The sequence below is a fragment of the Citrus sinensis genome, chromosome 7 (assembly GCF_022201045.2).
Source record: "Citrus sinensis cultivar Valencia sweet orange chromosome 7, DVS_A1.0, whole genome shotgun sequence".
Lineage (NCBI taxonomy): Eukaryota > Viridiplantae > Streptophyta > Magnoliopsida > Sapindales > Rutaceae > Citrus > Citrus sinensis.
The window spans coordinates 11,508,203-11,580,291 of NC_068562.1; the positions used below are offsets into that span (position 1 = coordinate 11,508,203).

Sequence of the window (72,089 nt, forward strand, 5' to 3'; positions counted from 1 at the left end):
AAGACAATTTCTAATTAAACCTATACTCAAAATCAAATAATTTTTATCCCTTAAAAATTCCTTATACGGCATGTTTTCATTAAGAATTTTAAAATCTTTATACGACATTTGGTATAAACTCTCTTTTCTTTCTTAAATCCTAATCTAAGAGTTTCAAATTTAGGAGAAAATAATCATACAAACAGATGAGGATGATAATAAAAAATAAGTTTGCTATTATTTTATTGTTTTACAATTATAATGACAGGGAGAGTGTTGAACAATGTTCAACAAATGTTTAACAAATGTCAACTGTTTGGTTGATTATTGCTGAATAAATTACTATTGTTCAAGTTTTGTGTCTTGTATTATCTTATGTAATATCTGTACAATGATTGTGAAGGAGGAAAGTTCTACCATAGATGTCATTCTTGATAATAAAGTAGATGTTATGGATTACACTGTTGCATTCACTACTGAAGAGGTATAATGCTAAATAAATCTTCTTACATATATTTTCTTTTCTTTGAATTGTTAACTAATATATTATTAAACAATGGGGTTTATACTAATAAATTTAAATTAAGGGTATTTTTGTCATTAAAGGGGTGTTAAAAGAATTTTATAATATTTTAATGGGGTTAATAAAGAAAAGAGGTGTTGAGAGACATTTAGAGGGGTGCCAATAGTCCCACTCTAATTTTTATAATGGATTTGGATCTAGAGCATAGTAGATCCAATCCATATCTGCTTCATTGCCATCCCTAAATGGAGGGGACTATATGATAATTTAAGAAAATTTGAGGAGTGTAATTGACATTTTCCCTTGTTGAAGCCCGAGCCCGACCCGACAACATAAATAAAGGGCCAGAGCCCAAATAAAAAGCCCGAATTTTCACCTTTGAGTCGGGCTCGGGTTCACCCTAATATATATATATTTTTTTAATTTTTTTTAACATCTAAATAATTTAAATTTCCTCTCCTAATATATTAAAATTAAATATAAAAATTACTCTAATCAGTATCTCAACCATAAAATTATATAAATAACTAAATACAAACAAAAAAACCATGTCTAATTCAAATAAAGTCACACAATTCAAATAAAAACATAATTTTTTTAATTATTAAGTAATCGTGTTGGGTCAGCTAAGCCTCAAACCCTGACCTGAATTTGACCGAGCTTTTATTTTTAAACCCGAGACCGAATTTTGACCCTTAAATTTGGATCAAAGCCCAAAAGATTTCATTATTAAGCAAAACAAAGCTTAAAATTCAAACAAATCTAGCTTAGAGACTAAGACTTTTTTTTTTCAGGCCTTGGATATAGAAGACGCACAAAAGAAAATTAAGCAAAACAATTATCTAGTGGAACACACTAACGAAACAGTGAAACCCAATGGGTTTAAAATGCTGTTCAAGGTTGTTCTCATAGAGCTAGTATAATCAAGTAGACTCATAGCCAAAAGTAACGTATTTCAATTTTCACATTGCATTATGCATATTTGTTTGGAATAAAAATTTTGAGATGTTTATCATTACTTTATGTATTTATTCATAAAATGAAAAGTACATTCATGGAAGTGCAAGATGTTACAACAAAGGGATAATGACATCTTCGTCAACGTTTTACACCCATTTTGTACTTGGCATTAAAATAAACGAAAAGAAATACTATTGAACGGTAAATGTGCTCATAATTTCCACATATTAGTATGTCCAAATTACAAGGGTCAAATTTTATTTAGAGTTATTTTCCTTTTACTACTTAAGTTATTGTGAAATAACATATATATGTAACAAGTATTGCACCCTAATATTTTACTACTAAAAAATTAAAAAATCTTGTATTTTACTACTTTTTCGTTAGTTGACCGTTAATTGAAATATAATATACTAATTTTACCCATACTTTAAGGAAAAAAAACTATTAATTAACAATAAAAGTTAATTATTATTAAATATTAATCATTGTACTAATTAATTTGTCTTTCAATTAAATACTAATTTTATTTTGATAATCAATTATCAATAAAATTTAAAAATTATAAATTTTTATGTCATCAATTAACTAAAAACTTTATTATTTAATACTCGAATGTCTGTGATTGTTTATATTATGTTTGCATGTGTTTGTATGTATGTTTGTTTGCTATTTTTTTTAATCGATAATTAATAATTAAAATTAAACTGATATTTAATTGAATGAAAAATGATTATAATAAATGCAGTACAGAAACTTTTGGTTTCAGATTTTTATGTAAATGTAAACTTTTATTTAATTATTTGGGCTTTTAATATAATAGTAAAAATAATTAAGTTTTATCGTAATTTCTGTGGTTTTTTCCCCTTAAAGTAAGGGTGGAATTGATATTTTACAACTTAACTAACTGTCAACTAATGAAAAAGTAGTAATATGTAATATTTTTTAATTCTTTAATAGTAAAATGTTATGATGTGATACTTATTGCACCGAATTGTTATTTCACAATAACTAAGTAGTAAAAAGAAAATAAACCTTTTATTTAATATTAATTTTAATACAAAAAGTCATTTTTACCCTTCAATAATGACATTTTTCGTTAATATTTTAAAGTCAGAGACGAATCGTGATATTGAAAATTTATGCAAACAAATAGAATCCGAATGGTAAAAAAAATTGATGGTAATTCTTCTACAAACGAAGCATTTTGGAAGATTACAAATGACACGAGGAGTGAGAAATTAACAATAAGAGCAAGGGCCGCCCAAATCCGAGGCCCAAGCCCAGCTAAGGCAGTTGCCCGAAGAATGCACACCCAATCCAGGGCCCTAATACGTTTTAGGCTGTTTATTGATAAACCTTAAGAAAATCATGAAAATAAAACATGTTCATGCATCTTAACAAAGTCCTGAAGTTACATTTAACTTGACGCCAGGAAAAACTCACTAACTGATTTTCTTGTCCTTACTATCTTGTTACTCATTTTTACATTGCTTTGCCTGGCTGTAACTTAAACAAACCTTTTAACAAATATTTAAAGACTTAGAATCTTAATAAACATAGCAAGACTCACGGTGTATTTTTTTTTAATTTTTAAAATCAGCCAATCATATCTAAAGATGGCTAATGGGCTGTGTTAAGTGTTACCCTACAGGCCTACGAGCACAGTCTTATTAAAGTAATTTTTAAAGATAAGTAATTGAATGTCATTATTGTAGCTCCTATTGACTCAAACAAAAATAAATTAAAGGAAGAATTTTTTTTTTTTTACACTTACCTAAAACTCCTATAATTGCATCCGCACGAGGGTTCTCTTATTTGTTACAGAATTCGTAATCTTTTTAAATAATCGAGTTCGGATTAAGGTAGCGTTTACTTTTTGAATTGGATTGGGAATCCTGAGGAGTGGGAATCCTAGGATTGGGAGTGTGGAGTGGGAGTGAGAGTAGGTTGTTTACTTACACTGGAATGGAAGCATGGAATGGAGATCAGAATCCAATTTATGTGTTTACTTTATCTTGGATTGGGAGTAAATAGTTTCAAATTACAATTTTATCCTTATTTAAAGAATTATAATTTTTAATTACAAAACTAATAAAAAAATATATTTAATGAATAATATTTATTTTATTATATCTGTAAATTTATTATAATTATTAATATTCTTAATTATGAACAATAAATTATTAATTGTAATTTTAATATAAAATGAAATGTTATTTTATTTTATTTAATATAATTATATTAAATTTATTATTATATAAAATAATAATATAATATTATTTAGTACAAAATTAATATTTTCTTAGAATAAAGTATTTATTATTATTATTAAATAAATATAGTACTATTATTTTTAAAATAAATATAATAATATTATATTTATTAATTCTCTATTAATATAATAATATTATTTTAAAATAATTTTAACTTAGAATCAATGTAAATTATTATTTAGTTAAATATAATATTATTATTTAAATAAATATAATATTATTTATTTTATTTTATTAATTATATAACATAAAATAAAAAAAGGGTAGAAATGGGAGAGGTGGGAGTGGATTTCCACTCCCACCTCCCCCAATGGGAGTCCCACTCCCACTCCCCACTCCAAAAATGAGTGGGGCCCACGGAGTGAGACTCCCAATCCCTCCCCATTTTAAGTAAGTAAACACTGGAGTGGGAGGAATCCACACTCCTCACTCCCACTCCAGCAAGTAAACACAACATAAGTGGAGTGATGATCCTTCGAAAATGGACCCGGATGAGCCTTAGATATCAGTGTTCCAAAAAATAAAAAGTCATTTTACTCCTTTTGGGGTCTGTTCAGTGCCCAATCTTAGGGAGTGCATTACTTTTCAAAGATAGAGTAATCCTAGTTTGCCTGGACGAAACTACCCGAATTTCACCAGACAAGCCGGAAGCTATAGGCCTTGGGAAGGCTCCTACCGGATGGTTTAGAAATAGCATGAAATGAATTATAAAATCTTAATACATACATCAACTCTTAACCTTCAAAGCCACATCATCGACTAATCCATCATCACGTTATAGTCAACCTTTTAAATATTTTTGGCAACAGATTGTTCAACTAATTATATGGTTATCATCTGCATAAGCGTCAATAATTCTATCCTAATAAGACAACTTTTAGCATGCGGCTAAAGTAATAAATTATGTCTCAGCCATAAATCTAATAGCATTATTATTCTAATCTCAACAAAGCTCCTGATAAAAATAAAACATGAAATGGGAAACAGAAAGCACCAAATTGACTACAATTCACTAACTCTCTAGCAACTACGGGTCACATTAAAGCATGAGCTCTCTATCTTATTACATTGCTGATTTGGAGTCTGAGGCAGCATTACAATAATTAAATCCATACCAAATGTCATCAGGGATCCAAGTATTGTAATAAAAAGTGATAGACCTCGTGTAGTAGCCGTACACTGTCACACTTTCTGGCTTCCAGCCATCGTATCCGCTTCTGTAGAGGTACAGATAGCAAATTTGGTATGTACATGGTCCGTATAACGTATATGTGTCTGTGGAACAACTTTCAAATGTCCTCGAATACGGGTCATCTAACCTCGGAGCATAGACCTAAAAATCCAAATAAAAATGAGCCAGAGCTAAAATCAACACACTCGTGACATGGGCAATCTATACAATTCTGTGTTATAAGTGATACAAAAGTCTTAATGTTTTATTAGAGTATTTTCAATATGATTATTTTGTTTGTAACTGTTACATCATCTTGGTAACTATGTTTTGTTCATGGTTCCCTAATTTTGAGTAACACCCACTATTGTGATCCCCAACCGATTAACAGTATGTTTATAACTGTTATATCGACTTCCTACCGATGCGGGCTGGGTTCGAACCCAGGCCTCTTATAACACGCCGAGAGATTTTATCAGTTAAAGCCAACTAACATCCAGTGTATCTTACAAGTATAACACAACACATTCACTCTTACTTTACCTAACTTATACCTCACAACTAGTGAATTAATACAGCTACCGTCACACCTCAATCCATACTAATCCTACAGGTATATATACAAATAAAAGTTTGTATGTATGTATGTATGTATATACTATATCGTTTGTGTATTTAGATAAAAACCTGATTGCCATAAGCATCACCAAAAGCGAGGCTGATTTGATCACGAGTGTATCTGGTTGAAGAACAGCTTGTCCTAATATCCACCGTGTAAGAGCAACTCCTATCATTCTGTCAAAAAAAGATTATAAAAGTTGCACATAATCAAGATTTTAAAAATCTAATCCAAAAATTTTTATTTAAAAAATAAAATAAAGAAAAGGAAAAAAAAATGATACCTGGGTAGCATTGACCTTGAAGGATCTGTGTGGTTGAGGCAGAGGCTCTATGGGCCTGGCTTCTGAGCTGGCGAATATGAGAAGCAAAGAGAGCAAAAAAACCACTGCTTTCATCGTCTCCGCCCGCACAAAAAACCTGTGAGTAAGAGAGAGTGAGACTTACAGTACGTTGGTTGAGTGACGCATTTTATGTTCAGAACTTTCTGGTGAAATGTCAAAACGGAAGGAAGGGCAGACTAGTCTTTTCATTTACTATTAACAAGTGAGGGAATCATTCAAGATGCTATTTTAATGCCCCATTGTGTGTGAACCACGTGTAAGAAGTACACGGGTAGGTAGCTAATTCATCAGTTTGCTTTGAGACCACATAAAATAAATTACTATTTATTTATTTTTAATTCCACATCTGAACACATCTAACTCATTAATTGTGTTAAACTCAACTCCGATATTCTCAATGTTGCCCCGTGAGAAATAAACATTAAAATCATGTTTTACGCACTAAACGTAAACCCCACATCATACCACCCACCTATAAATTTTTTTTCTTCTTTTTACCCTACTCACTCACTTTATAAAATTTTTGGCCCGGGGCTAGGTTTAGGTTTTTATTTATTTTTAAAATTATTATAAATTTAAAATAAATTAATAATTATAATTATAAATAAATTAAAGAAACTGAATATTTAAAATAAAATAATAAATAAAGTAAATAAAAGCTTAGAAATTTAATTTTTTTAATACTGAATTCTTTAATTTTATTAATTAACATATAAAAGAGAGTTTAATATTATAATTATAATTTTTTTGAATTATTATTGATTTATAAATTAAGAATTTAAGTTTTTTTAAGTTTTATTTTTTTAATTTTAATTATATTATTATAATTTATAATATTTTTTTAAAAAACAATAGTGGATCTAGATTTAGCCCAAATTATTATAATTTATAAATAATGGCTAACTTCAAACTTTTGTAAAAAATAAAAAAAAAGCATTTTAAATAATATTACCCCCAGTCATACCAATAGTCTATTGTATGTTGATATTATTTTGCTTAGGAGCAGTAGCGTTCAAAATGTTCTGTTTTTTTTCCAATACAAATATAAGGAAAGTTTAGTTGCCCAATTTTTGTAAGTTCACCTTAATTTTGAGCCATTCTATATTTGAACCAGAAATACAAATCAAATGTCTTAATAAATTTCCAGCGAGCAATTCATATTCAAATTCTTCTCAAGGAATCTGACTTAACTGCAGGACGCGTGTATGTGTTCAGTGACTCACCACCAAATTGGATACAGCAGACATTTGTCACGTGAGCAAGCAAAATGCCACACATTAGTAGTTCTCATCTCTATAAATGATTTTTTTTTTCAATTTATATTGCATAAATGTGTATCCATCTCACTGATATAAATTAATTTCTAACAAAAAAGACGTTTCTATAACAAAATAAGTATGCAATACCAAATATCTATATATACATATTCATGATCGATTTATCGATTATAAAGCTACAGGAAAGCGTGCACAAATTTATATAAACTTGGGAAACATAAAAGATATTACATACTAGAACAACAATAAAGGGTGGTGCACATCTAGGTAGCTTCAGACGCCGGATTTATGGTTCTCCGGCCAGGAAGAGGCGGTAGAGCATCGCCTCGCACTCCTTCATAAGGTTGTAAAGCAACTCCGTGGACAAGAAAGGCTGGTCTAGGACCCTCGGCACGGAGTTAAATTGAACATTTGAACTGCTTGCTCGCTTCTTTTGCTTCTTTACTATCTTTCTAAATCCTGTTTAAAGTTACAGATTGCCTGATCATATAATAAAAATCCCTTGGAATCATGCAAAAAGTACGTATCGAGTTTGATTTGCTTTGGTTTAGTTATAGAATTCTTTTCTGATACGGATGTCTACATGTTTTGAACGTATTTTACAACAACATGAAATATTTTATATTATAAGAAGCTGAATCCACATTTTAAATATTATATTGTAGACATTCGTACTTAAGGATGATATTGGTTTATATTTTTGTAATCTGAAAATCATGAAAAGAAAAGATACCTGTGGAGTTAAGGACACTGTAGTGCAACAGACAAACCATCTCTGCGTGAAAATCTAAAATACTCTTTTGCAAATTCAGCATCGTCTCACGGCAGCAAAGGTTGGCTTCCATATTTTTCAGCTCCTGCAATGCCAATCAGCGGCCAATTTCTTCAACCAGTTCGTTACTGTTATGATCACTAATCAACGTAAGAAAATGACTGGCCAATCACATAGCAATCCTTCTTTACCCCTATATATTTCTGGGCATTTACTTATTATGAAATACTACTAGACAAGATTTTCTCCTTTGGTAAATGACAAACACGATACAATGGGCAAGATTAATTTTTGGGAATTGCACCATGACCATTAACTAATTGTGTGAAAATGAAAAAATGAGATATAATCATTCTCTAATATAGACAGACGTGCTTAGTTGACTGCTTGATTTCTAATAAACATTGAATGAAATCGTATCTTATAAAAAAGACGAGATAAATCTTTATTATATACCTTTAATCTGATGACATAATCTTCCTCTTTATCAATGTAAAATGTATTAACCTTGTGCAATTCCACATCTAATAATTGAGTGAATCTCATGAAATTCACGTCCACTCTGCCATTTCCAGCATGTAAAAGATCTTCAATGGAAATTCGTGACCTCTTCTTTGCCCTGGACACAGGATCAATCAAATTCAGTTGTTTCTTCAATTGCTTGTAAGATATAAACTCACCTCTCCATTCAGGGAGGCATCTCTCTATCTCTTCTCGAAGCCTTTTCCCGTACTTCATTGCCAAGTAAATTAATTAATTCTTCCTTGCTGCATTGTAATATGACAACTCTATACTTATATATATATGCAGCAAAATTGGAAGCATATCCAAATTTAATATCCCAAGTGGATGCATAAATTTTGTTGGTTTTGGCTCAATTTCTTTCAAAGAAGTCATTCCTTGAATCTATCGATATAAGAAATTGATACTCTTAACATATTGTGTATTCCAAAGTTTCTGGCTTCCTGCTACGATTATATTATTCATATTACAGTAATAAAGCCAAGTAAAAGTTTCCTTAAACCTTGAACAAAATCAGAATCCTGTGCGTTACCATTTAGGCGCCAAGTATATCCTAAATGTTGTGCCAAATATTCTCATCGAATCACCAAGTACAATCAACTATGATACCTGCATATTCGTGTGACACGCTCCAGTTGTTTTTATTAATATTACTATTTTTTTGACACTTTTTTTTTTCTTTTCAAAATGATATTACGATCTTCTTATCATTTAGAGTAAAAAACACATTCTATTAGAGTGCATATTTTTTATCTTTTAACTTGTCCTTTATTTTAATAAACATGAGAAAATACACTATATTAGAATATGTGTTTTGTTAATCTTTTTTTTTCTTTTAACTTTTGCTTGTCTCTTATTTTAATAAACATGACAACATACGCTATTTTAGAGTATGTGTTTTTTTAATTTTTTTTAATTTGCCCCTTATTTTTGTTGATGTAAGAGATTCTCTTATTATAAAATTACTCCAATAAAAATTATGCCTAATTACCTATATAGTTATGTTGGCCGGCTACCTTCAAATGGTAGGAACTTGGAAGCAAATATTTCGCCACTAATGCACACAAGAGGCCTTAACTAATTACCATCCAACTACTATTGATTGATTTTATTTATTTATTTATTTACCATACTTTCCCAATTTTTTTATTCAAATGATATATCTTTCATTGATTGGTTGATAATTCTCCATAATATCTAAGTCAATACACAAAGGGTGCGTTTGGTACACGTATTGTATTATGTTGTATTACATTATTTTAATGCTGGTGTATTGTATTATATTGTATTGCATTAGCACTATATTATAATAATACTGTACAATGTTTGGTACTACACTGTATTGTAATAATTTTTTTGATTAATTTAAATTAAATTTTATACTATATTATATTAATATGTTATATTATATTATTATATTTAAATTGTATTAATATTTTATATTAGATTAATATATTTAAATTGTATTAATATTTTATATTATTATTAATTTTAAATTAATATTATTTAAATTTATTCATATTTAACTATTTATTATTAGTTATAATAAATTATAATATAAAAATAAAAAATAATAATATTGAATAATAAATTACATATTTATTAATTTATATTAATAATTATAATATAAAATAAAAATATTATATTATATTATATTAAATTAAAAGTTATTATTATTATTATAAAGCAAAAGTCAAAAGTCAAAAGTCAAAAAGTAAAAGCAAAAGTCAAGTTGCAAAGGTAAAAAGCAAAAAAGGGAGAAAAAAAAAATCAAGCGGTAGTTGCCGCATTAACTTAAACCCGACTGTGAGTCGGATTTAGCTAATACAGCAACTTACTGTATTAACTTGGCCCAATAATGTGGTGTTATTGTAACTTTTATTTTGTTAAACATGAACTTGTATAAAATTAATAAAATGAGGGCTTTTAATACAACAACTAAACAAGTCCAAAATCAATTACTCTTTATTTAAATATGATTGTACAAACTATTGATATTTGCAATTTCAAAGATTTCGAGATTTTGTCTAAAATGGACGGGATATGTCTGCGTGTGTGTGTACGCGAGATTTTAATCTCATCCACGCGCGTGGGAAGAACAATGATTCGAACGGGTATGGGCTGATATCCCAACTTCTGTTTTCAATTCCTGCCGCGTTGTACTTTAATTAATTCAACTCAAGAGATGATAATACAAACCTATTACCTATACATATACGAATGGATAAAATTATGGTGCAATTGTAGTATCATATTAAAATTACATCCGGTCATTAGATCTAGTCACAGTTATCACCATAGTTGGATCTAATGATTGAAAACAACTGTAGTATGGAACCAACGATCCTACATATATATATCTATATATATGTGTGTGTGTATATAGATATATACATGCATATATATATATATAGTCAATGGATTTATATTCTCTGGTCAGCCACATTGCTTTCTCAGTTACCAATGTGATGACGAGTTAAAAATTAATTTATGCGTCACCAAGATTTCAAACAGCTTCATATTATTAGGTAATAAATTAATGAGAAATAACATCTGTTGATACAAAATTACTGTTGTTGGTTAATGTTTAAACATTCTAATATAAGGCTCCCAGCCAGAAAGAAATCTCAAATAAGAAATTAAATTTCTATGGGATTGCTGATCAGTACCTTTAAACGGTTTCATAACAAATTGTCATCAGTTTCACATACTGATCCAGCAATTTCATACATTCCAATCAGAAATTACAATAAGAAGTTACAACCGGGGTCTGAAGAGAAACAATGTTGTATCTAAGCAAGATCTTTAGTGCTGTGAAAAGAGTGGCTTTGCTATTGAGCTATCAGTTTAGAACTCATTCGGAGGCTTGAGTCTTACAAGTCTTCTGATTCGGTCTTTCTCTGTGTTCTCCAGCAATCCCTTCAAAATATTGTGAGAGATAAAATGTCAAGGACGCATCCGCATTAAATCACGCAACATGACATGCAGAAAGTTCTAGAAGCGAAAAGAATAGCAGCCTCCAGAAGATGGCCATAAAATGTAGTGATCGTAAACTGAGGTCTTTAACTGTGTTTTTTTCTTATGAATACAGGCAATGCTACAGAATGTTCAGAATTACTATCAAAAAGCCTTGACCACCATGCCCATCAAATGAAGCCTTAGTAGTGTATGAGAGAGTCTGTCCAAATATAAATTATTTTCACCACATGCTAATGACAACAAAGATATACAAATTATTCGATAATATCTATGATGATGTCCATGAAACAAAAACAGATGCATACTTGCGGGCATTGGCAGTATAGGATGAGCAAACCAGTCAAACACAAGGAAAATTCCAGATTTCTCATCAATTTTATCATATATCAAAATAGTTAGATTCATCAACTCACCTTCCAAACTATTTCATCTAAGCACAAACATATCTTTCCGTATTTATCCAGGAAAAGGCGCTCAGTCGGAATCTTTCCACATGCATCCTTGACAGCTGAAGTAATAGCAAATATCACTTCTGCCACTACAAGAAAACAGGTGGGTAAAAATTAGGTGATAAATCAAGTATTAAGACCTTGGGGACCTCAAAATCAATGCAATTCAACATGCACTGCATTGCACTCATAATGTAACTGATGTACACTATAGTTAAGCACTCTAAGCAGTCTTAAAACTAATTACAGAGTTGAACCACTGAAAGAAAGCATGTAAAGACAGTATTAAGTATCAACATGTCACTGCTAATTGTAAATCATTCAAACTTGAAGATTTAGAGAGGACCAAAAAGATGCATAACTCGAGACAAATATGCCTTGCATGTTTGGCATCAACAGGTTTAATGATTTCTTCCTAACCTAGCATGAATGCATCCGACTCGTTGCCCGGAGCCTTTATTTGAGCATTATACAAGTGCGCAAGGATCCTTCAGGCCATGGCCACACCAAAACTATAAGATAAAGACTCATCACATGCTTAAAGAAAAATAAAAATATACTTACACGCAAGTTCATCATATTCATCCTTGCCTACAACAAAGATGCTGACATCACCAAGAACTGTGTAGACAATATAGACTGACCTGATGAAAAGACAAAGTAATTTCAATTATAACTAACATCCCAGAGATGGTAAAATAACTTCAAGCAGAAATGAAAAAAAAGAGTAAAATCACAATGTGCCTCGTAAATGCGCAATGGTGGACTAAAGGTTGTTTTGTAAACAACCAATCCTTTAACTAATGGATGCTCTACAGAGTAAAGGGGTGTTCATACTTGTGGCTGGCAACGAGAAGCTCTTCATTTTTGACACCTTTAAGATTATCTGCACCTAGTTTAACTAAGAATGATCGCCAATGTAACCGTTCCTCCGCCGGAACTCCATTAAACCTGCAAAAAGAGATTGGTCTTCAAACCACTACTTGCATTGTGCTTAAAGCAAGAAACTACCTGTCACCTCACAAAGGAGACCAAATCAATGGAAACCTGATTTTCTGCAGAACACCAAGAAAGCAACCTTAAAAACTAACAACTAATTTCCTGACAAAGAGATAGATACTCTGACCCACAGTCCCGCACAGATCTCTATATAACACTGGTTCACATACACTATAACAATGTTTCGCACAACAATGGTTCAAATATAGAGCCCAAAAGGCCATCATGGAACCAGGCTAACAGAACTTTCCGACAGATGTTGGTAGCCAACTACTGTATAGCCACACACAATCAAGAACAAGAACATTAACTGACCACATGATAGACACCACTCTGTCTCCATCCCAAAACCATGTTACATTTCAACCATGGTATGATCCCACCTACATTGACAATAACGAAAAACATGTTTCACCACTAAAGAGAATTCCTTTTCCATCTCAAAACCTGGAAATGGGGACAGCTTGGATATTAAACCAAAAGACAATTGTAATATTAAACTCCGTATCCCAATTGTCAAAAACTCATATACCTAACCTGTAGGTGCTCCTACACAAACTAAAAAATAAACATAATTGCAAGCCTACATCCATCAAGCGACCTTCAGCCCAAAAAATTCATTTTCAACTATTACACTTCTAACAACTTATTATAGCAATTGGGTATATCTATAGTTCTTATTTCTTTTGTACAACTAATATCAACACTATTTACAAAATCGAAGTTATTCAATTTTTTTCCTTTTTTCAAATTATTTATGTCTTAACAACTACTATAAGAGGGAAAAAAAAACATATTTTAATAAGATAAAGTGAACTCATTTGATTGAAATGATTGATTTCAAGAAAATTCCAAAAACCCCATTTGAGATCTAACTCGATATCAAATAAGTAAAACAATTAATCAACAAAACCGCAAAAGGGTATTATAAAATAACAATTTAAGTGAAAAAAATCGCAGTAAATATATATGATCTGATCATTTAACCCCAAAATAAAAAAAAAACTGACGTGCGGATCTGTACTTACCTTTCAACGAGGATGTTGCCTTCAGAGTTTGCGAACAACACTGCCAGTATCATTTTCGAAAATTGAATCTTTCTTTTTCTTTTTATTTTTCTGCCGTGAAATTATATGGAGAGAAATTGAACGTCGTTTTTTTAATGCGATGTCCGTAGGAGTTTCAGGCTTTCGGGTAAGAACTGGACTCGGTTCGGTCGGATCTAACGGGCCGGGTTCGATTGCATAAAATCATTCAAGCAATTGCCTGGATATACCCAATTCCCTCCGAAATACCCCATATATGCCATAAATTATAAAACTCTTTAGTCTTACACATGTATACTTAAAAAAATCAGGAAAAATACAAAAATAACCTCAAATAAATCCTCACAAAACTAAACTCATATCCTCAAAATTCAGTAAATAGTCTAGAATACTTGACTTCAACCGAACCATGCACAATTAGTAATTTAACCTAAATTCTCAACTTTTTTCATGTGAGTCGGGTAAATAGTCGAGGATACTCGACTTTAATTGAAATAAAAAATTATCTGGAAAACTCTCGACTTTTTCATATAAGTCAGGTAAATAGTCGAGGATACTCAACTTTAATTGAAATAAAAAATTATTTGGAGATTTCTCAACTTTTTCATGTAAGTTGAGTAAAAAGTCGAGGATACTGAACCTTAATTTAACCTTACCCAATATTTATTCAGTAAAAATTCTTGACTTTTTATGGAAGTTTGGTAACTAGTTCAGAATACTTGACTTTTCATTGGAATCAGATGGATTTTTTTTCAATCCGAATTATCCGAAATCCGATTGGATTCATCTGAATCCGAAAATTGCCCACCCCTAGGTAGGAATGTATGTATATTCTTTCTTTTTCATTGAATTTGTGAAGTGATTGTTTAGGGACTGCTCGGTACCCTAGGCTTGTTTGCATTTTTTATTTGAGAATATAGTTGTAATACATGTTTGGTTCGGTGGATTGAATTCAAAAAATAAATTATAAAACAGATAATTCAAGGCTTGTTCAATATTGTTTCTGAATTAGTGTTTTTTAAAACAAAATTAAAAATAAAATAGTGTTTTGCAGTTACTGTATGTGTCTGATATTATTCTCAGTAGCATGTATTTTAAAATTAAAAATAGTAATATGTATTCAGTAAACATAATTGACAAGAATAAAAATAGTAAATATATGTTTGGTAGTATTATTTTCAAAAATATTTTTACTAAATATTTAAGCCATATTTATAATTAAAAAATAATTATTTACTAATACATTTTTTTAAATCCAATAAATAAGTTTAATTAATATTAAACATGAAATGTTCCAAGTTTAATTAATATAAAACATGAAATATTTGATTCATTGCTCTACACACGCACGAACTGGCCATCACTACACTGACCAAACGCAACAAAAGTACATGTAAAAGAATGAAAAGAAAAAAAAAAAAACTGAAGTAACAATACATAGCAAGTTAGCAACCCCATGTAGTGGGCTTCAGTTCAGCTTAGCCTTCAAAATCAGTTCTGATCCACTGCCGACGCTTGCTCTTCGTCTTCTCATCGAATTCTTTGGCTTTAATCTCATCAATCTTGGCTGTACTTGCCATGGATTCCTCTTGCACTTGAGCAGCAACGGTCGATCCACTACCAGCGGAAGTAGCAGCAACTATCCTCAGTGTAGCAGCAGCAGTCTATCCACCACCAGCTGAAGCAGAGCAAGACGCAGCACCACCACTAGCAGTAGTTGAGACGGTGCTGAGATGCAACAGCGGCAACCGATTTTGCTTGAAGAACTATGACGGAAAGAAAGGCTGTGACAGTGAATTGTGGTTGATGAAGAAGAGTATCTACGGAAAGAGACAGTTGTAAATTTAGATTTGAGATAAAAAGAGTGAATTGTGGTTGAATCAAGTTTGTTTTGTAATTTATTCTGTAATTTGGTTTCAGATTCATTGAGAACGTGTTTTATCTATTTTATAACTATAACGTAAAATTTGAATTATCTGTTTTATAGTTTTTTTTTAATTCAGTCCACCAAACGTGCATTACATATGTATTCTCAAAACAAAAATGAACACAAGCCTTTAAAAACGGTACCGAACAGGCCCTGATTTTTACTTTATAGTTATAAAACTGAGGACAAGTTTAGTGAATCCGAAACCAAATTACAAAATAAATTACAAAACAATCTTGATTCAACCACAATGCATTCTCTTTATCCCCGATCTAAGTTTACAGCCATCTCTCTCCGCGGATACTCATCTTCTTCAACCATAATTCACCGTTATAGATTCTCTCTCTGTCACTGTTCTTCAAGCAAAATCAGTTGCTGCCGCTGTGTACTCGGCTCTGTCTGAACTGCAGGTGGTGGTGGATCGACTGCTACTGCTGCACTAAGGATCACTGTTGCTGCTTCCACTGGTGATGGATCGACTACTGCTGCTCAAGTGCAAGAGGAATCCATGGCAATTGCAGCCAAGATTGATGAGATTAAAGCCAAAGAATTCGATGAGAAGATGAAAAGCAAGTATGAGCAGTGGGTCAAAACCGATTTTAAAGGCTGAGATGAGCTGAAGCCCTCTACCTGGTGTTATGTATTGTTACTTCAGTTTATTTTTTATTACTTTTATATGTACTTTTGTTGTGTTTGGTCGCTGTAGAGATGGCCAGTCCATGTGTGCGTAGAGCTATATTTCATGTTTTATATTAATTAAATTAAATTATTAGATTTTAAAAAATTTATTAGTTAAATAATTACTTTTTAATTATAACTATGGCTTAAATATCTAGTGAAAATATTTTTAAAATTAGTACTACCGAACATATATTATTTTTTTAAATTTTAAAATATACGATAATAAATGTATACTTAAATTCGAAATACAACAATTGCAAAATATTATTTTTATTCTCATTTTTTAAAAAATAATTCAGAAATAATACCGAACAAGCCCTTACCTTTCCAAAATAAAAATTAAGCGATTGTTTGACTTTACTTCCAACCCAAAAAAAAAAAAATTACTATTTATTCTTTTATTCATGCATTAACTAAAAACTAATAAAATTCTTCCCAATCGGATTCAGATGAGCCTCTGAGTTATTTTAGAGAAATTAACATTTTTATTTTGTTGAGTCTGACATGAAATTGTGAAAAATAAATGACATGTAAAGTAGATATTAACAAAAATCAGGACATTTAATATAATTTTTAAAAATATATCAATTAATTGATAATTGACTTGAACCCCCATTGGGTCAATTATGCTAAAAAGATACCGAACGTCCAATTTTGGTATATTTTTTAGCATTCTCTATTTTTTTGTAAATAATAAAAATTATAAGTGTAAAAAAATTTACATTTTACACAATAAATCCCAATTAAAAAATAATAATTTTAAAATATTAAAAATTTTATTTGGCATCTTCTTCCGTCCATATTGTTTTCTGTAGATAATAAAAACTAAAGTTTCAATAATTTTACATGATAAGCTCCAATTAAAATATAATAATTTTAAAATTCTAAAAAACATATTCTCTCTCTATCTCCTTCTCAATCAATCTGTCATACTCTAAATCTCAATTTATTCACTAACAAACATATAATTCTTCTAAATTATCAAAAAATTATCTTTTAATCATATAAATTAGATCATTTTCTTGAACATAAAATCTGAAAAAAAAAAAATAATGCTTGCATTCTCTTAAAAGAAATCTATTGTATTTATATTTTCTTCTTTACTATTGTATTAAGAAAAGAGTTGCATATTACTTTCCATAACAAAATCTAAACAATTAGGGTCTACTAAATGTGGTTAAATATGTTGGGATAACTGTAGTCTCCGTGTAGTGTTTGACATAAATAAGTAAACAAAAAATAATACAATTTGGGCCTACTAAATTATCATGTGATACTAATGTTTTTTACCCCAAGGAGACCCCTAGGATAAGTTTTTCAAACTAAATTTTTATCTTGTATTGTCTATCTTATATTAACAACAAAAGATACAAGGATTATTAATTATGTTAGAGTTACATTAAAAGCCCTGAAAATTAGTAAATCTTATTTTTTTTAAAGGTAATTCTCTCATAATCTATAAATTTAATAACATAAACAACACAAAATAAAAGGATTACGTTAGAGTTACATTAGAAGCCCTAAACACTAGTTAATCTTAATTTTTTGGAAAGGTAGTTCTCTCATTATCTATAAATTTAAGTTATTATTCATTTTTTACAATTTTAAATTTAAGTTTCATTCTTTACAATTTTAAATTTAAGTAATAGAATAAATATTATACAATTTATTTGTTTTCACATGAAAAAAATAATTGAGAGAATTTTTTTTCCAAATATTATCTCAACATCAGATATGTGATAAAATATAAGTAATTTTACATAATTTCAAATTTACATAAAGAAATTTATTATTTTAAAAATATTATTTAATGAAATTTAAATGAGTATTGACGCATTTATTTAATATTTATTTATTTATTATTTTAATATTGTTAAAATTTATATAAATCTTACCTAATCATGTGTTACACTAAACACAAGATAATGTTATTGTAATCCGATTAGTATTTTAAGTAAATGGGTGTAAAGAGCATTTTAGCAAGTTAAAATAATCCATTCATATTTTAATATTTAAATATATTCATTTACTAAATTACCCTCAACTAAGATAAAGATAATAAAATATTTTAATAGACTTTTGTGCCAAAGCTTTGAAACCTAATCTTTCCTTATTTTTTTTAGAAAACAATAGGGGCTGCAACATTAATAACCAAGTAATTACATCCTTGTTATTTAAATAGTTTTTGCAACTCTCGGGTTGAATCTAATGCTTAGATCACACTAAGAAAAAAAATGGGGTGTGAAATTACGATTGCATGCTAGCTGGACCCAAAAAGGATATGCCATTATTCTTATTCTTAAAATAAATTCCCATTATGACAATAAAAATGTGAATCACATTCAAGCACGTATAAAGGTTTCATGTTAGCAAGAAGTTGTTCTAGAGTGCTAGGTTGTACTAGGGATGACAATAGGGCAGATATGAGTTGGATCTACTCTGCTCCAGATCCAGATCCATAATAAAAATTAAGATCCGTATCTACTCCAAATCCCTCATGAATCCATATTTTTCGCTCAATATCCAGATCCAAAAAAAAGAAATAAATATCTATATCTGCTCCAAATTCGAAAAACAATTAAAATTCAAATATGTTCTATATCCGTCATGAATTTTAAAACTCAACAATAAAAAAGTTATAATTTGTTAGAATGAAAATTGAAGGCTAAAATGTATTGATAACAAATAAATTATATAATATTTCTCAAAAATATAATAAATATTGTAACTTATACTTTTACACCAAAACAACAAATAAGAAAGATAATAAAATATCATTCAAAAGTAATTGCAAGAGTAAGATCAATCCAATATTCTATTATCTCCTCCATAATTTTAATATCCACGACACACTTACCCTCATTCCTACAACATTAGATAATGACATATAAATTAAATATGATTTATATTCAGTGTTTTATTATTTTTATTATGATCATATTTGACTAAATATATAAATAACTATATTTCTTAAAAATTATTTGGCCAATATAATAAAATAAATTGCTAGGTTGTATTACTTGGCTCGCAATTTTAATATTGCATGAACATGCTTTGGGGCTGGCCGGCCTTTAAATTTACAAAACGAACTTTTAAGTTTTAAGAGTTTAAATATATGGTAAATACCACTAATGTGCTGTGAATAAAATTTATTATCATTATAATTCCACAATTGTTAAGAAACTTTTAAAATAAAATAAAATTAAAAGATGGGTGGATATGGATATGGATTTAGATATTAAGATAGATCCAGACCTACTCTAGATCCGCCTTAGATCCGCACATTGATATCCAAATCTGATCCGATTGAATTTAGATCACGTGGATCTTGGGTAAGATCTAATCCATTGTCATCCCTAGGTTGTACCTCATAACTTTGCACATGACGAGCTCTAATTAGATGGTTGTGGGCCCCACAAAAATCTCCCACGCAACTTCACGCATTAGAACACTGTTCCAAGTTAACATAAATACAGAGCTACAACCTACAAGTACTCATCGCAGTATTGTTTGCAACAGATTTTGGGGTCAATGAATAAAAAACTACAAAACCAATCCAAGAGCAATAAATTTATATTTTTGTCGGGGAGCGGGGTACCTCGCTTGTTCGGCACGTGCGGGCTGTTTAGGTTTTTTGTGGATGGGAGGAGGATTGTGATGACGGTGGATATGGAGGGGGTCTGACTTTAGGTGCGGAGGGCTGGTGAAACTCGCCTTAAACCTGCGAAACAACCAAAAAAGAGGTCAGAGGTGGAGCCGGGGGTGGCCGGTGACCACACTTCGACGCTCAAGTCAGAGTTGGATTATCTCAGGTTAGAGAGCTTGCAAGCTCTCGGTAATGGAGGTTTTGAGGTTGAAGAAATCCTCGTTTTTCGTGGTGAGTCTGTTCACTCACTTGATAAAAATCAAACCTGAGTATTTATATGGTGTACCCCGGTCGCCGTGCCACCTGGCGCTATTTTAGTGGCGTTCCCTGCTGTCATGTCAGGAATATTCTTATTTTCATGCGTATGACAGCTTAGACGTTTCAAAAATATGCGTGGAGAGCAAGTTTGTGGCGTATTCACGTGCTGGGCGTAGTGAAGTGGTCCTGCATACCTCTGCAATTTCGTTGTAATTTTACAGGCGTAGCAAGAAAAGCTGGTGCTCCCAACAGTCACAATATCAAACTTTTGGCGAATTTACTGGCGTGACAGGCGGTTGTCTCCTCTTTTGCGACACGAGATTTTCTCATCGATTCCTTATTTTTTGACACTTTTTCAGCCGATCTTTTTGAGATTTGGAGCCCATATATCTCTTGATATTTTACGAAAATTTTTCCTCACCTTTTTGTCCTTGCTCGTTGTACCCCAGGTATCGAGTTTTGTGGGGTAGGTCGGGTACCACGGGTACTGAGTTTATAGTGTAGGTCGAGTATCTCGAGTACCGAACTAATGGTGTCGGTCGAGTATCTCGAGTACCGAGCTAATGGTGTCGGTCGAGTATCTCGAGTACCGAGCTAATGGTGTCGGTCGAGTACCTCGGGTACCGAGTTTATAGTTTAGGCCGGGTATCTCGAGCACTGAGTTTATAGTATAGGTCGGGTACCTCGAGTATTGAGTTTATAGTGTAGGTCGGGTATCTCGGGTACTGAGTTCATAATGTAGGTCGGGTATCTCGAGTACCGAGTTTATAGTGTAGGTCTGGTATCTCGAGTATCCCGGGTATCGAATTTTATGGGGTAGGTTGGGTACCCCGGAGGATAATTAATAATTACATAACCTTTGCATCAACACGTGGCGCTTCATTTTCAATACTCTATTTATCCCCAAACAACATCCTCCTAATTTCTTTTTGGTGAATGTAATTGAGGTAAAATAAACTCATAGAAGAATTGTGAACGACACGTGGCGATGTTCAACTCTTCCTCTCATTGGATTGGATAAAAAGAGGTACCTCGTCTACCACCCTTTGGTTGACTATGTGAATTCCCAACATTAGAGAATATCTTGACATTTTTTATCTTCTTTCTTTCTCCTTTATTATTATTATTTTTCGTTTTAGCCCAATGAACGGAGGCTCCTTGAATGGCTCGGGTACCACTCCTTCAATGAGGTGTACTCAGTCTCTTCACTTTTTGGGGTGTGAACTAGTTCATCCAAAAACTCAAATATTATTTCCTCTCTTACTCAGTAAAAGTGCTTGTGTAAATGGACCAAGCTGGAAAATAGCAGCTCCAGGGGGCACACCGAGAACCCCAAAAAGAAAGATGGACTCCCTCTTCTCTATGCCTTATAAATAGCTATTAAATTTGGATAAGTTGGAGAGGGCGGAGCTGATTGATCAAAATTTTTCATTTGCTTATGGGGACGAACCACCAAGTATGTGTAGAGGGTGATGTAGGGGCACCCCACCATCACCCATATTTTGTTTTCTAGTAATTGGCAAGTATAGATCGCTCCGGTGAGTACTTCAATGCCTTTCTTGGCCGCATGACGAGCTCTAATTAGATGGTTGTGGGCCCCACAATAAAACTCCCGCGCAACTTCACGCATTAGAACACTGTTCCAAGTTAACATAAATACATAGCTACAACCTACAAGTACTCATCGCATGTATAACATGTGTGTCTAGCATAGCCTTAATGTGTCTTATCAACTCCATCCATAACATGTATGTCCAGCATAGCCTTAATGTGTCTTATCAACTCCATCGATGATGAATGGAAAGCTTACTCACATAGTCACATAGCTTTCATCCCTTTGGGAATGATGTTGATACTTGCCTTTCTTATTAATAAAATTTCATTTTATAAACAAAAGATTATAGCACTGCTTTAGAATAAGGATTTTAATTTTTAAAAAAAGCAAAAACCATTCATGAAATTAATGTAAATAAAATATCAGTTGGAAAATGATAAAGGATATAAACTATTCTAGATGCATCTTGTACTATTTAATGTATAATAGAAGTTACAAGTCCCATAAAGAGCCAACGGATGATAGGAACAATTTAGTTTTGTTGAGATATCATCATGATTAACTTACTTAAGCTTTCATGATGCTGTATGTACTAATTAGAGTTGTGCAAACATGTAGAGGATGTTAGCTTGTACCTATTAGTGTAATTGAATGCCAACTGGCATCTTGCAATTGGTCAAGTTAGTCTATATTAGTTATAGCTATAAAACGAGTACAAATAGTGTTGTACTTGCTCAACTTAATACATCTTGAATTCATTCAATAAATTTCTTGGTTAGTCTAGATTGTTCTTGTTCATTTTCTCACAATCCAAACAGCCTTAGCAAATTATAATAAGTTTATATCTCTTGTTTTAGGCAATGAAGTCCTTCAATGGTAAACGCACAATAGAATTTTACCACTTAGGTCTCTTTTTTTTTTCAATCACTTAATTTTTTTATTGTTTTAATTTTAATGTTCAAACTTTATTTATTAAATGATAAATGTAAATTTTCAATATACAAAAATTTGCCCTTTTTAAAAAATAATTTTACATTAGACCAATGACGTAAGTATATTATAGTACAAAAATAATTTAAAAATTGCCTTTAATGGTAAAAATGAGGAATATTAGCAACTTAAGCATCACTCTCAAAAAATTGATCCTTAAACTAGCCCATATAAGGTTCTTTAGGTAGTTAAGATTTGTGGTGTTAAATACGGTAATATAGTAAGTAAAATTTGTGGTGTCGAGTATATTTGTTACGTTTAATGTGTGGTTATAATTTGTGTGGTAGTTAGATTATACGATTGTAATTAAATTGTAAAAAGTATAAATACATATTTTCTTAGTTGATATCTCTTTTCTTAGTTGGTTTAAGCAACAAGAAGTAGTAAAACTTCTTAGTTCTAAAAGAGCTGTAATTAAGGAGTTGTAATGAGTTCTATTGAGTTCATTAAAAAAAAAGAAGTGTTTTTGAGTGTTTAATCATTCAAATTCTCCAACAAAGTGGTGTAAGAGTTAGTAATTGGTTCTCCACATAGTAGTATAACATATTAAATCGAACATCTCGATGAGAGGAACACGATGCCGTAAGGATAAACTTGATCGGAGTTCGAAGTGCCCACACTTGCCACTAGAAGTTTCTGCCCTGACACTAAGTCGACTCACCGAGTTGAACCAAAATGAACTAAGGTGAACTACATTGAATTGAGTCGATCCGAGATAAATTGAGTTAGAGCCGACTCAAGTGAACTGATCTGAACCAATCTTTTGACTGTTGACCCTTAGCCATTCACCATCGACTGTCAGCGCTGATTATCGACCTGTTGACTGAAGTTTAAAATTTTAGTCAAAGTCTGTCCATAGGTTTTTTGATGTTTTGGATCCATCCATGCAATCAGAATTTTTAAACTTTGACTTTATAAAGAGTTATTGCAAGTAGTGGCATGGCATCATTTTAAATTCCATTACTAAAGGGAAGCAACTTCAACAATTGAAGACTAAAATGAAGACCCTCTTTAGAGCTCATAATGTTCGGGAAGTCATTGAAAAAGACTAGTACGAGCTAGAAGATAAGGCTTCTTTGACTCAATAACTAAAAAATAATTTAAAAGGATTCAAGAAAGAGAGATAAGGTTTGGATGATAATTGATTTGAGAAGATTTTGAGTGCAGCTTCAGCCCAGAAAGCATGTGAGAAGCTCTGAACGTCTTATAAACAAGAAGAGAAAGTGAAAAAGGTGTGTCTCTAAACTATAAGAGGTAAGTTGGAATCGTTGCACGAGAAAGAAGCCGAGTCCATTTCCGATTACTTTTCAAGAGTTCTGGCTGTTTCAAATCAACTAAAAAAGAAACTACGAAAAGATAGAAGATGTAAGAATTATACAAAAGATATTTCGCTCATTCACCGAAAGATTCGAGCACATAATTGTGACAATTGAAATGTTAAAAGACTTAGAGGCCATGAAATTGGAGTTCCCTGCAAGCCTATGAAGAAAAGCATAAGAAAAAGCAATGAATAAGCAGCTCCTTAAAAATGTTGAATCAATTAGTAAAAGTACAAGTGAAGGGTAAAGATAACATTCTTTTTCGTGGAAAAGATGGCATATGTTTGTAGTCTAATCAGTCTATGATCCCTTGATAAAAGTAGTTATTTATTTCTCTTCATAGATGATTTTTCACGTACTTTTTGAAACAAAAGTCAAAACTTTTTTAAGCTTTTAAGAAATTCAAAAGTGCAGTAGAGAAAGAAAGTGGACTTTAACTTAAAGCCACAGGATCTAATTAATGAGGAGAAATTTACTTCCAAAGAATTCCAAGAGTTTTTAAAAGCAAATGGAATTCAACGACCTTTAACTATTCCATATCTCCCTAACAAAATGGTATGGTAGAAAGGAAGAATAGAACCATCTTTGAGATGGCAAGAAGCAATCTCAAAAGCAAGAAATTGCCAATAACTGTATCAAATGAAAGTTATCATGACATTTTTAGATTTAAATCAATATTACTTAGAGAGTAAATTATGTGTTTCTATTGCATTTTAGTTATATTTTGCATGAGCATCCATTTTAATTTATTTTTAATAAATTGAGTTTGTTTTAGATAATTTCGTGCTTAGATTATATGCATGATTTTAGGTGACCAAAAAGCTCAAGTTTTAGAGATGAAATACTGCTACAACAAACTTGCAGAGATGATACAATGAGGAATTAGAACAAATTTTAATCAATGATGATTGTTGTAGCCATAGTAATCCTGGAGCAATGGCGGACTGGATTTCTCGCATAATAACTGAAAGATTGTAATATGAAGTTTCAAAAATAGATGATACGCACCACATACTTTTGGTTGCTTTAATTCTAAATTATGAAAGGAGCACACATGAAAAGAAAATGAGAAAAGTTGTCACCCAAGGAAAAATAACAGAGAAAAACAAAGAGAAAGCAGAAAATAAGAGAGAATTGAGGGCTGCAACAGAGGATTAAAAAAGAAAAACGAAGGATATATCGCAAGATCAAGCGGACTTCAATTCCTTATCTTATTTTCGTGTTTTTATTTACTTATAAGAATGTACTTGATGGTTAAAACAATTTTATCTACTGTTTTATCACAAATCATGAACTGAATTCTATTGTGGTTGAGTGATAAACAATTTTAATGATTATTTGACTTACATATGTGTATTGCTCTGTATTTGTTATAGTATTTTGTCTTAACTTTACTTATTGCAATTCTCTATTTCGGCTAAGGACTTATTTAGTGGATACTAACTAAGAAAGAGCCTAGAAAATGTCTAACTTAGTGGAATAAATTAAGACAATACTTTGATTTAGATTGGATTTCCTAAGTTAAGTTCATCTCAATTTGAATAGAGCCACACTTAATATAAAAATAGTGAAAAACAAACATATGAATTCATCTCGTAGGGTAAAAAGAACATAGAATGCATAACGTTATATCTAATATTAGCATAACAATTGGTTAGTGTTAGGTTGAATTAGGATATAAGATATCCAACAAGTGACAGCTGATGATGCATGAGAGATTCTACTCAGTGCTGTAGTAGATGTTGTAGCAACAAGATCTTAATTAAAAAAAGTCAATACCATTAAGTGAGTTTAACCACTCAACTACTCATTTCCCAGTGATTATATCCTTGTGTTTGATGTGAGAATTTTTCTTATTGCATTTTATTTATTGTATTTTTATTTTAATTAGTTCATTAGATTCATTAATTGTGTTATTTTAATTTAGAATAAAATTGCATTGTTAAGATTGCTATTGCAAATCTAATAATATCAATCCATGTAGAGACGATCTAAATACTCATTAGTATAATATTTGTTGTGTACACTTACACATTAACACCTATAATCACCCAATAATTGCTTAAGGAATTTTGGATAGAAGCTGTTGTATGTGCAAAATATTTGTCTAGTCGATCTCTAAAAAAAAATTGTACGGGGCAAGACACCACAAGAAACATAGAGTGGCAAAAAGCCAGACATCTTCTATTTAAGAGTTTTTGGAAGTTTAGCTCATGTACGTGTACTAAATGAGAGAAGAACTAAGCTGTATGACAAAAGTGAGAAATTTATCGTCATCAACTATGACAATAATTCTAAGGGATACAAATTGTGCAATTCAAACAACAGAAAAATCGTGATGAAAAGGAGAATGGAATTTTAGTTCTAAGTAGATGATTTCAACTTTTACCTTTTCGAAGAAAATGAACAAACATTGAAGGAGCAAACATGAGAAGAACAACAAGAGCCTATAACTCCACCTACCTCTCTATCATCAATCACTTATAAAGGTTTACCACCATCATTTTTTTAGGAGAGATATATGGCACGCATGATAAGTTTACAAGATCTTTATGAAGTAACTAGGAGACTTGACAACCTCACTCTCTTATGCCTCTTCACTAATTGTGAGCAGTGAACTTCCAAAAAGTTGTACAAGATAAAAAGCAAAGACAAGCAATAGATGAAGAGTTCAAAGTCATTATGAAGAATAACACTTGGAAGCTTACAACTCTTCCGAAAGGACACGAGGCCATTGGTGCCAAATGGTGTACAAAATTAAAAAAAAATGACAAATACGAGATAAAAAACACACAGCAAGGCTAGTTGCAAAAGGTTATAGACAAAAAACCGGCATTAACCATGATCAGGTATTTGCTCATGTTGCCAGACGGGAAACTATAAGACTAATCATTTCATTAGCAGTCCAAAAAATGTTAAAGATTTTCCAAATAGATGTGATCAAGTCTGCTTTCTTGAATGGGTTCTCGAAGAAGAAGTCTACATCAAACAATCATTAGGCTATGTTGTGAAAGGATATGGAGACAAAGTTCTGAGACTAAAGAAGACCTTTTATAGGTTAAAGCAATCACCAAAGGCATAAAATAGTAAAATCAACAAGTATTTTCATGAGAATGACTTCACCCTGATGCCTATATGAACATGCTCTCTACATCAAAGGCAAAGATGGAGACATTTTGATTGTTTGTCTATATAAGGAAGTTTTTATCTTCAGTAGAAGTAATCTAAGCTTATTTGAAGAGTTCAAGAGAATGATGACTGAAACGTTTGAGATAACGATATCGGACTTATGGCATATTATTTCAGTGTTGAAGTTAAGGAAAAGGACAAAGGCATATTTATTTTCTAAGAAAGTTACGCAAAAGAAATACTCAAGAAGTCTAAGATGCATGATTGCAAGCCCATAAGCATGACAGTAGAATGCAAAGTCAAGCTATCTAGATATGATGAAGGTGAAGCTGTAGATCTAATTTCTTTAAAAGTTTAGTCAGAAGTTTATGCTATTTGACATGCACGAGATCAGACATCATTTATGATGTTAGACTTCTGAGTCGATACATGAAAAATCTAAAGACCACACATTTAAAGTTGCAAAAAGAATCCTTCACTTTTGGCTTATTATACTCATTTTTCAATAACTATAAGCTCATTAGATATAGCAATAGCGACTAGAATGGAGACACGGATGATTGAAAGATTATTATTGATTTCATGTTCTTTATAGCAATAGCAACTAGAGCGGAGACACTGATGATTGAAAGATTACTATTGATTTCACGTGGATGTCGAAGAAGCAACCGATCATTCTATCAAGTATTTGTCATGCACTATAGCTAGGGATGGCAATGGACACCGCCGCAGTAGGTTTGTCATTACCAAACTCAAACCCGCACGAAATTTAAATTACTAAACCCACCCGCAACCCGCACCGGGTTTTAATTTTTTTAAGAAAACCCACTCGCATCGGATTTTGACAATTACCAAACCCGCAATGGTACCCGACGGATTTTTTGCGGGTTTTCGCACTTAAAATCACAAATATTTAATATATAAATTTATAATAATAACCTCTAATTTCATATAATATACTCAATTTTATATTTAAACAATGTAAATGAAAAATTAAAATTTTAACATCAATCCAACACAAATTCTCAAATTTAAGTATAAATTACACAAATCCATTTAAAAAACACAAACTAGTATTTGAAAATAACAATTATATTTCATATTATCATTTAAAACAAATTTCAAGAGAAGACATTCATTTCATTCACCACCATAAGCACCCATCCAACACGATGCCTACAATAATAATTAAGATTAATATTTTTAAATATTAATTTGAAGAAAAAATTATAATAATAAAATAATTCATGTATTAAGTTAAAGAAAAATAATACATACAAATTATAATAAGTATTTAATAATCCATGAATTAAGTAGGGTGTAGGGCGCCAACTCACTGTCCCAAGCTCACGACTGAAGAAGAAAAGAATAATGAAGACAGAGATGAGAGATGAGAGATGGTCAGATGGGTGTGCGACTAAGTCAAAGGGGAAATGCCTTTAGTTTTCTTTAGGTCATGACTTTAGAATGGGAGATGGGCCACGTACACACATACACAACTTTAGACCTTTGGCTATTTGATAATTTGAATAATTACATTATTTTCTTTATACATTTTTTATATTAAAATTAAATTAAAATATTTGGAAAAAACATTGCGGGTCTGGTGGATATCCATGCGGGTATCCACCAGATATAAAGTTAATACCAAACCCACCCGCATCCATGAGCGGGTTTTAGTTTATAATACTAAACCCACCCGCAACGGGTAAAATTACTTGCAGTAGGTGAGTTTTGGCGGACGGATTTGGGCGGGTTTGCGGGTACAATTACCATCCCTAAATATAGCTAAGGAATTTATTAAAAGAGCTAGGTCTGTCACAAGAAAAACCTGTAGAGATTTTTATCGACAACAAGTCAGCAATTGCCTTAGCTAAGAATCTTGTTTTTCATGATCAAAGTAAGCATATTGGCACTCGCTACCATTTCATACGGGAGTGCATTGAGAGAAAGGATGCACAAGTAAAGTATGTGAAGTCACAAGATCAAGCAGTTGATATCTTTAATAAGCCATTAAAACAAAAAGACTTTAACAGATTGAGAAGTTTGCTTCGTATCATAGTATCAAATTTAAGGGGGGTGTTGGATCATAAATTTGATCCATACAACTTTAAAGCCCAAATGATCGTTGACCTAGCCGATAGAAGCTTCTTCAGGTAGTTAAGATTTATGGTGTTCAATGTGGTAATGTGGTAAGTAGAATTTGCATTATTAAGTATGGTTGTTAGGTTTGATGTGTGATTATGATTTTGTGTGGTAGTTAGATTAATACATGGTTGGGATTAAGTTGTAACAAGTATACATACCTCTTCTCTTAGTTTACTAAAGTAACAAGAAGTAATAAAGCTTCTTAATTCTAAAAGAGTTGTAATTCAAGAGTTGTATTGAGTTTTAAAAAAAGTATTTTTGAGTGTTTAACCATTCAAATTCTCCAACATTAAAACGTTTGCCTGTTGATCTCAGAGATAATCATTCTAACAAGCCCATTTTCGTTCTTCGCTGAAAATGTATTTAGCAGATGTTTAAGGTAATTTGCTGGTAAAACAAAAAGATAATGTGGCTCCCAACGTATCACGTTCTATCTAATAAATGATATCAATAGAAATTTGGACGAATTTTAATATTTCTGAACTCTATTTGTACATCCCTGGCTAAACAGGAATACTGAAAGATAAATATACGAACTCCCATTGCTAACGTATAATTTTAATGAATAAAACCCTCCATTTTTTGAAACGTCTCTACTGATTAGACTCAGAAAAATGGAAACTAATTATTGATGGTCAAGCAACAAACTTAGGTTGCCTTTTCCTTTCTGCTGACTACAGTCAATTTTGAGCCTTTATTATCTTGCTAGAAATATATATACAAGTGCTCAGCTTTATTAATGAATCACTCGACCACATACATATAAGTTTTATTGAAGTATAGAAACTTGAATGGATCTTCAATAACTTTATGAGCTTTTGGAATATGTTACATTCACATGGCGATTGGCAAGAATTATTTCTGGCAACAATCAGAAATCAAGTTCACAGAAAATATGAGAAATCGACCAAAACTCACCTTCATTCAGTAAAATTAACCATTTTTCTCTCTTATGATTTGAAAAATTCACCAGAACTCTCTTAACATTAATATTTCATTCATTTTACGACTATTAGATTTGTCTATTGCAAAATGATTGAATTGGCCCTTAAAAAATGTATCAAATTATTTAATATTGTACCGTTATGGAGATTCTAGTAACTTTTAAAAGATAAGACAGAAAATAATACACCAAACAAGATGTGAGTATCCGTCATTCTCCCTAGAAAATACTTTCCGGAGTGATAGTCAAATCCTCCTTTGTTTGAAACTCTAATGATGTGTCGTTAGCTCCTACAGACAATTATTCAAAATGGGAAATTAAGGAGTCTTTGTCAATATTACTATCCCATATGTCATAACATTAATATACAAGCACTGATGTACAACAGTTTTCAATATTGGATTCGTCGATCAATTAATCAGTATCAATCGATGTATAGTTCACCTGCACAATATTGCAATTAGAGATAAATTGTAGTCATAGCACATCAGTATCAATGTTATAGTAACATCATATGTCAACATTAGCTGTCAGAATGACTTTTACTTATCTAGTTTATATCGCGAAATTTTGTGGCCAAAATGTTCATCAATTAAAAAATCAAGTAGTTGCTACAGATGACTAGTGCTCGTTATGTACCCTATGATTATTGTTTTATGCCTATCAATGATTTCAACATCTATCTCTTTCCTCGATTGTTTCAATGCATGCATATGCACAGAAGTTTAGAAGAGATGGGGCTACTTCCACGTGATTAGGAAAAAAAAGAATTGACCACAAATACGCACGAGCGAATAATCAAATGCCCTATCCACTTAGGGAAGAAGATCAGGAAAATAATTTATCATCTGACTATTGAATGGTTTAAATTGACACAAATTTTAATGGAGCAAAAATTTACAATGTATATTTTGTATAAAGGTTATGAAGTCCTAACAATTGTTTGCTTTTAACACTTTAAATTTTTCAATTTAATACTTTAAACTTAGACCTTTGATCTCTTACTTCCATCTCAAGGTTCCAACCAACTAAATTATCCTTTGGGGCTGATTGCTCCTTTCATTTCCAAAACTTTAAGGTGGTGTTTGGTTTTAAGAAAGGGAAGGAGAGGAAAATAGTGGAATAGAGGAGAAAGGAGAAGAGAGGAGTGGAAGAGAATAGTAAAATTAAATTTCATTGTTTGGTTTGGCATAAAATTTGATAAAGAAAAGAATTGTAATTTTTTTTTATTGGACAAATTTATCTTTTACCTTAAATATTAAATTATATATATAATAAAATGGCGGTCCGGTGGCCGGCGACGAAAGTTCGGCGGTGGTCCAGCGGAGGTTCATTTATAATATTAAATCAATAAAATAATAATTATTAATGACATTAAATAAGTTAAAAAGATGAAGGGTAATTTTGAAAAACTTTAGTTTTCAATATAAGAGGAATTTAAATTCTTCACTACTTAGTGTGGAATTCAAATTCTATATTATGATGGATATTAAATTCTTATACATTTTGTCAAACCAAACAATGAAAATAAAAAGAGAATTTAAATTACTTTTGTCTCCTACATTCTCTCTTCCTAACCAAACAGACTTCAATTTTCGTCCTTTATATGTGATTAATTACCTACTGTAAAGATACAACATCTTAAGATGAGTAATTACCTACTGTAAAGATACAACATCTTAAGATGAGATTTCTTCTGAGAGAGATCAAATCAACATGTATATTTTTCCTTGCTTCTCACACATAGAGAATTACTATACATGTATATATCTTCTCACACCTAACATCTTTTGCGTAGGAACTCACTATGTTTATCCCTTCATCATTTTAATTATGAACTAATTAAATATTAAATATAGCAGCAAACACCTACTAATCACTAGGCCTGCCTTTGAAGCTCCCTTATTTTAGTTTGTTGCTTTCACCAGATGATCAATTAATGATCAATTTTCATTAAGCAATTCTTCTATCATTTGCAGCGCAACCCTTTCTTCTTCATCTAGTCCACCACCACCAACCAAATCCTTTCTTCCACCCATCTCTTGTACTGCTTGAGGCTTGGTCAATTTGGGCTTCGATGATGTTGATGATGATGCTTCACCGTTAATCTTCATCTTCCCTAACTCAACTGTCATAACCCAATTGGAATCTGAACGAGGCCCGGCTCTCTTCTGCCAGACTCCAATGTGTGAGTTCTCCGTGTCAAGCCTTAAACAAGTGAGGGATGGAGATGGAGACTTGCAACTTTTGCGAAGCTTTGCACTGAGCTTAGAAGAAAGTGATGGCGTAGGAGATGTTGCAGTATTCTGATCACTGGTGCCGCCTTCTCCGTTGGTGATGACCGGAAAATTAGTCTTTGCACTGCGTCCACTCAACAGAATTGCTGCCTCATCATATGCCCTGGCCGCCTCTTCAGCCGTCTCAAATGTCCCAAGCCACACCCTTCTTTTGCTACAAAAATTAAATAATAATAAGAAGAAGAAGAAGAAACAAACAATGAAAGCAAATTAAGATAAGTAATTATGAGGAGGTATAAAAATATTAGTTTGAGGAGAGTACAGTAATGGGTGGCGAATCTCAGAGACCCAAGAGCCCCAGTGGCGCTGCCTGACACCTCTGAACTTCTTTGAATGTACCATGTTTGTTGAGAACTATAACTCTTGTGACTGTTGTGAGAGAGGTTGAAGTATATTTCTTCAAATGAGAAAGTTGCGGAACAAAAACTTAGGGAAGCTCACGAATCTTAGGGAAGCTCACGAATCTTAGGACAATGACAGCAGTACAGAGCATTTAAACCTCTCGGTGGCATTTCTGATTTCAAGAAATGAAAGGAGGAGTGAGAAAAGAAATAATGGGATAACAGATGAATTCTATATCAAATTAAACAATAGATTTGAGATTGACCCATTTTTTTTTTCTTATTTTCTCTCTTCTTTTCTTCTTTTTATTCCTCTTCTCCCCTCTCAATTCTTCCAACCAAAGATTGGACAGTTGTATTATATTAGCAAATTAAGATGTCCTTAAATTTTTTGTGGTCATGTATACGCAGAACTTTTTAATGAAGAGCAATGTGGAGGGTAAAGAGGTTAGAGTGCTTTTCATCTTTGCCAGCCTTATATATACCGTAATGATACAAACACTAGTGCGGCTATGATTTGTTTAATCTGTACTTTCATCTTTAGAGAGGTCAATGAATCTCGCCGATATTTTGGGTTCAAGCTCTTTCCATGGGGCCGAATGCATGATAAATTCAAACCATTGTCCTCTTGTGTGGCCCTTCATTGCAAGAGAACTTTTGTATTCATCGCAGGTACATACTACATTAATCAAATAATAACTTTGAAAAAAATTTATATATGTATTTACGTTGAAAATTAGACAAAAACTAATTTAGTACATTATTACAATGAAATTATATTTGTTATATTACCATTAGCTGGTTGTATTATCTCTTATATATAAAATATTTTCTCCAAATTAGTAATGACAACTTTGCGTCATGCATGAACAACTAATAACACGCACAATAGTAATTTATCGAAGCCTGTACGCCTAGGAAAAAATGGTGCATGCATGGATCATTCAAAAGTTTTATGATGTGGCATCGGCATCACGGCTCAAAAATTGTTTGTGGCTGGTAGACATATTCAGTCTCATCCTCGAAACAATTTTGTTCGTTCACTAAAGTGGAAAATCCTTTTAAGAACATTTGCAAAATTGCAAAAACAAATGTGATGAATTGCAACCACCCACGTGTTAAAATTAATACAACAAGTATCACTAACAAGACATCCCCTGATGAAGATATGTTCTCTTCAAGAGCACTTGAATTAAGCAGGAAAATTAACTTTCACCCTTGTAATTTATGAGAAATATAAGTGAGAAATGTTTTTCAAAATTTTGGTTGTTGAGTACTTTAATTGTATTTTAGATTGATGCCATGAGATCGAATACATAACTGTGATGACCTAGCACTACAAGATTTTAACAATAGCTTGATTACGTGGTTGTCATAAATTATCATCGAAAGTTTCAAAATACATTAGAGGTACCTCGTAATCTATACAATAAGTAAATAACGATATGACATGTGTATATTTATTTTGAGAAATCACTATACAAGTGAAGATTATATTAAATTTAATAACACATATCACACATACATTAATTGGTTATATCACCTCTAATTTATTCTAAAATTTCTCAAAGTCACCGGTGCAACCGGAAACAACTGACCATAAGATGATAAGAGTATAACGTATTGCTTACGTACGTACGGAACCAAAACTTGACCACTGTCACCAGGCTGTTGGTGACAATCACTATCATTGTAAATTAAGAGAGAGATTGAAATCATTGGAAACAGCCCAAGAAAAGGAAAAGAAAATATGACTTTTGGTGCATTAAAGATCTCTTCATGAACCTTATAACTAACACCTAAGCCCTTTTCAATTTTCATAACCTATATTATTAAACAAGAAAGTTAAGCAAACGGGGCAACAAAATTGCATTAAATATCCATGTCCCCGATCCCAATTGAAATCGGGTATGGATTCTTTTCCTTTTCATAGGTTAGGGATGATAAAGTCTCCAAAGGTCCGGGCCCCATCCCATTTGAGACCATATCAAATTGGGGCTATATAATTATAGAAAATTATTATGCTATACATGAGAGTTTGTTAATTTTTTTTTTATTATATGAGATTATTGTTCAGAATACAACTCATATTATATAAGAGTATAACTGATATTTATAAATTAGACTATTACTAGGATTAACTTACATCAATACTAATAAAACTCTATCCAAATTTTAATTCTCATAAATATTTAAAAAATATTTACTTCTCACTCTTAAATAAATAAAAATACTATTTTAATTTAATTTTAATTAAAAAATAAAATACTCTATAATACTTTTATGGTTCGATCTGCTGCTCTCCAAGTTGGAGGGCAGCAGCCCGGACCATTTAATTGAATTAAACAGAAGGAAGTGATCAAGGAAAAAGGACAAAGAGGAGATTGATCATAAAGAATTAAAATCGAGGCATTGTTTCGTTTAGACACTTGTAGCAAAAGGCTTGATTCGCGGGGGCAAATCATGTGTCATTTCATTTCATAATAATTGAAAGTACATAATAACAACTAGGGACGGGTCTATTACGATAGAAAGTAGTGTGTAGTTGTAAGAATGGACCACAGTACAGGCTTCTGAGTTGTAAGTTGTGACTGCATTAAACCAACAATTCGTGCAATTGCACATGCACTTCTTCTATCAACAATATTACCGTAGGGACTAATTTCATTTACTCATTTCAAGTTTGGCTAATTATGAAAACATTTCAGTCGGTTCGATATATATCTATATATAATCGAGATTTTAGTGTTTAGGTCTTTTGACAGTTTTATGATCTAGTTTTAGTTACTCAGAATTTCAGATGTTTTTCCGTGTGTTTGTGTTTTCATCATATCACTTGGAAACTCGATAATTACAACTTAATTTAATTAAATTGAATTTAAACCGCTCCTAATCCTTTGAAAAAGTTACATCACGTGTCCATTAACGATAGTATATGTATACTTAGATTTAATTATATAGGGTACCTATATATTTATAAAAGCATGATATGTCAATTTTTCAAATGTTGATACTAAGATCGATGTTATGGATGAAAAATAAATATATTTTATATTCGGATTAATATATTTAAAGTTATTCAAGGTTAAGTTTAATTCATATTTTAGATTAAAAGAAAAAAATTAACACTTCTTTAGTTTCTAGATAAATTTTTAATTTGATGATTTTTTTTTAGGAATGTTATGATGATATATATATATATATATATAAATGTTTCAGTCAAGAATTTTAAAGTGCGGGAAACTTTTAGAACTGCATGGTTTTAAAGGCTTAAAACTGTAAGCCTTTAAAACCGTGTGGTTTTAAAGTTTTTCCGAACTTTAAAATCTCTGATCAGAAAACTACTATATATACGGGATATTAAAGTGCGGGAAACATTCGGAAAAGCTTTAACCGCAGTGTATTAAAAACTTAAAACTTAAAGTATTTTAACCGCACGGTTTATACGTTTTCCCAAACGTTCCCGCACTTTAAATTTTCAGATTGAAACATTTCAAATATATATATATATAATCGGTGAGATTATCAACTTGTAATTTTAACTAGATTTCTATATAGACTAATAAAATTTTATGTAATGCAGAAAGCTCTATTTCACCACTTTATGGGGACCTGCAAAAATAATTGTAACTCTATTAAATTCTGTTGTTTAGGGGATGAAATATTAAATTTTTGCTTGGGTTTGTTAGGGCTGAACAATTGAGAAGATTCAACGTTTGTAAGTGCCGTCTTGCCTAACACGAATTTTGGTTTGGTCTTCGATAGTATAAAAACAATAGATATTGTTTTGGATTTATAATTTATTGTTGAGTTGGAAATGAATCGATGATGTAGTTGATCAAGATTTAAGAGTAAAAAAAAGAAAATTACTAAAAAGAAAAATTAATGGAACTAGTCCAAAAGAGTCCGAAAGATCTTTACTTAATCGACGGCACTTAGGAAAACTCCAAGCGTTATCATATAAGCTCTTATGAATATCAGTCGGAGGGTCACCAAACCTAGTAAAACAGCTATATAAGAAGTTTTTATCAGCAAGCCAGCTCTGTTCTTTTAGAAAAGCTTGATGTTTATTTTCTTAATTATTATTTCTTGAGTAAATTTTTTTCCTTCTCCCAACGTTTTTTGGAAGCAAAAAATATGGAGGCAAATATTAAAATAAAATAAGCATTACTCAAACGATAAAGAATAGATATAGTGCATAGAACAAGTGATTGATTCAAACATCCACATTTATAGAAGAATCGGATTATTGGCACCCTTTCATTAATCTTATAAAACCCCTATTGTATATATTCTATTTATATTTTCTCTCTCACTTCAATTTATTTTACTTGCACACGTATGATTTCTTCTTTCTCTGTGTCCAATCTATACAGCATTTGAAACATTAATCTTTCTTTCTGTTTCTTTCTTTTTTTCATGATAATTATTTTTAATTTTGGGATGCTTGTTTTAATTTTGTAGAAAGAGAAAGTTTGAAGAGAAGAATAAAGATACCAAGATTGAGTAGCGTACAATTGAAAATGGGGTTTATTAGTAGTCCAACTCTTCATGTAACTTTCCCTTCAGATCTGCTTTAACCCGAAGCCCAGTTAACCCACCTCTAGATTTTAAGCCCTGAAGCTTATAAAGCCCACTGCCACAACATGTCAAAGGCAAGATTGTGAAATTGGGATACTCAGTAATTCTATATTTATAAATACAGAAATATTTTATAAATTTTCTTTTAAGGGTAAGTCTATGGTGGCGTTATTTTTTTTATTGTATCAAATATCAATAATATAAAAAATGTATATCATTAGATATAATCTATGGTAATATTATTTCTATCAATAAAAAAGTTTAATTATTTAAAAATATTGTAATTAGTCAACAAATCGGTTAAAAAGGTTACTTAAAATTTTTTTAAAAAGTAAGAATTATTACAGAAAAAAAAACAATCTCTGTATTTATCTCATTGAATTGGGTCCTTATATCTCACATTCTTTCATTTGAAAATTAGCTTTTAATAAACTTTAATATTCAAATAAACTAAACTTTATCCCATTGCACTATTCATTATTTATGATGAGTAAAGTTTAGTGTTTCATTTCTCATTCAAAAAGTATAGCATCATTTTTCATTAATTATAAACTCTTTTCATGAATGCCTATAATTATTGAAAAGCCCTCTCATATAATTCATTAATTTTATATGCTGTCCTCAAATCAACAATGAAACGTAAATTGAAAGGTCCTCTTAAGTAATATAATTTCACATGGAATTAATTGTATATAAGATAGAGTCATAGACTCACAATCTCACAATATATATAAGAGCGTTTGCATTAATATTTTATTTTCCTTTTTAACATGAACTCTAATCACCTTCTCAGGTGCTAATTAATTATTTAATGATAAGTCACACAAAAATTGTAACTAATTAGAGGACAGTTGACACCTCAGACTGCAAATAGAGTTTTTTTTTAAAAATCACATATCGGTAATACTTTCTTCCGCAATCCTAGGCATGTGCTCATGCTGTAATTAGCAATGCCGATTTCAAAAAGATGCATTTGTCCCTTTGAAAGACATGGATGCTTTGAACAAATTGTATGAGAGAACGTGAGAAGACAAGTAAGACTTATAAGGGAATGGGATTGACTCTTGCATATATTTAATAAATGAGTTTTGTAGAAATTTTTATCGGTTGGATAAAAAAAAAAAAAAAAAAAGCCTATATGATCCTTCATCTTGAATGGCAATTACTTTTTAATTATTTAATTTTTTATTCAATATATTAAATAAATGATAGAAATTAAAATATTTAAATTTAAAAAATTATCATATATAATTATATAACAGTCATTAAATAAAAATTTAATAATTATAAAAATAATATAATTTTATATTTTTATAATCTTTAAATTTTCGTGAAACACGACTGCTACATTCATATAAGATAATAAAAGCCTTAAATTTAACGTCGTGCCGTATAAAGAAAATTGCTGATGGAGTGGCATTTTCCGGAACAAATCACGAATCCACAAGTTCTGCATAAAGAGGAATGGGACAAGTCATGGCTCGTGAATCATGATGAATATTAATATGTAAAGTGGGCCATCCTTATCTGATAGTTAACCTCCCGATAATCGTCCTTGGAGGGACTGATGGATCCCCTATTCTCATCTCAACCGTCCCGTCTAAATCAGTGGGGCCAGCACTACTTGTCGGCAATCTTCTTTTTGAGCCAACCGTCACTCCAACAAAAAAGGCATGTGGCCCACTTTGATGCTTTTGTCAAAGCTCACGATTTTAGTATTATTTATTCGGGTTTTCCTGACTTTTAATTTATTTTAATTAGATCATGATTTTTTTTATCTGATCATATTATAAGTAAATAATTTAATTATTGATTGATAGTTAATAAATAAAAAAAATTAAATCTTTCTCATACACTATAACTAAAAGACACATAACAAAAAATTTTAAAAAACTAAAAAAAAATCAAATAAAGAGAATATCATTTTCCATTCTAACTTTATAATCAAGTAATTCAAGACACAGTGTGAAAAACAGGTCAGCGGATAAATTTTATTTTTTTTAAAGTTATATTAAATGTAATTTAGAGAGATATGATTTATTTATGAATTATAGATTTATTATTATTATTATTAGGCAGTAGTTATGATGAATATGTTCTACCCATAAAATATTGATGATGATCGTTAGATCACAACAATAAGTATAGATTTAATATTTATTTTTATGATCGTACGATCACCAACGGTGTGTCATTATAGAGTGGTTCTAATATAATCAGACCCTTATTATTATTTAAGAAACATTATTTTTATTTTTACTATTTAGAAGAACAAGTCTACTCAAGAATTGAGTTTTGCCCATAGTTTAAAAATTAGAAATTAAATTTATTTTATTGAGATATTGTATGATTTGAACCATTATACTTATTTTTATTAAAATCATGTTTGGTTCGGTTTTTATGGATTTCGGTTCGGTACTTTTTAAAGTGAGGAAAAGTCATTTTCATCCCTAAGATTTAATGAAATAACATATTTCATCATTACTTTTCAAACAATAGCCTAAAATATCCTTTTGTTAACTCACTGTTAGTGTAAAACCGTTAACTAATAATTCATTAGGGCAAAATATGATTTTTCATTAAAGTGATACAAACTATATTAAAATAATTTTTTACACAATTAAATAACACTACAAAGTATTCAAAATTCATAAACTTTTTCTTAAATGAAATCAACGATGATATAGTCTGATATAGTCATTGAATAATTACCATAAGGAACAAACTGTAATTAAAACAATATCTTTAAATCATTAGAAGAAAAACTAAAAAATACCACCAATTTTTATGTGCTTGCATGTACTGAATATCTTCTTTATCTTCAACTCAATTCAAGCCATTTTTCAATGCAATTAGAGAGTATACTTATATGAATAAGAAAATTGTGATATTTTTGGTATTTAGATATACGGTTTATAGGGTTTTCATGCTGCCAAAATATAGTGAAGTGAAAAAAGAATTGCTTGAAATAGAATTTTTTTATCTTTTTCTGTATTTCCTATTTAGTGGGATTAGATAAAATTATTTTTAATTATATGTCAACTTTTATTTATTTTTCAAATTTTTTCTTTGATGGAAAATCATTTTTTACCCTTAATGAATTATTAACAAACAATTTTTAACTAACGGTGAGTTAACGGAAAGATATTTTGGACTATTATTTAAAAAGTAAGGAATGAATGAGTTATTACATGAAACCATAGGGATCAGAAGAATTTTTTCTTTTCTAAAATTAAAAACTAAATAAATAAATACCGAACCAAATTCGAATGATTCGATTCAGTTTTCATATCAAAAGTTACAAAATCTTAATCGAATCGATATCAATATCATTTTTGTAATTTTACAATACACACACAAAACACACGCATTTCACGCTTGCATTTTCTGCTATGTGCTGACTTTTTGTTTTGAGTGGATTCATTGTCGTTAATTGGAAAGGAACGAAAGTGAAATTTTGGATTTTTTTGTTGATTTCCCTTTATCTCAACATTGACAGAGATTCATTTTGGTCTGTGCTTTTTGCATTCTTGATTTGTGTATGGGAAAAATTGTGGTGCAACTGTGGTATCATGACTGTGTGCAGATCGAAATGTATGAGCTTAGGAAAAATTGAATAGATTTTTTAAGATTTTAGTACTTTCAGTTGTTTTTTAAGGATGAGGGGATAGTATGGCTTGCTGAAGTATGCTAAATTTTACAAATTTTGAATTGTTTGGTTATAAAGAAATTATAGGTAAATAAATGAAAACTTAAAAAAGTAGTGTTGTGGCTGATTTCTTTCTTTCGTTTTTGGTCTTAATTTAATTTTTTTAATCTTATTTACTAGAAATTAAGCGAACCAATATGGAAAAACTAAAACCAAATAAAAAAAATCGCAACCGAACTCTCGGCTCTGGTTTGATTTTTATTTTCTTAAAAGACCGATCGGTTTTTTTAATTTCCAACCCGAACCAAATTAAAATTTTCAATTTATCTCGAAACCTAAACAAATCGAACCGATGCCGACTCCCAACTCCAACAAAGAGGTATGTGGCCCATAGCTTTTGTCAAAGTTCACAATTTTAGTATCATTTATTTGAGTTTTCCTAAGTTTCAATTTATTGTAATTTTATAATCAAGTTTTTTAAGAAACAATATGATCAAGTGTGTGAGTGATAAATTTTATTTTGCTGTAAGTTATATTAAATGTAATTTAAAGAGACCTTATTTATTTTGTGAATTATGAACTTTCATTATTTTTACTATCTAGAAGGATAAGACTATTTAAGAAATGAGTTTTGCTCATAGATTAAAATTTTAAAATTAAAGTATGCAAAATAATCAGATTAGCAGTTAAGCAGATTAGAAATTTGTGATCCGGGATAAAAACGGAAGTTGTCTCTGATGGAACTAAACCCTAACTTGATAAAAGCAGCCCCTCCCCTGCTGGAGGAAGACCGCACGACTAAGAAGGCACGCTTCAGAGAACAGGGGTCTGATGAAAATAATCCACCAGTTATGTCCTTTAGGGATAGTTTAATGAAAGATCAGTCAAGGGCTACTGTGATGAATGAATGTGTGGATGACATAGATATTGTAGATGAGGATGTAATCATTGAAATAGATGGATGTATTCCTTCGGTTGTGTTTTCACAAAAGATGCAGGAACAACTGGTTCGGCCATGGAAAAACAAAGTGATTGTGAAACTGTTGGGGCGATCCATTGGCTATAGATCATTATGTACTAAACTGGAATCATTGTGGAGAGTGGAACAAGGGTTTACAGTAATTGACTTAGAAAATGATTATTATCTTGTACGCTTTGGAGCAGAAGAGGATGTGGAATTTGCTCTCACGCAAGGCCCTTGGACTATTTTTGGGCATTACTTAACTGTTCAAAAGTGGTCTCCATCTTTTGATTGCTTATCTGATAAGATTGAAATAGTAGTGCCGTGGATCAGACTTCCTGGCATGCCGTTGCATTACTATCATAAAAGGGTTCTTCGAATACTAGGGGAAGTGGTTGGTCGTGTTATAAGGATAGATTACAATATTGAGGTTGCAAAACGTGGAAAATTTACTCGAGTTGCTGTTGAAATTTGTTTGAATAAGCCTTTAGTCTCACAATTTCAGCTGAATGGCAAGATTCAAAGGATTGAATACCAGGGGCTCCCCACTATATGCTTTAAGTGTGGCAAGTATGGGCACACAGTTGATACCTGTCAAAGCAAGCAGGAGGTGCCGAGAGGGCAAGGTTGCGACGGAGTATATCAACCGGAGGGTGAAGCGACGGTGGATCCTGCAACCGTTGATAACCCGAAGAATTCGCTTTTTGGCCCTTGGATGATTGTTGCTAAAAAAGGTAGGCCATGAAAGGCTAAGGAAGGTACGATTCAAGGAGATTATAATCGAGCCCATAATGGTAATATTCGATCTGGTTCCCGTTTTTCGCCCCTTAACTCTGAAGATAATATGGATAATGAGCGCGAAATCAATGAAAGGTTTCCTAGCAATCACGCACTTGAGATCAGCCTGGACTTACAAGATGAAAACCAAAATAGCAATCAGTCCATGCAACCTAACCATAGATATTCCTTACGTAAACATATCCAAAGGTCAAACCATGGAAACATTGCTCATCCTCCCAGCCCTAGTCTGGTCCAGTTACGTCCCCGCCCTCCCCATGCAAACCATGCAGACCAAAACAAGCTCTTATCACCAGCCATGCACAATATTAACCCAACCCTTGCCTCAATACAAAATCAGTCAGTCACTACCAGAGCCAACTAGCCCCACCTCGCAAGTACTTCCCTTGACCCTCTTAAACATTCGGTGTACTCCTTTGCTAACCCCCCTGATGGTACTGACATGCTGACTTAGTTTGTTAGAGCGAACTCTCTTTTTGCCAATATGACAGAGAATAATAGGAATAATCCCCTGGGTGAACCACCTGATAATATGGGTTGGAATGGGATTGGTGGAGATAAGGACTCGGAAGGAAGCACTTATGTGGCTCGAGGTGGTACTGACGAGTCCCGAGATGATTCAGAATCTGGAGGGTCTTTAGAGGAAGAGACAGATATGGAGTTGGAGCTTCAAGCTCACACCCTTCGTCAGTAAGGGGTTTGGTTCTTTTCTCTAATCTTTTTTTTTTAATGATTTTTTTCAATTATGTTTTGGAATTGCCAAGGTGCACTTGCCCTTGAATTTCTACGGACTTTCAAAGCCCTAATTCAAAAGTATAATCCGTCCATGGTGGCATTGTTTGAACCAAGGATAAGCGGGAAAAAAACTGATGAGTTTATTATTCGAAGTGGATTTGAGAGGTCGCATAGAATTGAGGCTGAAGGTTTCTCCGGAGGTATTTGGTTAATGTGGAAAGACTATGTTAAAGTGGAGGTGATCATAAACCATAAACAGTTCATTCATTTTCGTATAGCTAATGATATTGGCTTCATCTCTTGGGCTACGGTAGTTTATGCAAGTCCAAGTAAACATATTAGAAACCTTCTATAGAATGACCTTGAAGCAGTGGCTCACAATGTGTCGGGGCCTTGGCTCCTTGAAGGGGATTTCAATACCATTTTACATCCTTCAGGAGGAGGGGTGGTTCGACTCGCTCAAATGGTGTTTGTCATCGATTTAGTGATTTGTTTCATCAGAATCAATTTTGTGACCTTGATTTCAGTGGGCCGAAATTCACTTAGGAGAGAGGAAACTTACTAAAGCGCCTAGATAGAAGTTTTTGTAATGATGAGTGGGTTCAGAAATTTGCTAATTCCCAAGTCATGCATTTGCCTAAACTTGACTCGGACCATCGCCCTATTCTAGTTAAATTTGAGAGGGCAAGTCGGCAAGCTAGTGGTGCTAAACCATTTCGATTCTTGGAGTCTTGGCTCATTGACGGCAGATTCAAAACCTTTGTTTCTGAGACGCGGCGAGGAAGTGGAGATTATGTAAACTCGGCTGGCCATTTTATTACGGAGGTGCGGAAATAGAACAAGGAGGTCTTTGGGTACATACACAAACGGAAGAATAACATATTAGCAAGATTGGCCGGAATTCAACGTGCTCTGGAGTGGCACAGATCTAGACACCTGATGGATCTCGAGGTGACCCTCAAGAGGGATTTGGAGAGTATTTTGACTCAGGAGGAGATTTTGTGGTATCAAAAATCTAGGCGTGATTGGATTGAGTTTGGGGATCGAAATACTAAGTATTTTCATCGCCAGACAATTCAGAGGAGAAGGCAGAACCAAATAGCGATGCTTAAAGATGAGCATGACAATTGGATTGAGGATGTGGATATTATCAAAGCTCATGCTGTAACATTTTTTAAGAATCTTTATACAAAAGAGCTTGGGGAGCATATCCCTTACCCTCTGGTGAGCATGTTTCCCAGAGTTGATGAGATGAATCTTGGCAAGCTTAATGCGGAAGTATGTGAGGACGATATTAGGGAGGCAATTTTTAGTATGCATCCTCTTAAGGCTCCAGGAATTGACGGTCTGCATACTGTATTTTATCAGACTCAATGGGATACTGTGGGAGTTTTGGTTTGTAATTTGGTGCAGGGGATTTTCAAGGGACAACGAATACCTAGTGAGATTAATAAAACTCTAATTGTGCTTATTCCGAAAGTTGAGCATCCGGATAGCCTCCGATTATATCGACCTATAAGTCTTTGTCCTATCATCTATAAAATAATTACGAAGATTGTGGTGAATATACTAAAGGGCATTCTTCTTGAATTGATAGGGCCAATGCAAACTAGTTTTGTCCCTGGAAGGCACATAACGGAGAATATTATTATTGCTCAGGAAGTCATTCATACCATGCGTCGGAAGTCAAGAAAGATTGGCCAGATGCTAATTAAAGTGGACCTGGAGAAAGCTTATGATAGGCTGAGTTGGGATTTCATCTTTGAAACTCTCTGTGAAGCGGGGATTCCGTCAGACCTTATTCGTATCACAATGGATTGTATCACTTCAGCCTCTATACAGATTCTGTGGAATGGGGAATGTACTGAGGAGTTCGTTCCCTCACGGGGGATTAGACAAGGAGACCATATTTCTCTGTATATTTTTGTCCTTTGTATCGAGAGGCTTAACCACGGAATTCATCGTGCCGTTAATACTGGCACTTGGAGGCCAATTCGGCTTTCTAAGCGAAGTACCCTTATCACTCATGTATTTTTTACTAAAGCTTCCTGCACTCAAGCTGCTGTGATCAATGATGTTCTTAATACGTTTTGCATGAGCTCGGGGGCGAAGGTCAATAAACAGAAATCTCAAGTTTTCTTTTCTAAGAATGTTAAACCGTGTAATGTACGTAATATTGGCACAACTCTTCGGTTCTCTGTGACTACGGATTTGGGTAATTATTTGGGTATGTCGCTTTTGCACTCGAAGGTTAGTAAAGCAACGTATCATGGCATATTAGAGAAGGTGGAGCGTAAACTAAATGGTTGGAGTGCTAAATTTTTATCTTTTGCTGGTAGAGTCACTCTCACGCAGTCTGTGCTGCAGGCATTGCCTATTTATTCAATGCAAACAACGAGATTGCCTACCGCAATTATAACTAAACTTGAGCAACAATGCCGCAGATTTATTTAGAGTGGTAACTCGGAGGTTAAGAAGCTTCATCTGATTAATTGGGCTGATGTGTGTCGTCTGAAACTGTCAGGAGGTCTCGGTTTGAAGAACTTAACGCTTATGAATGAAGCATTATTAATGAAACTTGGTTGGGGCTTGCTGGTCAATAGGAATAGCTACTGGGCACAGGTTCTATGCTCGAAGTATGGCTTTAATCCTAACACTATGTCAACTTCCTTGCCTACAAAATATGGCTCATATTCGTTTCTGGCAGGATGCTTGGGTTGCGGATGTTGGGCCGCTCGTTCATCTTGCAGTGGCACCTATTCCTGAAGCTATTTTACATGTTTGGGTGGCTGATGCCATTAGTGTTGATGGTTCATGGAATTGGGGCCGATTTGGGTTTTTTTTCTCCCTCCTAATGTGGTGTTAATGATTGCAGCTATTAAGCCTCTTTCCCCGGGTAGTAAGGCTGATCAGTTTTATTGGGGATCATCAAATTCAGGAATGTTCACGGCAAGAACAACTTATAACCCGCTTCTTGGAAATTTTGTTCAGGATGAGGAGGTGAGATGGAAGAGTATCTGGAAATGGAGAGGACCTCACAAAATCCGGACATTCCTTTGGCTTGCTGCGAAGGAAAGAATTAAATGCAAAGCTGAGCTCTATAGAAGACATATTGGGGTGGATATGATATGCATGTGTTGTGGTTATGCTGTAGAGGATACGGCTCATGCTCTTCGTGACTGTGCCACATCTAGGAGAATCTGGAATATGTTGTTAACAGGTCGTGAGACGGCTTCTTTTTTCACGTTGCCAACCCGTGATTGGATTTTTGCCAATATTCAAGGTATGGGTAATCATGGTAGCAATCGAGAATGGAGTTGCATATTCGGGGTAGCCATCTGGTGTATATGGGTGGCAAGGAATTAGTTGCTTTTTGAAGATAAAGTTGTGAATGCGGAAAGCATGGTTCGGGATATCAGGGTACGAGCTGAGGAGATAATTCGTACTTCTGAGGCTTTTCAAAGTGATAAAGGGCTGAGAGTTCAAAACATGTTTGGTTGGTTGCTTCCTCGATGGCCGTATTATAAATTAAACTCTGATGGTGCTAGGAAATGATCCGGTTTGGCGGGTGCAGGGGGGTTGATTAGAGATGCTACTGGTAGATGGCATGGTGGATTCTGCATGAATATTGGTATTTGCTCGGTAACAATTGCAGAACTTTGGGGTTTGTACCAGGGTCTGATTTTGGCTTGGCAAATGGGTATAAGATTGTTGGTGGTGGAGATTGATAGCCTTTGTGTTACTCAGCTGCTAAACAGGAAAAGCCTTAATGCTACCTTGCCCCTTGTCAATGATATTCTTGGTCTTCTTTCCCGTGATTGGCAGGTGTCTGTCCACCATGTTTATCGCGAAGCTAATTTTGCGGCAGATTTCATGGCTAGTCATGCACTTACTCTCCCTCTTGGCCTTCATTATTTTACTACCCCTCCCCTGGGGCGTCAAGACCTGGCTTCGGAATGATGGGTTAGGAACGACATTTCCTCGTGTTTTTAAACCTTAGCTTTCGCTGAGGTTCTTTGTTTTAGCAAAAAAAAAATTAAAAATTAAATTTATTTTATTGAGATCTCTGTGTGATTTGAACAATCACACTTACCCTACTAAAATAACGTGTGATATGAACTAAACGGAACAAATTTATATTTAGGTTTTGATTGTGTGAGCGGCGTCATTTTATGTTTTATTGTTTTAAAGGACTCTCAATTTCTAATCCGTTCACCATTTTCAATGTTTTATACAAAACTCTTAAGCATCATTGATGTGTGTCAAACAATACAACTGTGAACTTCCAAACAAAAATGTGTGATCGGCGCGTAAATTTAATGCACACTTTTACTAAATTATTTGTGTGTTTTCAAAAATTGCACTTTACACATATATAATATTTTTAAAAAAATATAAGAAGTGTTTTTAAATTTTGTTTAGACAAATAATATACTGAATATCTCAACTGTTATTTTAATTTTTTTTCATCTCAATTATTAAGTGACACTCATTACTAGTAAAGTTATTTTTTAATTCTGTCTGACCATTTAATAGATGAGATTATTTCATTAATTTTCAGACCATACAACTTGTGATGTCGACATCTTCTTCTTGTTTGCTTAATAAATAACCTTCAAAACAAATAAAGATATTATGTTATTAACGGCAGTTCATCCACAAATACACGACCAACTCTATACAACAAAAGACTGAAAATGCTATAAGAAAATAGAAGAAAGGCATTCATTCAGCTGCTTTGGAGTAACCATATGCATACACGAGAAACCATAGTCTCACTTCAAGACTCTCACTAATTGGAATCAAAACGACCCCCCACCACACCTGGTTTCTAATTAGTTACGAGTACTTAAAAGCCCAACTAAATTATGATTAAACAGCAAGCAACTTTGTTTTGTCTTGTTTTTATAACAAGTTTAGTCCATAACCTTTTCTATTTGTTTGTCTTATTTCGCCATCAATTGTCTGTTTTTGACAATACTATGGCCAATAACAACAACAATCTTGCGTCTGAGGTTTGTAATGCTTATGAACACATGGCTATTGAGGAAGAAAATAAAGGTGGATCGATTGTTGAAGGAGATGATGGTGATGAGGGTGGGGAGACGAATATTGACTTTCAATATTGCTTGGTGGGCGGATTCTTGACGGATAAGATGATTAATTTCTCAGCCATGAAGAACACTATGGCATCCTTATAGCACCCAGGGAAAGGAGTCTGCATTAAGGACATGTCATCTACCTTGTTTCTTATCCAATTTTTCCACGAAATTGACATTAACAGAGTGTTCAATTCAAGACCATGAACTTTTGATCAGCACATTTTGATTGTGAAAAGCCTGGAGGAAAAAGAACAACCACAACATGTTCCTTTTTTTCACACTTCCTTTTGGATCCAAATTTATAACCTTCCAATTAGCTTTCTATCCAAGAAAATACTACAAAATATTGGGAACTATATTAGCACCTTTCAAGACTTGGATGAGAACAATCTCGTGGGAGTATGGAGAAATTATATGCGAATAAGAGTCTCTATTGTTATTCAAAAACCTCTTAAGCAATGCATGTGACTAAAGAAAGCGGGAGGAGAATGGATATGAGTTGATTTCAAATACGAGTGATGTGCTCATAATTTATCTATTATTTTAATGCTTCCATAACTTAATTTTATGTTAAATTATATTTTATCATATTAATTTTTATCTTAATTTTTATATTTTGTCATTGTAGGAATATTAGGAATATTCATGAGAAAGGAAGCTTAAAGAGGAAACAAATTAGAGTATAATGGAAATAATGTGGATGCAAAAGGGAAAGAAATAAAAAGACAAATATGGCTAGCACGTGGGGGAGCATTAAAGAATTAATTGGCAATTTGAATGATTCACGTGATGGGCTTTGGCTTTGCAAATTGGCCAATTAATTGTACAAGTTAAGCATGCATGAACTAAAGTGGTGGCTAGGATTTTGTTTTCCTTTCCATGTGAGAATTTAAGGCGCACAATATAAGCTAATATAAAAGCTATACTTGCGGGAGAATTACAGAGAGAAGAAGGCAGCCGCACAAATTGAAAATTGGAGAGAAAACCGAGAGCAAGAAAAAAAAAAGAAGAAGAGAAGCCACCGCTGCAAATTCGGGAGCAACAATTTGGAGAAGTCAATTGTAGAGATTGAAGAGAGACAACTTCTTGAGTTTTTTTTCCCCTTTCTCTATTGTCTTGCTTGAATGTTCCCAATTAAATTCATGGATTCTCTTTATATTCCCATGAACTAATTTATTTTACTAGGGTTACGATGTAGCCTAGCTATGAAGATTTAATTTCATAAATCTGTGTTATTTTTAATATATTATTTCATGGTTGAGTGTTCATTATTGTGTTTAGTGCTTTTAAATATATGGCCAATATTTAAATGATTTGAAAATATATAATGAGACCGAGAGGAGATTTATGTATTTTTGCTCTGTGTAATGAATGTCATGAATTGAACGAAAGACAGAGATGTGCCAACGTGATTCATGCAGTCTTTCTTAGAGTTTGCATATTTAAATTCACATAGAGATATAGTGGGTTAATATGTGAAAATATTTTTTATATTACTCGAGAGAGGATATTGAATAGATTAGAAAAATTTACTGTCAACATGGGTAATAAACTTTAATAGCATAGATGAAGGATTAAATTGGATTGGTTACGGTGAAATTGGATGTTCTAGTGTTTTAATCTCTTGGTATTTTTTATTATTGCCTGCATCTTTATTTAATTTTTAGTTATTTTATTTTATTTAATTTTAATCTAAATTCGCTTATTCGATTGTTCAAATAAATTAGGGTTAGAATAATTTCGGTAGCTAATAGGATATATAATCTCTGTGGGACGATACTTTATTCTTCATTATATTACTTGTGCCGACTAGTACACTTGCTAATTTATGCATCAACGAGAGATTGAATATGTTTTGTTTCATCTGTGGGCTTCTTGGTCATACTGAAAAACAGTGCTCGAAGTTATATGAATGTGCAGGCGAGGTGGTGAAACCTTATGGTCAATGGATGAGGGCATCGAACATGAGGAATACTTTGAATTCCGGCGAACGGTGCTTGAGGTCGTCACCGCCAGGTTTGAGTGATGATATCTATGGAAGTTGCTCTGAATCAGCGGTTGTTATGGCAGTTGATCTTACGATTTCCAAAAAATCCGGAAAGGAGTTAAGTAAAGGCAATGATGGGGGAGGAAATGGTGGGATTGTGCTTACTCTTAAGGAAACTAATGCGAACTTGCCAATTTAAATTCAAGATCATGCTAATGGAAAAAAAATGGTGGAAACAGCTACAGAATTAGGGCTGTCAAAGGAAAGTGAAGAAGAGATGAAATTTGGTATTATTGTTACGGATGCTAAGCAAAAGAGATCTCATATTGGGTTGCACGACAATTCGGGCCCAGCTATTGGAATTAATTTTCAATTGATGGAAATCACAAGTTCTTTAAAAAAATGGACCAGCGGTGAGACCTATAACTCAGGCCCACCGAGATTAATGAGTATCTTAAGTTGGAACTGCCGTGGGTTGGGTCACCCACCAACAGTTCAAGTACTGATAGAAATGGTCGAGAATAAAAAACTTCATTTTGTGTTTTTGATGGAAACGTTAAGTTGTATGAGTAAATTAGAAAGCCTTAAATCCAACATGGGTTTTAATGGGCTTTTTGTGGTGGATAGAGTTGGCCGTAGTGGGGGGCTTGCTTTGTTCTGGAATTCTGATCATCAAGTTAAGTTGTTGAGGTATGGTAGAAATTTTATTGATGTTGAAGTTGAAGCGGTTGACAATAGTCGGTGGAGATTAACGGGGTATTATTGCTTCCCAGAATTTAGTCGAAGGCGTGAATCTTGGGACTTGCTGCGGGTACTTGCTACTTCTTCATCTCTTGCTTGGGTATGTTTAGGGGACTTTAATGATATTTTGACAGCTAATGAAAAACGCGACCGACGTGATCATCCAAATTAGAAGCTTCAAGGTTTTAGAAATGCCATAACTGATACTGGTTTGATTGATTTGGGCATGGAGGGTTATCAATTTACTTGGGAACGATTTAGGGGCACTGTGGAGTGGGTTGAGGAGAGGCTCGATCGAGCTTTTGCTTATAATGATTGGTGCCATCTTTTTCATAAGGCAAAAGTGTGAAGTCTGGAATCAACGTGTTCAAATCATCTCCCAATTTTTTTTAATCCCAATCATGTGATCCATATTCCCAGGACAAAACGGTTTCGTTTTGAGAATATGTGGTTGCGTGAGGCTGACTATGTGGATATTGTTCGCAGTAGCTGGGTCTCTTCTATAGGTAGCCCCATTCAAATTAAACTCTCGATGTGTGGGACTGATTTGCTTTAGTGAGGTGGCCATTTTGCTCATGATTTTGTAAACGAATCTCGTTGTGTAAGCAAAAAATGAGTGTACTTCGGGGTCGTCGTGATCAGAAAGCTTGGATGAGTTTACGGAGGTCAGAAATCAGTTCAATGAGCTACTTCACAACCATGAAGTGTTTTGGAAACAGAGAGCAAAAACACTTTGGCTTAAAAAAATGGATATGAATTCTTGCTATTTTCATGCTACTGCATCAGTGAGAAAACAAAAATTGTGGGTGAGGATGTAGTGTCAACTTGTTTGAATTTTATTAATAGCCGTGACTTTCCTAAGGGCTTAAATGATACCTCAATAGGGTTAATCCCAAAGAAATCACAACCTGAGTACTTGTCAGATATAAGACCGATAGCTCTATGTAATGTCCTGTACAAGATTGTTGCCAAGATGCTTGCCAATCGTTTGAAGTTGGTTCTTGATAGTGTGATTTTAGAATCCCAAAGTGAATTTGTTCCTGGGCATGCAATTACGGATAACATCCTTATATCTGATGAAATTTTGCATTATATTAAGCGCAAAAGGCAAGGTAAGAAAGGGGTGGCCGCTCTTAAGATTGATATGTCTAAAATATATGATCGTATCGAATGAGATTTCCTTAGATTGATGATGGTAAAATTGGAGTTTGATAATAGATGGATAAAGCTGATCATACTTTGTGTCACCACCGTTCATTATAATGTGATTTGGGAGGGCACGACAGTAGGTATGATTGTACCTTGTAAGGGGCTTCACCAAAGTGACCCATTGTCGCCTTATTTGTTTATTCTATGTGCTTGCTGAGTATGGCTTTATTCACGGTGCTAAAGTGGCAAGAGGTGTTCCTGTGGTTTTGCATTTGTTTTTTGCTGATGATTGTTTTTTGTTCTTCAATGCAAATCAGCGAGAAGCTACTTTAATTAAGCACATGCTTGCTGAGTATGGAGCAGCATCAGGGCAGGTAATGAATTTCAAAAAATCCTCGTTTTCATTTAGTGCTAATGTGAGTGAGATTGATGCTCGACAGGTCTGTGATATTCTGGAGGTTACAGCCACAACAAATCATGGTACTTATCTTGGCTTGCCATCTTCAGTTGGTAGGAGGAAGGATGATGTCTTTACTTTTATCAAGGACAAAGTTGGAATAAATTACAAGGTTGGAAGCAAAAAATCCTTTCTCGAGTAAGAAAGATTCTGCTGAAAACAATGGCCCAAGTCATGTCTAACTATGCCATGAATAATTTTCTTCTTCCCCTTGATCTTTGTCGCAAGCTGGAAATCATGATGAATTCTTTTTGGTGGGGTAGCAAGCACAATGGAGGTGGTGGAATTAATTGGTTACATTGGGATACTTTATGCAAGCCAAAATTGGTTGGGGATATGGGATTCAAAAAGCTCCACTATTTTAACTTAGCAATGCTGGGCAAGTAAGGTTGGAGGCTATTGTCTAACCCGAACTCTCTTGTTGCCAAGGTTATTAAGGCTCGTTATTTTCCTAAAACATCATTTGTTGATGTTGGGGTGGGACACAATCCAAGTTATGCTTGGTGATCTATCGTGGCAGCAAATGATGTTGTTATTCAGGACAGCCGTGTTTAAATTAGGAATGGTCAAAGTATTTTGATTGGCAATGATCCATGGCTTCCTGATATGGAGAATGGGTTTGTTACATCTAATTTAAACGATAAAATTTCAAATGCTCAGGTTAGTAGTCTAATGGAGTCTGATCATCGTTGTTAGGATCATGATGTAGTGACTGATATTTTTGGGACGCGGGACATAGATCTTATCTTGCAAATTCCACTTAATTTTAGAAGAAATAATGACTTATGGTATTGGCTGGCTGATCCTAGGGGTTCCTACACTTTTCATAGTTGTTACAAGTTACTGGATCCTATCCCAGTATCTCCAAGTAGTAATGTATGGCGTCGAATGTGGAACTTGAAGGTGCCGGGGAAGGTGAAGAATTTTATTTGGCGGGCTATGTCGAATGTTTTACCTACAAACGACAACCTCATCTGTAGAAGAGTAGAAGTTTTGCCAACTTGTTCTATTTGTAATGCATCTACCGAGACGGTGTCCCATCGCGCATTGTTCCTCTTTTTTGCTTTGGCTTGAGAATATGTTTGGCCGCTGTAAAAAGGAGGATTGTGAGCCTGCTGTAATGATTTGTTGGAGACTTTAGCTGAATATGAATGATAAGGTATGGAAAAACAGGAACAATAGTGTGTCAACTGTGTTAAGCTCGGTAAGTCAACTTATCTTTCAATGGTAATCGGCAAGGAATCAAAACCTTTTTTGTATTGCGTCTAGCAACTTAGACCATGGCACAGTTTGTTGGGTGAAACCTCAGCTGGGATGGCTCAGGTGCAATGTTGATACGGCTACATTTACTTCAAAGGGTATGGTTTCTTATGGGGGTGTCGTTCGGCATTCTGATGGCAGCTTTGTCGCTGCAAAATGTGGTTGTCTCCTTGGCAAGTTTAATGCTAAAGAGGATGAAGCTCTTGCTGTGTGTAAAATTCTTAGCTGGCTCAAGGATATGCAATTTCCTCATGTTATCATTGAGATGGATTGCCTGCAAGTGTACAATACGTTAGTTGATAAACTAACTAGCCCTAATGGATTTGGCTTGATTATCAATGATTATAGAGCTTTGGTTATGTCTGTAAGAGAAGTGATCTTCTCATTTGTTAGACGACCACTGCCCATGTTGTTGCACGAGTGGGGGGTTCTTTGTCAGATTTAGGAGAGTGCAGTCATGTTCCACCTCCTTGGTTGATTTCTAGTTTGTATGGTTCTTCTGGTTAATTTAAATTATGTTTTCTTCCAAAAAAAAAAAAAAAACTTGTGATGTCCAAATTATGAATTAGGATATCCTAATCCATTCTTTAATTGGATCAACATAAATGATCCAAGTTAAAAAGAATCCAATCTATTTATAGATTATTAATGAAAATTTTCCATCATATTATATTATTATAAATGGATTTGAATCTCATGCTTAACTGATTTATTTATATCATAATATTATTATATTATGACATATGTCATAATTGTTTTCAATGGCTGACATTTGTTTTTCTTTTCTCATTAAATGCATTTTATTAACAAGTCTCAAGTACTTGTGATTTTTTTTTTATTACTTGAGACTATTGCTCAAATTACAACTCATTAAATGAGACTATAACTAATATTTACAAATCAGACTATTACTAAGACCTACTTACATAAATGCTTATAAAGTTCTATCTAGATTTCTACCCAAATTTTGGGACTTACTTACATCAATGCTTATGGAGTTCTATCTAGATTTCTACCCAGATTTTGGGACCTACTTACATCAATGCTTATGGAGTTCTATCTAGATTTCTACCCAGATTTTGGGACCTACTTACATCAATGCTTATGGAGTTCTATCTAGATTTTTACCCAAATTTTAACCCTCACTAATATTCGAGAGATGTCTACCATTTAAAGATTTGATGATTAATAATCTTTAGAACTCAAGGCCAATTCATGGAGTCCAAAATTGGATTTGTTTCTTTGGTATAGCAATATGGAGGTTATGGTTTTGGAGGAACCAATTTTGGGTGCATGGAGCGTCAATGGATGGGTTATCTATGGTTAATGATGTTAAGGCTCGCACTGAGGGGGTAATGGCACTTCAGCGATCTTATTTGATCTCGACAACTAGAAAAGTCAGCAAATGGATTGGTTGGTTGGTTCCGAATTAGCCATGGTGCAAGCTGAACTCGGAAGGTGCATGTAAGGCTTCGGGTGTAGCTGCTGCAGGGGGTCTAATTCGCGATCATAATGGTCATTGGATTGTTGGCTTTGGGATGAATTTAGGGACCTATTCAGTGACTATGGTAGAACTATGGGGTCTTTATCAAGGCTTACTTCTTGCGTGGAATAAAGGGATTTGATGCCTTTATGCTGAGGTTGTTAGTCGTTGCGTTACTCAACTTGTAATGAACAATAAGGGAACTTCCAATGAGCTTGCGCCCATAATTCGTACTATTCAGAAACTCTTTAGACAAAACTGGTGTGTGGAGCTTACCCACGTTTACAGGGAGGCAAATTTTGCTGATTATTTGGCCACTTTGGCTTATTCTATTCCTTTAGGCCTTCATGTTTTTAGCTATCCGCCTACTGGGGTGCTCCAGTTTATTTTTCATTACAGTTATGGGTTAGTCTATCCTTGCTTTGTTATTTCTTAGTTCTGTTAAGAGCCCCTTTTAATAAAAAAAATAAAGAAATAAAAACATGTGGATTTGTAAACTAATTTTTTATTTCAATTCTTGGAACTGAATCATAAGGGTATTAAATTTCGTATATATGCAAGGAATCTGATTTAGATTTGTTGGATTCGATTTTTATAGTGAAATCTTGATTTACCTTTTTATATATTTTTTTTCTTTTTCTCTTCTCTTTTTTTTTTTTTAGTTGTCCGGAGAATTTTAGCTTCTATTTTCTTCAAATAAATCAAGGTTTGGAATGGCCATATTTTCATGAGATCGGAAGAACCGAAGTAGAAGGGGAAGAGTTGGATGAGACTGGGAAAGGTTCAGCCACCCGATCTTATAAATTATAATAATCCTTACCAAATCAAGAATTAAAGGGAATAATAGAGCAGTTTTTAATTAAAAAATAAATCTTACCTGTCGAAAATAATTATGACACATGTCATAAGAAGCTTAGCAAAGGCTCATCTAAGTAGGGATCCAAATTCATTATGGTATTATATTTGTACCAAAAAAAATAAAAAATAAAAATAAATTTGTACCTTTCCAGCAATTAATAATTGTATTACGTGGATTGATCCAAGCATCCACTCAATGGCCTCACTAACAGGGACTCGTCAAGTCATTGGTGGAGTCATTATTCATTCATCAAAATAAATTATACGACCCCACTCATCGTTAATCTATGCAATATGAAATTTGACACATGTTATGTTATCAACAATCTTACCAAAATCTTACCAAAATTAGACTCATTTAAGTTATATTTATTGTAATTTACAATATAAAATTATGTAAAAAAATGAAATTAAGTGAATTCATACGCGAATTTTATCTAATCATAAATTATTAAAAAAATGTAATTTAAAGACAGCCTAGTTAATCATCAACCGATCGAAAATTTCAACCCCAATCAATAACCTTTTGTCTTCGAGTTAGAATAATTTTTTTAGACTTTTCACGTGGGATTATTATAATTTATAATTTTTTTAGACTTTTCACGTGGGATTATTATAATTTATAATTTCCACCACTCTGTGTATATTTTTTCAATCGTTATTAACATTGATAATCAAATATTTGATTGGTATGCTAATTTGTCGTAGATTTGTTGATCAAACACATGCCCGTCTTAATTCATGCAAAATACAGTCATAGAAAAGTGTTCATAAAAACTCAATTTCGAGTTTGAATTTAATTATCGAGTTTAGTATAATAATCCCTCATAAACCATCACCAAAGTAGATAATAAAATTTACATTATAAGAAAAATGAAATTTAATCAATTTAAGGAGTACACCAATTTAGTTAGTAAAAGGAGAGATTTGCTTATCAATGATTTTACCATGTTTCACTAATTATTATGAAAATAAATTAGTGGAGGAATGTGAACAAGAATCACTAAGCTTTAATCATTTAAGTTTTTGAATTCATTATAATCTTTAGACAAACTTTAACGTGCCTCGAGGTCAATGGATGGACACTTCTTTTATTGTGTGATGGAATTTAGTATTAAACGATAATTAAAAATTCAAAATCACATGTATCATCAATTATTTTAGCATTAAAGGACAACGACACATTACTTTTTTGGAAATCATAGTAATTCTTTCATTGGATCTAGCAAGTAAAACATTTACCTAAAGCACAGTAAGTGAGAAAAGCATTCAAAAATTTACTTTGTCCACAGTAAATGTTCTTACGCACATATACAAATAACATATGCTTCAATTATCTATTATTTAGATTGTTGATTGTCACTTTCTCCGTAATATTTTCAGCTTTTAACATTTATTTTTCTATAGATTTCATAATACCTAGGGTCCTTCATTAGCAAAATTGATACTTATTGATGATTGTTATAGTACTTGAATGAATTTTTATGTTGAAATTTTGACATCGATAATAAAGTTAACAGAGGTATTTAATTATGAAAAGCTTTTAAATATCAAAATTTAGAAATATTAAAGAACAACTGATGATTTTCTATCATTTGTTGCCAATATTACACCCATTTTCATTGAAATTGAAGGTATTTTTTTATTATTAAGTATGTTCATCCATCAGTCATATATCCGTGAAAAATACGTTATGAATAATTATTTAAAAAATCAGGATTTAAAAGTCTGAATTTTATCTCTTTTCCTGCTCACCTTGTCAAAGAAACGCTACTGGAGAAAAGAAAAAAAGAGAAAATAAAATACATAGGGACCAGCGAGTTGCCTCGCCAAGAATGATACCTTCGCATGATTTTTACTTTCAGAAAACTCTGCTATACTTTACAAATTCTTCTTGAATGCCCCCATCATTACCTTTTTCAACTTTTTTATTTTTATGAAAACTCCCCCCAAAATTTTGAAATTTGTTTATGTTCCCATATTAAACAAATTATAATATCCTGATCCATAATATGTACTAGTATGTTAAAAAAAAATTATTGACAACTAATGCCAAACATCTCCAAATCAATTAATAATATTTTTAAAATTTACAAGTAAATAAGTTGATAATTGCATTTAAGCTTTATTGAAGATAATACTTATCTATCACTGTTACCTAGCACTTGTCATAAAATGAACTTTTTTTTAATAATAATTATACCAACAATTATTAATTTAAGGGTTGATGTTCTATTTTTTTTATTGTAAATTATCTTCAACTCATATAAATATAATTTTAAGTAAATTTACATTCAATTTATTCAAACATCATCAACTTACTCAATAATTCTTTTTCTTTACTAAAATACTAAAATATAAACAGTCTTGATATAATGTCTTATAGTATATAACTTCATATTTATAATATAAAACGTCGTACTTATAGCACAAAAAATTATTGGAAATTTACATTTCTCGACTAAGCAAATTCATTGAATTAAAGGTAAAAAAAAAAAAAAGTGGCATAGTTTCAAAACCAAGAAGTAAAGAGCCATTAGAGAATTACACATAATTTTGTTTCCAAAAATGTAAATGTGAGTCACTCCAGAGTCATTGGCTCCACAAGCAAACGAATAAGATCTGAATTTGCGGATCTTTTTCACCAGTCTTTTTTTTTGGCTTCTCTTTCATCACTCCCTCTGTAAGTTGTTCATCGTATTCATATTCTTAGCACATTCACATCACACACTAATCACAGTCACTACAAAGTTTTAATCCGATCCCAAATTCTTCCCTTTCCCGACCAAATTAGATTTTCACATATCCATTTTACTCCAAGTTAGTTTTTTATTTTTTAAATTTTTAAGCCTGCTGAATGACTTTCAATGGTGTGATTTTGATTACCCATTTGGATAAAATGAAAAAGCTGTGATCTTTGTTTTAAAGTTTGAATTTTTATTTTATGTCATTATTACTGTGTTTTTTTTTGTGGTTTTGGGGGGGGCGCGGGGGATTGTAATTGTTAGAGGGGTGTCAATTGTGTGAGTTTGATTTCTACCCATTTGGAAAAAAGAAAAAGAAAAAGCAGTGACCCATTTGGAAAAATGAAAAAATGAAAAAGCAGTGATCTTTATTATTAAGATTGAATTTTGATCTTGATTTTGATTTTTTTTTTTTTTGGGAATGACTGTTACAGGTGAAAAATGGCGCAGATTTTGCTACATGGTACTTTACATGTTACGATCTATGAAGTGGATCAGCTTGAAAGTGGAGGTGGCGGCAACTTTTTCACTAAGGTGAATTATATGATATTGTAGTTTCTCTCTCTCTTTTGATTGATCTGTAATTTTTATTTTTATTTTTAATGGTGATATGAGTGTTTTCTATTTGGATCTTGATTTCTAACAGTTGCAAAAATTTTGTGAGTGCTAATTTTTTTTGGGGTGTCTTTCAGGATTTAGTAGACAAGTTGACTGATCTGTGCAATTCTATTCTTGCTTTTGTGTAGTGATCAGTGGAACAAAAAAAGGATAAAATCGAGTGAATTAGAAATGTAGTTTGTATTTTTTGAAGTGATCTCAGTGCTATGGAGTGATTCAGAACTGCTTTTAGTAGTTGATTTGTAGTGCAATTCAAAATATAAGTTTGTTTGAAGTTTATCTGCTATTTTCCAAGAAGGAAAATAATCAATCCGAATTGATGGTTTCATTTTCACTTCCTGAATATATAGTGATCTGGGATCTTCACTTGTCACATTTCTCTCTCCTTTGATTTGAACTGTGCTTATGTTCCCTCTAAATGCTTATTTCTTTACAATTAACCACTTCCATGCTATTCACATGCTGCCGGAAAATATCAATTGGAAACATTTGTTCTGAATAGCATTTTAACCTCATCTTGATTCCTATGGTCAATTATTCTACACATGGAAACTGGATTTCTTTTCTTATTCATGTTCTGTAGCTGGATCTTGCACTTGCACAAGTTATTCCGCTTTCATGAAAGTGTAGCAATACTCTGGTTGATATATGAAGAGAATTAGCCTTCTTAAGCTCTTTAGAAACAATATGTGGCCAGTTTTAAAAGCTTTTTCTTTTGTATTCTGTAAAGTAGAATCTTAATGTCCCGAAGGGACCCAATCTAGCCATAGGAAATGCAAAAATGCATTCTATGGCCAGCTTTATTCATGAGAAAACTCATTTATTTTCAAATCTGGTGAGAGACAATGAACATGTCTCAGCAGGACTTAAAGAGCCACTGAAATAGCTTTTATTTATTTGCTTTTCAAGTAATTTGCGAGTTTTTCTGCAGTGCAATGCTCTCAAATATGGACTTGTGTTTTCTTTTCTTTCTCTTTTGTATCATGTTGATACCTATCTACTTTTAATATATGGTTTTGACAAAGTTTGCATATTTGTTACAGAATATTTTGTATTTCAATTGTTCTCATCTTGTATGTCTAGGGTTGCGGCTACCTGATGCCTGTTTATCAATTCTTTCCTTTTCTTCTCCTTTTTTTCCCCAGTTATTTACATTACAAACCATTGTGGATTTGAGCTAAATTTGATTTCAAGACTTTTGTGCCACTTTTAGAGATCTTACCAGATGAACAAGTTCTACACAATTGCTTTTCTGTGTTCCTTTTCCATTTTAAATTTTAATCTCAAGAGATATCTCCATAATTCAACAGCAGATTTTTGGATTAATTCTTTCTCATGGGCTTGAATTTATATCCCGAACGTGCCCCAGAATTTCCTTTTTCATTGTGATGGATGTGCTTTATAACGCAATCTTTGTTTATTTTCTAAATTATCCACGTATTTAACCACATTTACTTAACTTCAGTTTCTAACTTAAATATTTCTTGTAGCTTCTTGGTGGTTTAGGCAAAGGAGGTAGTGAACTCTATGCAACTATCGATCTTGAAAAGGCTAGAGTTGGGAGGACCAGAATGTTAAAGAAAGAGCAATCTAATCCTAGGTGGTACGAGTCCTTTCACATATACTGTGCCCATATGGCTTCAAATATCATATTCACTGTCAAGGATGATAATCCCATTGGAGCTACTTTAATTGGGAGGGCTTACGTACCTGTTGAAGAAGTTTTAGGTGGGGAAGAAGTTGATAAATGGGTTGAGATCTTAGATGAAGATCGAAATCCCATATCTTCAGGCTCAAAGATTCATGTGAAGCTCCAATATTTTGACGTAACAAAAGACAGAAGCTGGGCTCGGGGCATTAGAAGTGCTAAGTACCCCGGGGTTCCATTTACATTCTACCCGCAGAGAAAAGGTTGCAAGGTTTCTCTCTACCAAGATGCTCATGTCCCTGATAATTTTGTTCCTGAAATTCCTCTTGCTGGAGGCAAGTACTATGAGCCTCACAGATGTTGGGAAGATATTTTTGATGCAATCACCAATGCAAGGCATATGATTTATATCACTGGCTGGTCTGTGTATACTGAAATATCTTTGGTAAGGGACTCCAGGAGGCCAAAGCCTGGAGGAGACATAATGTTAGGTGAGCTACTTAAGAAGAAGGCAAGTGAAGGTGTTAGGGTATGTATGCTTGTTTGGGATGACAGAACTTCTGTTAGTTTACTTAAAAAGGATGGTCTCATGGCCACTCACGATGAGGAAACTGAAAAATTCTTCCAAGGTACTGATGTGCATTGCATCTTATGCCCACGTAATCCTGATGATGGTGGTAGCTTTATTCAGGATATACAAATCTCTGCCATGTTCACTCATCACCAGAAGATTGTGGTTGTTGACAGCCCAATGCCCAATGGGGATCCAGAGAGGAGGAGAATCATGAGTTTTGTTGGAGGTATTGACCTTTGTGATGGGAGATATGATACTCCATTCCACTCTCTTTTCAGGACGTTAGACACAGCACACCATGATGATTTCCATCAGCCAAACTTCCCGGGTGCTTCAATTGAAAAAGGTGGTCCAAGGGAACCTTGGCATGACATTCACTCTCGCCTTGAGGGTCCCATTGCTTGGGACGTGTTATTTAATTTTGAGCAGAGATGGAGAAAGCAGGGTGGAAAGGATGTTCTCGTGCATCTGAGAGAACTTGGAGACATCATTATTCCCCCCTCTCCAGTTATGTACCCAGATGACCATGACACATGGAATGTGCAATTGTTTAGATCCATTGATGGTGGGGCTGCATTTGGCTTCCCAGAGACGCCTGAAGATGCAGCTAGAGCTGGGCTTGTTAGTGGGAAGGATAATATCATTGACCGCAGCATTCAGGATGCTTATATCCATGCTATCCGGCGTGCAAAGAATTTCATCTATATTGAAAATCAGTATTTCCTTGGAAGCTCTTTTGCTTGGAGTGCTGATGGCATTAAGCCTGAGGAAATTAATGCTTTGCATCTGATTCCAAAGGAGCTCTCACTTAAGATTGTTAGTAAGATTGAGGCTGGGGAGAGATTTACCGTATATATTGTTGTCCCAATGTGGCCAGAGGGGTTTCCAGAGTCTGGTTCAGTTCAGGCAATATTAGATTGGCAGAGAAGGACAATGGATATGATGTATAAGGATGTTGTTCAGGCTCTTAGAGCAAAGGGCATTATGGAAGATCCCAGGAACTATTTGACATTCTTCTGCCTTGGGAATCGGGAGGTGAAGAGGAGTGGTGAATATGAACCTGCAGAAAGGCCGGAGGATGATTCAGACTATCTTAGAGCTCAGGAAGCTCGACGCTTCATGATCTACGTTCATGCCAAGATGATGATTGGTAACTTTTTTTAGATACAGATTTGTCTTTCGATTATTTTTCTTTTTTCAGTCTTTTGCTAATTTTTCTGTATTTCTTTCTTTAATTTTTAACTGGCAGATAGTTAAATACAAAACATTGTGTTCCTTTTCTTGTCTGGTTGTTGGTCCAGGATAATTATATAATGAGTGATATTTTTCAGTTTTCTAAATATTGAGTAGAAGTTGAAGAGATTTCTTGTTAAAAAATCTATGTAAAATATGTAAATTAACTGATAGAAGGCATTAGTTGAAAGAAATTGATTTTCTTTTGACCTATCTAGTAAAATATTCTTGCATGAGTGATTGTTTAGTCGAGTCTCTTTGAACAGGAAAAGAGTTTGCTTAATTCTAAAGATATGTCTTATTTTCCTTGTTGCTATATTTGTAGGATTCATTAAAAAGTCTTTGCTTTGCAGTTGATGACGAATACATTATAATTGGATCTGCCAACATCAACCAGCGATCAATGGAGGGTGCCAGGGACACTGAGATAGCCATGGGAGGCTACCAACCATATCATTTGTCAACCAGGGTGCCAGCACGAGGCCAGATACACGGCTTCCGTATGTCACTATGGTACGAGCACCTAGGCATGCTCGATGACACCTTCCTCCAGCCAGAAAGTAGCGAATGTGTTAAGAAGGTTAACCAGATTGCCGAACGGTATTGGGACCTGTACTCCAGTGAGTCTCTTGAGCATGACTTGCCCGGTCACTTGCTCCGCTACCCCATTGGTGTTTCTGGTGAAGGAGATGTCACGGAGTTGCCAGGAACCGAGTTCTTCCCCGACACCAAGGCTCGTGTTCTCGGTACCAAATCGGATTATATGCCCCCAGTCCTGACCACCTGATGCTCTCCAGAGGGTGCCAAAAATAATTTCGTAGTTGCGAACTACCGGTTATGGTAGTATAGCAAATAATAAATGATGTGTATTAAAACCAACAGGTGTGGTATTGTTTTTCTGCTTTGGTTCAGAGATGTGGTGTGATTTGGTGATATACTGACGGGAAACTTATTAAGTCTGTTTATTTGTGCATTACGTTTAAATTGGTCCTAAATTTTACTTCTGTTAATCTCTATATTACTAGCTTTTCATAAACATAACGGTGATCTCAATTTGTTATCAGTTAGCATTTCTGAGATTACTTAAAGAGACATTTTCAAATTGCTACGCCTGATTTTGATTTGGATCTCAAAGATTATTGCGAATGGGATTCTGTTAATAGGAAAAAGACATTCTTACAAAAGATTGAACAACACTTACCACGAAACACACTTACCACGAAACTGTGTTTTGATAAAGCAAAATTGCAAAATATTCATAAAATTTTGAAGATTAATCATTGACATCCTTACTTGGATTTTGTATTGAAAAATGTCTGCAAAAATGGTATCAGGGCCAAGTTTTAGGTTCAAAACATAAAAATGGAAGAAACAATTGTTTATTTTATAAATAATGGAGGATATAATCTAATGATAGATAGTAATATAATTGAGGATAACTTAACTAAACATAGACAATACTATTATTTAGAACAAAATAGATTAGATGATAAATAATTAGAACAATTTTATTTATCCCGAGCTCATTAATTTAGAATTGGAGAACTCATAATAATAAAGAATAGAAATTTAAACATCAATCATATTCTTCTATTCAGGATTAAGAGAGAGGTGTATAGAAATAATTTTTCATAGAAACAATGGAAAATTAATTCTGTTGAAAATTATACATACGAACTTGTGATTGATTATAATGGATTTTTAACTATTAAGCAAAGAGATGAATACAATTGGAATAATAAAAGGGTATGGAAGAAACTATTATCCTTCTAGCAACATGCTGATCGGATACAAAAATTTAATTATGCATATACTTTGCTACATAGATAAAGGATTAGAGGAAAACAATATTCCAAAGGATATAAGAAATATTATATGTCACAAATACTTGTTAGAATATAATGAAATATTATGCAGATGGTACTATGAATAAATCACCAAAACCATTAATAATTTCTCAAAATATAGAAACCAATAGATTATCACCTTTTAATTATAGGCATAGAGGATATACTTATGGAAGATTTCAACCATTTAATTTAGTAAATGATTCTGATATGCAGGGAAATAATCGGTTGAACTGTATTTCTTTATTTTTATTAAATAAATTAGGAAACCCTTATCTAACTATAAGTGTAGAAAGTGTAAATGAAATACTTGAAATTAAAAGTTTTAATGCTGAAAATATAAGACAAGTTAAAATGTTAGGAGATCAAATGAGTGAAGAATTTGATACAATCAAACAATTAATAAAAGACTTCAAAATTGAAGATCAAGATAAATTGAAACGAGTAATTGTTAATATCATAAACAAAAATTTAATTGAAGATAAATTAAATAACATAGAAATTCAAATACATAGAATCGAAAAAATCGTCGAACAACTTGGCAATAAGTTTGTAATAAGTATAAATGGAAAATTACAAAAGGATTGAAGTACAATAGATTAGTAACAATATGGAAGAATTACTCATGGTAATTCAAGAACAAAATAAAATTTGACAAGATACCATAATCTACTACAATGAAAAGTAAAATAAAGAAATACTAGCAATATAAAGACCAATATTTAACAAAATAAATGAAGATAAAAAATTAATAAGTTTAAGGATGCTAAGAGAAAGTATAAAAGAATTATCTAATCCAAAAATATCTGATGAGGAATCTGAATCTGAGGAGGAAGAAGAGGTATTTATTAATTTACAAGATATTGAAAAAATAATAGAACATCTAAAAATGAATGAACCAAAGCTAAGGGTTTTTGAACAAGGAGAATCTAGTAATAGAGCTTTCTAAACTAGGGAAGAAATACCAACTCATGAAAGATTACCCAAGTCAATATTTTAAGGTTAACAAACCTGAAAAAGAATATAAAACTTCAGGAGAATATAGAGAAATACCAGTCAATCATGATAGAGTATGGTTAGATTTAGACTGTGTCAAATATAGAGATAAATCGATTACCGTGGGTAAAATCTATGAAAATGTCATTTGCATTTAACAAAATATATAGAAATAATGGTATAGAATTCCTTAAAACTTCATTTATAGGAATAATGTCACATTGGTTTCTGGGACTAAGGGATGCCGATAAAAAGAAAATATTATATGGAGAAAATAATGAACAGAATGAAAGCATGGATCAAGTTTTAAATAGATTTGAAAGTGAAATAAGAAAAGAATTTTTAGGAGAAGATTGGGAGAATGATTTTCAACAGGAAATAAAAAGGAAAAGGATGGAAAATGTAATGAAGCTAACAAGGCTTGAAATATGTAATATATGTTATCTAGAAGAATATACATGTAGCTTTGAAGAATTATATTATAAATGTGAATTTGTTAAAGATGAAAACACCGTATGCTATTTCAATGATCTATATTTTATGAAGATACCAAACCCATGGAGGAAAAAGATTATGTTAGAATATAACAAAGAATATGGAGATACAACAAAAATTGATACCCTAGGAAATATGATCAAATTTGCTCGAAATAGAATCAGTGAATGGTGTGATGAAATAAGAGATAGAAAACTTATGAAAAAGCAAAATTGAGGATTATGATGTTCTAAGTTAGAAGATGCACCAAAATTTGGATTTCAGATAAAACCTATAAATATAGGAAGAAATTTAAAAAGAAGAAATTCTTTAAAGCCAACAAGATTATGTTTCATCTATTTCTCTCCATTTTTTTTGCTTTTGTTTTCTAACACATGATGGTTACATCTCACTAAAAGATATTTTCATTAGTTTTTTCATATAAATATATATATATATATATATATATATATATATAAGTGTGTGTGTGTGTGTACGCGTATGCGTGTGCGTGTGTGTGTGATGGACTATTTCTTTATGTGTTCCAAAACGAGGACATGTTAAATATGAAGTGAGGTTATTTTTATCTTAAATTATACTTTTAAAATACCCTCTTACTTTGGACACCATACGATTAATTTTGAAAATTAATTTTTATTTTACACACGCTTCCAAATGCCAAAATTACACTAAATTTCGTATTGATGAAATGTTTCATTTTCCTTTTCACACCTATAGAATGTATACAAACATTCTATCACATGACAATCTAATTCTCTATTAAAAAGAAGAGAAATTTATAAGAGGATAATTCGTGTCAGTAATAAAAAGACGACAATTAGCCCATCTATTACGAAGCTTCCAACTTCTAAGGAGGCCAAAGACTCGGATTAGAAAATAAATAGGAGAGAAGCATGGAATCGCACTCCCGCCACAAATAATTCCATCCTCGAGAGTCCAGACGAAGCCAGCTCGATGACAAGAACAGCTGCCACTGCTTTAGCATAATAAGAGCCCATTTGGGATAGGGACAGCCGCACTGTGACAGCGCAGCTCTCCAAACGGGGCTTAAGCTGTTTGACTTTGAGAGCCACAGCAAGAACAAAACCACCCAAGCTGAGGCACCTGGCTTACCCTCTGAAAGGCCGTCGGTACTAACATATAGGGACTATAATTGACAGCAGTAATTACTATAATCCCTCAGCTTCCAAGCAAGAGCACAAATAGGCAATCGTTGTTGAAATTTAGCCAAATGCCAAGACCAAAGGAGCTTCGGCGAAAGGACAACTCTCAGCACAAGTGAAGTTGCACATCAAACAAGCCGACACCATACGTACATGCCACGAGACCGAAAATATAATCCGTACGGACCCGATAAAGTAAAAATTCGCCGAAGAAGAATAGACTATTCAGCGTTTGTTAATTAAGACGTTTTAATTAAAAAAAATAAACTTAAAATGTTTTAACAGAGGGCGGTCTTTTTTTTTCCTTTTTTAAATAAAAAGGAGAAAATTGTATTAATCCTATCCAAATTGGTCAGCAATTACTACATTATAAGTCAAATCGGGCTTAAATACAATTGGAGGCTAATAAACGTCAGATAATAGGAGGGGACGACACACTAGACAAACGAGGTGCTCTGATGCTGTCTGTATAATGCTCCAGCTCTTGAAAGGATAAATCATGGAGGGGATCGTTAAAGCCGACCGGAGACATCGTAGGTTTCATAGGTTTATTGCTCTCGTCATTTGGTTTTTTAAGAGAATCAGCTAGCTAGAGGAATAACTGATTGACCAGATCAATATGGGCCTCCAGGCGGCACAAACGGTCACCTGATCTCTGATTGGTCGCTAATTGTTCCCAAAAAGAACAAGCAGGCATGCCTGAGTCGATATTATGTTTTGAAAGGAAAAACACAATGATGAAAAATTTGTCAAAGGTCGAAGAAGACAGCCAGGTCGGTGCGATGGTAATATGTTCATAATACCCATATGATGAAAAATAATATAAGTTTATTAGTGATTGAATTGAACAACGATACATCTAAATTTCTTTTGTTCCATTTCAACTGAGTTGAATTTATATTATCCGTTGACTTTATGTTATTTTAATTTATGAATTAATTAGTTATTAATTAAATTCTAATTGAATTTGTACTATAATTAACCGTAATATATTGTTTGTTAAGTTTTCTTACGTTATGCAAATGTGAAAATTTTTCTTTCAATATACTTGAAGTCAATGAATCATGATCCGGCTCTAATAAAGTTTAATGAAAAATATTATAATTTGTTTTTATTAATTTATATTTTCATTCAACCAATCAATTAATGTCACGTCAGTTTGTACAAAATAAATTTGTACAAGAGTTTGTGACTGTATCATTACTCTTTAAAAAATTTTAATGATTGAATTTTGTATACCCTATCTAAATGTTTGTTTGCATTATTTAAAAGTAAATTGGTTTACGTCAACGGTTAAGTACCGAAGTGCTGAAGAACTTGGGCCCAATACCCCGTGTTGCTAAATTTATAATTTTTTGGGCCCGCCTCCCAAAAAGTTGAGTAGCGCACAGCATGACTCATTAACTGAGTGGACCGTGTTGTATCCTTATGGGTCTGCATTTGACGAAGCATTGGGCTTACGAATCTACTCTTGGATTTAAATATAATTTAATAAATTCTTTTATTATTTTTATTTAAATTTATTGTATAAAAGGTTAATTATATAAATTGTAATTATTTTTCAACTAATCTTATTATGAATTAAATACTTAGTAAATATGATGGATAAAATTGAATAGAAGACAATTTAAGTTATATAATTAAAAAGACGTATGTACCGAAAAGAGTACAAAAATTAGTGTAAAATCTATAAGATGGGGAAAAAAGTACGACTTATAATGATGATATTTTATTTTTTGCCTATCACTACTGAATTAAAAATAAAATTTAATTAATTATATTTTTCTGTCAAAAGTTTCACCTTACCTTAACTAGTAAAAATTAGTTTCTCATAATTAAAATTAAGAGATAAATTAAAATTAAGTTAAACATAAATCCGAAATTAAAAATAAATTAAATATTTTATTAATTACAAAGTAGAATTGGGAAGAAGAAAAATGGAGGAGAAAGACCGAAAAAAAAAATGGCACCCTGAATTGGCGAATACAAATGAAGAAAACACCAAAATATAAAGGGGACTTTAAATTTGCTATTTTAAATTATCTTGTGCAGTTTCTCCTATAATATGCTTTGTGCGCTCAATATCCAAACCTTTCATTTGCTACAGAGCTGGATCCAATTGGCAAAAGCCTGGTCAAGGTCAAATAAAACGTGGCAAACGGATGAACGTCCGATCGAATTAAAGAACGGATATGATTGGGCGGGAAAGTGGCGGAACATTGAGTCGATTCGTGTAGAAAAAACGCGGATCCTCCAACCCGTTTTAGCTAACTGTGGCACGCGTCGAGATCGCGACCTTGAACGATTGAGATTTTGCAAAAGTTCGGTAAGCGATTCAACCTTTCAACGCATGCGTGCCTTTTGTAAGCACATAGACATAGTAATCCATTCAGCGAATAATCAACGTGATGCACCATAATATTCTGGCGCGCATCACACCGGATTTCAGCCTAATAAATCTTGGCATTTTTTATTTTAAGCTTAATTTCAAGTCGGTTTTGACCCACTCTCAGGGTTCTCGGATTCTAAATTGCCATCCGTTTCATATCCGGATCCTCGAATTAGTTAAAAGTAATAATTTACCTAATAAATACACAAAAATCACAAAATTACAAAGGTCAATGACAACGAACGTGTAAATAAATATTTTATTATTTGGTAAACATACAGTTTTTAGCATTAATTAGTATACATAGTGTTTGAGGGTGGACTATGAAATGACCAGCCTGACCCTGAACGAAGAGTCAGTCTCCTTATAAAGGAGCAAACAGGGGAAGTCTAGTAGCAGGGATCTAAGAGCAGGAATTTTCTGCTCAATCACGAGGACGCCCTCTTCTGGACCATAGCACAAGCAGGACTCCTGCTAGGAGCCGAGTACCTTTTTTGTTAGAGACCGGGGTTGGCAGACCCAATCCATAATGGTTAACGATATGTGCACTCCTATCCGAAAATCCAGGCACGAAACCCACTCGGCCACAATTACGACATTCAAGCATCCACTTCTGTGAGCTGGGGGAGATGATGGATGTGGATCGCGAGGGCCCGGATTCGTAGGAAGGCTATAAAAAGGTAATCAACGAAGGTAAATGGGTTAGACATTTTTACATTAGAATTTGAGAGAAAAGAGCAATTACGAAAAGAAAGGGAAAAACCCATAGGTATTCCATTGCCTAAGAGATCATTAGAAAGCCATGAGATCAATGGCCGAGTTTCCTAAAAAAGTAAACTTAAATTTCTGACTTGAGCGTCGCAAGGTTTACGCTGGGAAAATTCCTGGCGTGCTCTGACCAGTTTCTGTGTGCGCAAGAGTCTGCTAAGTAGAAGTCATACGAGGCATTGCTCTGCTCGGTTAGAAAGGTTACGTGAAGTATCCTTGGTTGATCGTGAGTTCGGGAGTTGAGGAGAGATCCTGGTCGCGGACGAGTAGACACCAGAATCTCGCATCAACACATAGAGCTGGCAAAACGGGTCATCGAGTCGTGTTCATATCGTGTCAGCTTCGTGTCGTGTCAAATTTAGGTCGACTCAAACCGGACCCATTTAATAATCGTGTCAAAATATTGAGACCCAAATCCGACACGGAAAAATAATTAGGTTACCCAATAACTCGCTTAATATTTATATATTAAACAAAATTTACATCAAAGATTTACACACCGTCGTACATACATAATTTATCGATATTATTAAATGTACAAATCTACCAAAATATTACATATTTACACTATTGAAGTTTTAATTTTATATGTGTGTGTGTGTGTGTGTGTGCGCGCGCGTAATATTATATATCGATATTATAAGATATAAATGTCTAACAATATTTTACACATTTACATTATTGAAACTCTAAATGTATATAAA

General features: G+C 33.0%; 4 protein-coding genes across 6 annotated transcripts; 1 reads left to right on the plus strand and 3 right to left on the minus strand.

Moving 5' to 3' along the window:
- Positions 1–4,627: 4,627 nt before the first annotated feature.
- Positions 4,628–6,007, minus strand: LOC102627694 (embryo-specific protein ATS3B-like). The gene is made up of 3 exons (XM_006465282.4): positions 5,812–6,007; positions 5,597–5,704; positions 4,628–5,071 (listed from the first exon to the last, which is right to left on the minus strand). Exons 1-3 carry the CDS (start codon positions 5,923–5,925, stop codon positions 4,802–4,804), a joined length of 492 nt encoding a protein of 163 aa, XP_006465345.2. The 5' UTR covers positions 5,926–6,007; the 3' UTR covers positions 4,628–4,801.
- A 5,060-nt stretch (positions 6,008–11,067) lies between these two features.
- On the minus strand, positions 11,068–14,152 carry LOC102627195 (uncharacterized). Its single transcript, XM_006465280.4, has 5 exons — positions 13,898–14,152; positions 12,708–12,821; positions 12,435–12,514; positions 11,835–11,959; positions 11,068–11,361 (listed from the first exon to the last, which is right to left on the minus strand). The coding sequence occupies exons 1-5, from the start codon at positions 13,948–13,950 to the stop codon at positions 11,290–11,292; spliced, it is 444 nt and encodes a 147-aa protein (XP_006465343.1). The 5' UTR covers positions 13,951–14,152; the 3' UTR covers positions 11,068–11,289.
- Positions 14,153–32,150: 17,998 nt separating this feature from the next.
- On the minus strand, positions 32,151–33,565 carry LOC102626923 (ethylene-responsive transcription factor WIN1). The gene is made up of 2 exons (XM_006465279.4): positions 33,071–33,565; positions 32,151–32,962 (listed from the first exon to the last, which is right to left on the minus strand). The coding sequence occupies exons 1-2, from the start codon at positions 33,148–33,150 to the stop codon at positions 32,455–32,457; spliced, it is 588 nt and encodes a 195-aa protein (XP_006465342.2). The 5' UTR covers positions 33,151–33,565; the 3' UTR covers positions 32,151–32,454.
- Positions 33,566–59,436: 25,871 nt separating this feature from the next.
- On the plus strand, positions 59,437–64,731 carry LOC102578017 (phospholipase D alpha). 3 transcript variants are annotated; one of them, XM_006465277.4, is made up of 4 exons: positions 59,437–59,593; positions 60,089–60,188; positions 61,763–63,644; positions 64,081–64,731. In XM_006465277.4, the coding sequence occupies exons 2-4, from the start codon at positions 60,096–60,098 to the stop codon at positions 64,512–64,514; spliced, it is 2,409 nt and encodes an 802-aa protein (XP_006465340.2). In that variant the 5' UTR covers positions 59,437–59,593; positions 60,089–60,095; the 3' UTR covers positions 64,515–64,731.
- The last annotated feature ends 7,358 nt before the right edge of the window (positions 64,732–72,089 follow it).

What these genes read in the sequence shown, in the direction of transcription:
- LOC102626923 (XM_006465279.4), bottom strand. Translation starts at nt 33,150, where the DNA reads ATGGTACATTCAAAGAAGTTCAGAGGTGTCAGGCAGCGCCACTGGGGC. An exon ending in GAGATTCGCCACCCATTACT is followed by an intron (nt 32,963 to 33,070) that starts GTACTCTCCTCA and finishes TAATTTTTGTAG; the next exon opens with CAAAAGAAGGGTGTGGCTTG.
- LOC102627195 (XM_006465280.4), bottom strand. Translation starts at nt 13,950, where the DNA reads ATGATACTGGCAGTGTTGTTCGCAAACTCTGAAGGCAACATCCTCGTT. An exon ending in CTTCTCGTTGCCAGCCACAA is followed by an intron (nt 12,515 to 12,707) that starts GTATGAACACCC and finishes TCTTTTCATCAG; the next exon opens with GTCAGTCTATATTGTCTACA. An exon ending in TAGATGAAATAGTTTGGAAG is followed by an intron (nt 11,362 to 11,834) that starts GTGAGTTGATGA and finishes AATATTTTGAAG; the next exon opens with GGATTGCTGGAGAACACAGA.
- LOC102578017 (XM_006465277.4), top strand. Translation starts at nt 60,096, where the DNA reads ATGGCGCAGATTTTGCTACATGGTACTTTACATGTTACGATCTATGAA. An exon ending in GCGGCAACTTTTTCACTAAG is followed by an intron (nt 60,189 to 61,762) that starts GTGAATTATATG and finishes TATTTCTTGTAG; the next exon opens with CTTCTTGGTGGTTTAGGCAA. An exon ending in TCATGCCAAGATGATGATTG is followed by an intron (nt 63,645 to 64,080) that starts GTAACTTTTTTT and finishes TTTGCTTTGCAG; the next exon opens with TTGATGACGAATACATTATA.
- LOC102627694 (XM_006465282.4), bottom strand. Translation starts at nt 5,925, where the DNA reads ATGAAAGCAGTGGTTTTTTTGCTCTCTTTGCTTCTCATATTCGCCAGC. An exon ending in TCAAGGTCAATGCTACCCAG is followed by an intron (nt 5,705 to 5,811) that starts GTATCATTTTTT and finishes TTTTTTTGACAG; the next exon opens with AATGATAGGAGTTGCTCTTA. An exon ending in GTGATGCTTATGGCAATCAG is followed by an intron (nt 5,072 to 5,596) that starts GTTTTTATCTAA and finishes TTGGATTTTTAG; the next exon opens with GTCTATGCTCCGAGGTTAGA.